The sequence below is a fragment of the Magnolia sinica genome, chromosome 17 (genome assembly GCF_029962835.1).
Source record: "Magnolia sinica isolate HGM2019 chromosome 17, MsV1, whole genome shotgun sequence".
Taxonomy (NCBI): Eukaryota; Viridiplantae; Streptophyta; class Magnoliopsida; order Magnoliales; family Magnoliaceae; genus Magnolia; species Magnolia sinica.
This window is the reverse complement of record NC_080589.1, coordinates 19,534,811-19,606,899: the sequence shown is the minus strand read 5'-3', so window position 1 is coordinate 19,606,899 and position 72,089 is coordinate 19,534,811. Positions and strand designations below refer to the sequence as shown.

General features: G+C 41.4%; 1 protein-coding gene across 4 annotated transcripts; it reads left to right on the top strand.

The window, feature by feature from the left end:
• The first annotated feature begins 36,263 nt into the window (after nt 1-36,263).
• On the top strand, nt 36,264-62,531 carry LOC131230390 (vesicle-associated protein 2-2-like). 4 transcript variants are annotated; one of them, XM_058226292.1, is made up of 9 exons: nt 36,275-36,512; nt 36,634-36,693; nt 40,087-40,157; nt 40,948-41,029; nt 49,762-49,877; nt 49,944-50,126; nt 57,677-57,847; nt 59,903-59,980; nt 61,778-62,531. In XM_058226292.1, the coding sequence occupies exons 2-9, from the start codon at nt 36,645-36,647 to the stop codon at nt 61,886-61,888; spliced, it is 861 nt and encodes a 286-aa protein (XP_058082275.1). In that variant the 5' UTR covers nt 36,275-36,512; nt 36,634-36,644; the 3' UTR covers nt 61,889-62,531. The 4 variants fall into 4 exon arrangements, with proteins under 4 accessions (XP_058082276.1, XP_058082275.1, XP_058082274.1 ...); XM_058226291.1 differs by having other exon boundaries at nt 36,276-36,499; nt 36,637-36,693; XM_058226290.1 differs by having other exon boundaries at nt 36,276-36,499.
• Nucleotides 62,532-72,089: the final 9,558 nt, after the last annotated feature.

The window sequence follows — 72,089 nt, the reverse complement described above, 5'->3', positions numbered from 1 at the left end:
GGATTTTATCACCCAAGTGCTATGGTTGTCCTACAGTTGCTGTTTGATCACAAAGATTATCCGCTGAATCTATTTTCCAGATTAGCATAGTTTAATTTCTGCATTAGTCTTACTTTTGTTGATTTATTTTTTTATTTTTTTGTGGTTTGAACCTTCGTGGTCGGCCCTGCCGCCTGGGTTGTTGATTTATTTTTGCTTTATAGATTGAACCCTCATGGTCGGCCCTGCTGCATGGGTTGTTGATTTATTTTTGCTTTGTGTATTGAACCCTCATGGTCAGCCATGCCGCCTGGGTTATTGATTTATTTTTGTTTTATGGATTAAACCCTTATGGTCGGCCCTGCCGATTGGGTTGTTGGTTAAGTTTTTGCTTTATGGATTAAACCCTCATGGTCGGTCCTGCCGCCTGGGTTGTTGGTTAAGTTTTTATTTTTATTTTAAGTATCATACTTGCTATTTGAATTAGTGGTATTTCTTGTGTGGTGTGGATGGTTTGTCCCGTTGGAGTAGGGATCAAAACAATCGACTCTCCTCCGAAGGCGGACTAGTCCCAGGCCTTGATTATTCACTTAGAAGAGACACTCAATATCACTTGGATTCCATGGCAGGCCCAGTTGATAATCAAAATCTAAATCTGCTAGATCCAACTATAAATCAAAACAGAGAAAATCAATCTAATCCTCCTCTTGAGGATGAAAATGAAATTCATAAGAATGTGTTAAACCAACCACAGACTTTACATGAACATTTACACCCTGAGAGATCAACTTCACCATCTTACATAGTGTTCTCTGCTCACATAGGGAATATTGATTTTAAACCAGGTGTGATTCAATTAATTCCTAAATTTCATGGCTTAGATTCTGAAAGCCCCTACTTGCACCTCAAGGACTTTGAGGAAGTAATTGCAACATTACATGTAAACAATGATAATAGGGATGTACTTAAGCTTAGGTTATTCTCATTTTCTCTAAAAGATTGATCCAAAGCATAGCTCAACTCTGTAAGACCTAACACCATCACTATATGGCAAGCCTTAAGTAGAGAGTTTTTGAAAAAGTTCTTTCTTGAGCACAAAACAAATGCACTAAAACAAGAAATCATGTCATTCTCCCAAAAGGGGAATGAACTATTTTTCAAACTTGGGAGGGCTTCAAAGATCTTCTAATTACTTGTCTACATCATGGTTATGAATCATGGCACATGATTGATGCGTTCCGAAAAGGGCTCACCATGGATACCCATCAGTTCATAGAGATGATGTATGGTGAAACTTTTCTTGACAATGATCATAATGAGGCTTGGGATTTCTAGATATGTTAGCAGAGAATACACAAACATGGGATGTCCCTGCTAGACCAAACTTGACCCATTCCTAGAGAGATAGCAAGGATGTATGTCACGCCCTTAACTCGGAAAATGGGCTCACAAAATTCTCGATTGCCAAATTCGGCGCCGACAGCCTCCGTAGTACCCCATTCTCGGATCCTGGGACTCACATGCCAGATTCCGATTCTGGAATCCTACAAGGAGGAGTTTCAGTATGATTTTTTTTTGTAATGGAGCATAACCAAGTCATAAAATAACATCACCACATATCCACTATATCAAAAACTTTAAGTACAGTGTGGAAAGGGAAATACAGGGTGATCAAAAACTCTAAAATAATCTGATGTGCATTCCTGCCTCAACGCTGCTGTGATCCAATGCCACCTGCACGCAACGGTCAAGCATAAGCTTACAAAAGCTTAGAGGGTGGTGAAAGTGTGTGCGCAAGGCAAGCGCCAAGTGTACAATATCAGAGTAATACAAAAATATGCAGTAAGTGCATGAATGCTATCAGATGTACCAAAGCTATGTGATGCAAAGCATGAATGCTATTGGCCATACCAAAGCCATACGATGAGAGGCCTATATAGCCAAATGTCATATGTGAGATGCAAAACAAGCATGCCAGTACTCATCAAGTACATATCAGTATAGTTCCTCTCTGGGATATCACCGGGGTCTAGGACACTTCACACTGACTGCCGCACAGCCCAACGAGTGGAATAAACCTCACTATCCGCCTGACTAGTAGTCTGCCAATACTTACCCGACTCGTTGATAGCGGACTCATTTGCGAGCTAGTCAAACTCAGCCTAGCTTATAGCCCCCTCACTGGGGCTGATAAGGCAACACCCCCTTCCAACCGACCACGACACAGTGGGAGACGCGGCCTACTGGTATTCAGCACTCGGGAGCTCGTGTATCCACTCAGTCTAGACATTGGAGCATCTCCTGGTACCAAAAAGGTTCTAGGACTTTCACCCAAGGACATCCTAAGTGCCCACAGTGCTAGAATTAAGTATTTCTGGTATCCGATACAGCCATCCACGATGTACCTGTGGAGTGATAACCCTGATGTCGCTAGGGCGTACAATGATCAAGTAACACATATGCAGGATGCATGAATCACACTGTCCAGTCATGCAACAATCCTACACATTCCACACGCTCATGTGGGTAACTCCTATCAGTGAGTCCCATAAATAGCCTGCCCAATGGCATATGCTATGATCAGTCACTCTTCATGTCAAGCATATATATGATGCGAATGCGTATGACTCATGGAATTATCCTGAGCATGTTATAACGTGATGAACTATCAACAAGTATGGGCCTAGATGGCCTACACACAACAAGTACGGCCTATCAATGGGCCCTAGGGAGAGTTATAATGCGGACATTTAACAAACATTATTCTTACATTGTGGACGTCAAACCATCATTGCTCCTAAGGCATAGCCCGCCATAAAGGTCAATACACAAACCATGGTGGAATCATATTCAATGGGCCTTATGTACATCCTATTGGGCCTCGACTCATGAGCCTCACAACATGGGCCTCATGTATATTAAGGTGGGACTCAATGGATGGGCCATAACTACATCAAGATGGGCCTCCTCAAATGGGCCTAATCACATGGGTCTCATGTATATATCAAGGTGGGCCTCAACAGATGGCCATAAGTACATCAATATAATATATATATATATATATATGAGTCATCTCAAAAGATCAACTAGACCGCACTCCAAATAACAGTGGTAACAATGATTTCCACCATTAAAATCCTCACGGCCCACTATCATTTATTTTCTATCCAATCTGGCCATAAGGTCACACAGACCTGGATTAAGAGGAAAGAAATTTTCTAATGATCCAAAACTTACGTGAAACACAAGATTTCAATGGCAGACACTCACTCCCCACTACTTTTTGCTATGTGGTCCACTTGATCCTAGATCTGTCTAATTTTTTTTAGTCTCAAGCTTAGAAAACGAGCTAGTCAAATGGTAGGACAGTTTGGATGCTACACATGCATCATGGTGGGTCTCATCGTCTAGGCATGGACGGTGTGGATAAAACACATAAATCATGGTGGGTTCCACCGTCCACTGCTGTGGACGGTGTGAATAAACGCATATATCATTGTGATTCCACGTGGGGCCCACCATAATGTTTATATGCTGTCCATCCTGTTGATAAGGTCACGCTGACCTGGATGAAAGGAAAAACAAATTTCATAACTGATCTAAAACTTCTGTGATACCCAAAAGGGTTTCAATGGCAGCCATTTAATCACCATTATTTCCTATAATATGGGCCACCTGAGCCACGTATACGGCTGAAATTTGGAGGGGGGCCCACTGCCCTAAGGGGCCAATAAATGCACGGTGTTGATGTGGGGACCACATCACGGTGGGGCCCACGGCTGGGATCGCGGTCCCTGCCCGCCCGCCAAATGCAGCAGCATTCTGCTGCAGCGTCAGCAGCAGCAGGCACTGCATGCTCTTTTATTTATTTATTTTTTTGAAGAACTATTTTCTTACAATTTTTCGTATTTGGGGCCTGCATCTGATGAATCCACTCCAGCCATTGCATTTCATGGCTCAAGACCGACCAAACAAGCCCAATATTCAGTATGTTTTGGCTCAAGGTGGGTCCTAGTTAATTTTTAATGGTAAAAATCAATATTTTCTATGCTATGGCCCGCCAAAAAATCGGATTGAGTCCATTTTTCGGCTCAACGTCTAAAATGAGCTAGGGAAAGGAATGGACGACTTAGATTAAAAATATACACCAAGGTGGGGCCTGCATGAGTGGCCTTCCCAAAAGCTTTGAATCAAAGCTAATATTTATGTTTTCAGTTCGGTTTAGGCACCCCACGTGTGTAGGGTGGGCCCTGCTCAGGTGGGCCACAAAATGGTGGATGGTGTGGGTACAACACATATATAAAGTGGGCCCCACCTACAGATGGCTTGGATGAAAAACATGCTTCATTGTGGGGTCCATCCGGGTGGGCCACACGGCCATATCATCACATACAATAGGGAAAAGAAAATGAAAGAGAGAGGGAGAGAGAGAGAGAGAGAGAGAGAGAGAGAGAGAGGGACACATGTGATGGAGGGCTCCACCACTATGAACCCTCCCTTGCATTCAATCATACGTCAAGTGGGTCCCAATACATGTAGGCCCACTAAATTAAAGATCAATGGTGGAGATTCCTTTTCCACCAAAATAGAAGGTATACATGACCTCTATTCATGCAAGGAAAATAAACATCATGATGGGGTCCATGGAGAATGGCCCCATTATGGAATGATAATGAGAATTAAAATGGGCCATCGGCCATATCTAGGGTCTAAAGTGAGATCCATACCATCAATCAATAGGCCTCACTTGGCCTATCATAAAAACATGAAAATCTAGCCTATAGAAGCACCCACCATTCGATCTTCTTAGTCCGTTGGAACACTGGTCTCCTTGTGCTTTACTTTGATGGAGGGTGACGAAAGATGAATGGTTAGGATGGAGGATTTTGGGGTGGAAAGTGGGCCACACAACTCACTTTTCTCTCTTGAAAATGGCTTGGACGTCCATTTTTTTTGTTGCTTGGAATTAAAGGAATGAGAAATAAAGGAGAAAGGGAGAGTAGCTTAGGTAGGTAATGATGACTTGTAAGAGAGGGTGGCTAGCAATAAGTGCTTGTAAGAAGGCTAGGGGGTAGGGTGGCTATAGCTAAGGTAGGGTGGCTATAGCTAGGGTAGGGTGGCTATAGCTAGGGCAATGTCATCCATCACCCTCATGCTTACCTAGGGATTGGTGCCACATGGGATGGGTGGGTCCCGCAATATGCGGTCTACGGTCATTATAATGCACGATCCACATCTTATGATCTAAGCATTAGATTGGCGCACGAGACGCGGCGTTGGAACCGCAACGACGGTGCGGTCGTAATGGTATAGGTCTCGGATTAAGTCAACTCAAGTCTATAGGATATGACTTAGGATCGCACTCAAACATCGATTATAGGTCGTAGGTAGCCGAAATTTGACGAGAATGGTTGCGGGAGTCGACAGAATAGTACGGACTAGGATAAGGGTCTTATAGCTCTCCCCACATAATAAAAATTTCATCCTCAAAATTTATACTACCATCGCAACTAAACACAACTCATCAGGGAATAGAAAACATAGCATCATATATAATCAAAACACAATACAACATATAATCAAATATAAAAAAGATGAGGATAGCGCTCTCGAATCTTTGCCTCGCGCTCCCAAGATGCTTCATCCACACTATGATGGCCCCACCACACCTTAACCAAGGGAATGACCTTGGTCCGAAGGACCTGGTCCTTCCAATCGAGGATACGAACTGACTGCTCAATGTAAGAAGTATCCTCACGAACCTCCAACAACTGTCAATCATAACTGAAATGATGTCTGACCCACACTTCATCAACATGAAAATGTAGAAAACATTGTGGACGCCAGACAACTAAGGTGGCAAGGCAAGCTGATAGGCTATGGCGCCAACGCGCATGGTGATCTTAAAAGGTCCTATAAATCTTGGGGCAAGCTTGCCCTTTACTCCAAAATGAACCACACCCTTCATGGGTGAGACCTTGAGATACACATGGTCCCCAACGGTAAATTCCAAGGGACAACGTCGACAATCAGCAAAACTCTTCTACCGGCTCTGAGCTATGCGCATCCTCCACCTGATGATGTCGATAGCCTCTGACGTTTGCTGCATAAGCTCGGGACCTAGGAGACGCCGCTCTCCAACCTCGGTCCAACAACTTGGAGATCTGCGCGGTCTGTCATATAATGCCTTAAAAGGAGCCATGCCAATGGTCGCCTGATACCTGTTATTGTACGCGAACTTAGCCAATCCCAGGTGCTCTTGCCAACTACCTGAGAAATTAATCGTGCAGGCCCAAAACATATCCTCAAGGATCTGGTTGACCCTTTCGGTCTATCCATCAGTCTGCGGATGATATGCGATGCTGAGCTGCAAATCAGTGCCCATCGCTCTCTGGAAGCTCCTCCAAAACTGAGACGTGAACCTCGGATCTCGGTCAGAAACGATCGAGACAGGAACACTGTACAGTCTCATGATCTCATTAACAAACAGCTTGGCGAGCCGGTTCGCATGCTAAGTCTCACGAATCGTAAAAAAATGTACTGACTTTATTAGACGGTCCACGACAACCCAGATGACATCATGACCGCTTTGTATCCTCGGCAAACCCATGACAAAATCGGTAGATATGTGCTCCCACTTCCACATTAGGATGCTCAATGGCTGCAATAGACCAGGGGGTCTCCAATGATCGGCCTTGACACTCTGGCACGTGTCATACTTGGCCACAAAACTGGCTATCTGGTGTTTCATCCTCGTTCAAAAATACTAACGCCTCATATCGCGATACATCTTTGTCGAGCTAGGGTGGATAGAGAATTGCGATCGATGTGCCTCGGTCATAAGATCTCTGCGCAACTCGGGTATATCCGGAACACATAATCGGCCTCTAAAGCGAAGCCCACCGTCAAAACCAATCTGCCAATCTGTCTGACTCTAGATACTACTTCTACTAGGTAATCCTGTAAGAACTCGTCTGTCTGTGGTGCCTCGATCACCCTTGCGATAAGAGAGGGTTGAATTGACAGGCTCGATAGCTGAACGATAGAAGATTGCAAACCAAACTCGAAGTCGTACTCTGCTATATCCTCGAGCGTCCTCCACTCTTGAATCATAATGTGTGCCACCAGGCCTCGTGGCTGTCGGCTGAGGGCATCTGCCACCACGTTCGCCTTGCCCGGGTGGTATTGGAGATCAAAATCATAGTCCTTTAGGAGCTCCATCCAACGCCTTTGCGTTATGTTCAGCTCGGACTGAGAGAATAGATACTTCAAGCTCTTGTGGTCGGAGAAGAGCTTGAACCTCACCCCATAAAGATAGTGCCTCCACACCTTCAATGCGAAGACCACTGCTGCCAGCTTCAAATCATGCGTGGGGTAGCTTAGCTCATGGACCTTGAGCTGGCGAGATGCATAAGCCACCGGCTTCCTATGCTGCATCAGGACAGCACCCAAGCCAACTCGCGAGGCATCGGTAAATACAATAAATCCATCACTCCCAGAGGGAAGTGTAAGCCCTGTATCCTAGACAGTACCGTTCCATAGGCTTCCGCGGTCTTTCCGGTCGAATTCCGGCAACCTTCGACCCTTAATCGGTATTTGCGCGCGACCTGGATTCTCGTGCTGTCAACCTGAGTCGACTCAACCCAGGATTATACCTTAGCGACCGCATCATCACCGCGGTTCCGATGCCGCGACTCGCTCGCTGATGCGATGCTCTGGTCGGGAGTTGTGGGCCAGCGTTCGGTGCGAGGAAACGCCGCACGTGCGAATCCTGAGAGAATCTCTACAAGGTGTCACATCAATCAATCAATCCCATCAATCCCATCATGTCAAGTACACATCAACTTTCACCCTTTCCTAAGCAACCCCCAAAGTCAAAAAGCTCTTACACAACCCATGCTTTTCTTACACCTTTAGCCACAAAAGTCAAAAATCTCTTACACTCCCATCCCTCTCTCTCATCCATCACTCCATCACCCATCACTCCCTCTCTCTCTCTCCCTTACAAGTCTCTCTTATTTTTAACTCTCCCATAAGCAAGAAATTCATACGTATGAGCCTCTCCCATTTCCTCCCAAGCTACATGTGTGGCCCACCTTTCCATCCTTAGATCTCTTATCTCAACCATCCATTTCTCATCTTCCTCCATCAAAGAGAAGCACAAGGAGCTAAGGAAGCCAAGGGAGCAAGAAGATCAAGCGGTGGGTGTTTTGATAGGGTAGATTTTGATGTTTTTAAGATGGGCCAAGTGAGGCCAACCGATCAATGGTTTGGATCTCACTTTGGACCCTAAGATGTGGCCAATGGCCCACTTGGATCATCATGATCATTCCATGATGGGGCCATTCTCCATGGACCCCATCATGATGTTTATTTTCTTGCATGCTTAGGGTCATCTAGACCGTCTATTTTAGTGGAGAAGGGATCTCCACCGTTGGATTTCAATTTCATGGGCCCACATGTAATGGGACCCACTTGATGTATGATTTAGTGCAAGGGAGGGCCCATAGTGCCGGGGTCCCTCCATCACGCGGGTCTCACTCTCTATCTCTCTCCCTTTTATTTTATTTATTTTATTATTTTTTTTTATATTTTTTTTTATGTTAATGAGGTTATGTGGGCCACTTGAATGGACCCCACCATGAGGTAGGTATTTTATCCAAACCATTTATAAGTGGGGCCCACCTTATATGTGTAGTACCCTCACCATTCATCAGTGGTGGCCCACCTGAGCAGGCCCACCTTGTATGGCAGACCGTCCAGCGTCCCTGGACGCTGGACGTTTATTTGGGAAAACACAAATACTAGCTTGGTTTAAGGCTTTGGGTGGCCCACTCATGTAGGCCCCACCTTGATGTATGTATTAAATCCATGCCGTCCATTCCTTTCCCAAGATTGTTTTAGGCGTTGAGCCAGAAGATGGGACCAATCAGACTTCCAGGCGGGCCATAACATGGCAAACAGTGGGCATACCATTGAAACATCCCCTATTACTTCTATACATTGAAACAGGCCCAATATTGGGCTTGTTTTGACTGTCGTGAGGCATGGATAGCCATTGGACGAAGTGGATTTACAAGATGTGAACCCCACTTGCAAAATCCATGAAAAAACAGAAAAAAATCAAAAAAAAATTAAAACAACACAGCAGCTGCTGCTGCTGTGTCAGAAGGCAGCAGCGCTGCCTGTGCGCCAGCGCCCAGCGGGCGGACGTACAGCCACCACGGCTGTAGCCATGGGCCCCACCTTGATGTTCATATGTCATCTAACCCGTTCATAATGTGGGCCAACCTCTGAAGTGGGCCCACCCCAAAAATCAGCCTGATCCAAGACTCAGGCGGCCCACACCGTAGGAAAGAGTGGAATTGAGCCTCTACCTTTGAAACCCTTTTTAGGTCCACAGGAGTTTTGGATCAGCGTGAAAATTGTTATCGCCCTTCATCTAGGCCCACGTGGCCTTATCAACGGTTTGGATGGACTATAAACATTATGGTGGGCCCCACATGGAGCCCACAAAGATGTATGTGTTTCATGTCCACCGTCCGCCTGGACGGTGGAGCCCACTGTGATGGTTGTGTGCGTGCGTGTGTGGGTCTGTTGTGTGCGTGCGTGTGTGCTGTGTGCGTGTGTGTATATGTATATTTATATACATATATATATATATAATATTATATTATATATAATATTATATGTATTATATATATATATTATATCATATCATAGTTAATATAATGATAGTGGGAGGCCCATCTCAATTATTTTTGGCCCGTGATTGAGGCTCACTTTGATTTACATGAAAGGCCAATGGGTCGAGGCCCATTTGATGTGTTATGGGCTCATGGGTCGAGGCCCATTTGATGTGTTAGGGGCCCATGGGTTAAGGCCCGTTAAGATGTATTAGGACCTATGGGTTGAGGCCCACTTGATGTACATATGGGGCCCAATTGGTGTGGCCCATTTGATACTCATAAGGCCCATGAGATTAGGCCCATTTAATGCATTCTAAGGCCCACGGGTTATAGCCCATTGCAATGTACATAAGGCCCATTGGTGCGGCCCATTGATGTGGCCCACTTAATGAATATAGGCCCATATGATACGGCCCATTTGATGTATTGAAGGCCCAATGGGATATACCAAAGGTCCATTACAATGTGCAATCCCAACATGATTTATGACAGTCGTGCCTTGGGAGCAATGTTGGTTTGATGTCCACATTGCAAGTATAATGTTGGTTAAATGTCCGCATTATGCCTTTCCCTAGGGCCCATTGTTGGGCCCATGCGTGTAATATGTAGGCCATCTAGGCCCATCTTTGTTATGAACATCATCTATCCCATATAACATGTTTAGTTCCATGATTCATGATCATATGCATCATACGTATGCTTGGTATGAGAAATGACTGATCATAGCATATGCCTTCGGGCAGATTGTCTAGGGGCCCCGTACAGGGGTGTTGCCCTACATGAGCGCACGATACGTGCAGGATTGCTGCATGACTGGATAGTGTGATTCATGCATTCGCATTATGTGATATGGTTACTGTACGCCCTAGCGACATCAGGGCCGTAGCCTCCACAGACGTATCGTGGTTGGCAGGATTGGATACCGAAAATACTGTTCTACATGGGGTGCGATAGATATCCCTGGGTGAAAGTCTCTAAACCCTTATGGTACCAGGAGATTGCTCCAACGTCTAGACCGAGTGGATGCATGAGCGCTGAGTGCTGATTACCAGACGGTTGCGCTTTCCACTATGTCGTGGTCAGTTGGAAGGGGGTGCGGCCTTACCCGCCCGAGAGTAGGGGGCAATGCTAGGCTGAGTCTGACCAACTCGAGGAATGGGTCCGCTATTGACGAGCCGAGCCCGATTTTGGCAGGCGGATAGTGAGGTCTTTTTCACTCACCTTATTACGCGCGATGGGGCGGCAATCTGGCTTGGAGTGTACTAGACCCCGGTGATATTCCAGATTTTGAGCTGTATTGATATGTAGACTTAGATGAGGATTTGCATGCTTGAGTTGTATTTCGCATTGTATGACCTTAGTATGGCCGACATCATTCTTTGCACCGCATGGCCTTGGTACGACTAATGGTATTCTTGGCATTCATTAGCATGTTCTGCATTACTCTGATACTTCTTGGCTGCATTACCACCTTGAGCATACACTTTCACCACCCTCTAAGCTTTCCATAAGCTTATGCACGACCGTTGCGTGCAGGTGACGTAGGATCGCAACAGCGCTGAGGCTTGGGCGCGTAGCCGATCTTTTTGGAGCTTTTGGTCTATCATCATTGTATTTCCCTTATGCTTATTGTACTTGTAAAGTTTTTGATTATAGTGGAAATGTGATGGAGTTTTTGGTTGTTGTTTGTGGGTTATGCCTTTGGTTATGCTTATTATGAATCAAACTGATGTTGAAAATCCTCCTTGTAGCATCCCAGGATCGGAACCTGGCGAATGGGGGCTGGGAGCCGAGAATGGGGTTCTACGGAGGCTGTCGGCGCCGGATTCGGCGATCGGGAATTTTGTGAGCCCGGTTTCCGAGTTTGGGGCGTGACAGGAAGAGTGAGGACAGGAGCGGACGTGAGGCGGTCCTTCAGCTCCATAAATGCCTGCTCACAAGTGTTGCTCCAAACGAACTCGGCACTCTTCCGGGTCAACCTGATCAGCGGGGCTGCAATACAAGAGAATCCCTTAATGAAACGTCGGTAGTAGCTCACTAAACCAAGAAAACTGCAGATCTCGGACACGTTCGTGGGTTGGCCCCACTGACGCACGACATCAATCTTCGAGGGGTCCACTGCGACACCCTGCCTCGTCACCACATGACTAAGAAACTTTACCTCTTCCTGCTAGAACTCGCACTTCTCTAGCTTCGCGTAAAGCTGGTGTGCATGGAGGGTCTGTAAGGTAACCTCCAGATGCCGCTCATGCTCCTCATGGGTCCTCAAATATATAAGAATGTCGTCGATGAACTCACAACAAACTGATCGAGATACGGATGGAAGACCTCGTTCATCAACTGCATGAATACTGTAAGCGCATTAGTCAGTCCGAAGGACATGACTTGGAACTCAAAATGACCATAACGCGTCCCGAAGGCTGTCTTTGGGATATCCTCATCTCGGACCCGAACCTGATAATAACCGGACCGCATGTCTATCTTCAAAAAGAACTGCGCCTCCTGCAACTGATCAAACTAATCATCGATCATCGGGAGCGGGTACTTGTTCTTAATCGTGACCTTGTTGAGCTCGCGGTAATCCACGAAGAGCCTCAACAAGCCATCCTTTTTCTTCACGAAGAGTACCGGCGCTCCCCACGGTGAACTGCTCGGACGAATAAAGCCTAACTCACGTAACTCGTCCAACTGCTTCTGCAGTTCCCGTAACTCTAACGGTACCATATGATACGGGGCCTTCGTAATAAGCGCGGTACCGGGCACGAGATCAATCTGGAACTCAGTGTGCCGATGAGGTGGTAACCCCGGAATCTCTTAGAACACATCGAAAAAACCACAAACGACAGACAGCTGGTCGATATTCAAAACAGCTGACTCTTTAACGGCACATGATAATAGGCAAGAAAGCTGCTCTCCTCTAAACTCGGCAACAAACTTGAACTTTGACATGCCAGGTATACAGAACGTGACTGTCCTCGCGGAGCAGTCTAATATGGCGTGGTACTCAGCGAGCCAATTCATACCCAAGATGACATCAAACTCAGATATCGGCAATACGAATAGATTAACAGGTAAAAAGATATCCCCAATCAGAACGGGGTAAGACGAGCAAAATCGGTCCAACACTGCAGTCTTCACTAAGGGCGTTGATAATGACAAACTCTCGCGGGTAGACTCCATCGGCGAACCGGTCGATCGACAGAAATCCTCGGCCATAAAAGAATGTGATGCACCAGAATCAAATAATACACGTGCAATGCATGCAGAAACAGGGAGGGTACCCTCGACGACTCCTCCTGATGATTGAGGGTCCTGCTGGGTAGCATAGAATCTGCCCTAGGCCTGCTGGGGAAGTCAGGTCCCGTCTGAGGTCTCTGCTAATGCTTCTGCCACTGTAGCGGCATGATCCGCTGCCTTTGCTGCTGCGGGGGAGGTACAGGAGGCTGGTGTTGTAGTCGTTGTTGCTGCTGTTGCAGATGGGGACACTCGTGCCTACGATGTCCTGTCCTACCACATCCAAAGCAAGTACCTGAGAACAGTCCCGGAGGTGGTGCTGGGGGTGCCACTGGTGCTCGGAATGTTGGGCAGGTCGTGCATCGCTGCTGTGAATGACACTGCTGGTGGGAACTACCAGAGGGCGCCTTCCTCTTCTCATCTCCCCTCTGGCCATGGGCTCTCTGCAAACCAGCCCATTTTGACTTGTAGATCTGGGCCCTCTCTACAATCTGTTCAAATGTTGGAAGCATGTGTCCGATCACACGGCTCTCGAGGGCAGGACTCAAACCATTCTCAAAACGGCGGGCCTTCCGCCCCTCATCATCAATAAGGTACATCGCGAATCTCAATAACGTGATAAAACGTGCCTCATACTGGGACACAGTCATGTCCCCTTGGACTAGAGTCTCAAACTCTAATGCGCGCTACTGTCGCACATGCTCAGAAAAGAACTTCCGGTCAAACCGGTCTACAAAGTCCCCCTAGGTCCACACGAAATTGGTCGCTACCGATCAGGTGACAGATGCCCACTAATGCTGAGCCTCAACCGAGAGAAGGAATACAGCTAATAGGACTCGCTGCTGGGCAGTACATCTCATGGTGTCGAATATCTTCTCCACCTCAGAGCACCGTATCTCTGCTATAGTAGGGTCTAGCTCACCCCAGAAACGCGGGGGATCATACTGTAGAAAGTCCTTGAGAAGGGCGCTCGCACGCTCCTGCTCTGTCTCGGCTGGCATAATAGTAGGATGCCTACTTTGTTCTTGAAGAATAGCGGTCATCGCCTGTAGCATCTGCTGTACCTGGGCGGCACTCACAGGTACGGTCAGATCCGCACCGGTCTCGGGTATAGGAGTGGCATCCTCAAGCTGGAAAATAGGAATGTCCGATGGTGGAGCGGGAGTAGCAGGTGGTAGAGCGGGAGTCGCAAGGGGTGGAGCGGGAGTCGTAGGTGGTGGAGCGGGATTCGGTTGGATCGCTCTTCTAGGCATCACGTCCTACAGGAAGAAACAAGGGTCTATCAGCCTTCAAAATTCTCGAAGGCATAAACGTTAAGGTCTATGTCAAAAAATCACTAGTTATTCGGACTCGGAACCTATTCATTCTAAATTCATAGTAGATATGTGATGTGAACCTTAGGTATTCCCAAGTTATGCTCTGATACCAACTTCTGTCACGCCCCAAACTCGAAAAATGGGCTCATAAAATTTCTGATCGCTGAATTCGGCGCCGATAGCCTCCGTAGTGCCCCATTCTCGAATCCCGGCACTCACATGCCAGATTCCGATCCTGGAATCCTACAATGAGGATTTTCAATATGAATTTTTTTGTAATGGAGCATAACCACAGGCATAACCAAGTCACAAAACAACATCACCACATATCCACTATATCAAAAACTTAAGTACAGTGCGGAAAGGGAAATACAGGGTGTTCAAAAACTCTAAAATAATCTAATGTGCACTCCTGCCTCAACGCTGCTTGATTCAATGCCACCTGCATGCAATGGTCGTGTATAAGCTTACAAAAGCTTAGAGGGTGGTGAAAGTGTGTGCGCAAGGCAAGCACCAAGTGTACAATATCAGAGTAATGTGGAAATATACGGTAAGTCCATGAATGCTTTCAGCTGTACCAAAGCTATGTGATGCAAAGCATGAATGCTATTGGCCACACCAAGGCCATGCGATGCGAGGCCTATGTAGCCAAATGTCATATGCAAGATGTAAAACAAGCATGCCGCATAGCCCAATGAGTGGAATAGACCTCACTATCCGCCTGACTAATAGTCTGCCAATGCCTACCCGGCTCCTCGATAGCACACTCATTTGCGAGCTAGTCAAACTCAGCCTACCTTATAGCCCCCTCACTCAGGCAGATAAGGCAACACCCCCTTCTAACCAACCACGACACAGTGGGAGACACGGCCTACTGGTATTCGACACTTGGGCGCTCGTGTATCCACTCGGTCTAGACGCTGGAGTATCTCCTGGTACCAAAAAGGTTCTGGGACTTTCACCCAAGGATATCCTAAGTGCCCATAATGCTAGAATCAAGTATTTTTAGTATCCGATACGGCCATCCACGATGTACCTATAGAGTCATGGCCCTGATGTTGCTAGGGTGTACAATGATCAAGTCACACATATGCGGGATGCATGAATCACACTGTTCAGTCATGCAACAATCCTGCACATACCACGTGCTCATATGGGTAACTCCTATCAGTGAGTCCCATAAATAGCCTGCCCAATGGCATATGCTATGATCAGTCACTCCTCATGCCAAGCATACATATGATGCGAATGCGTATGACTCATGGAATTATACTGAGCATGTTATAACGTGATGAACTATCAACAAGTATGGGCCTAGATGGCCTACACACAACAAGTACGACCTATCAATGGGCCCTAGGGAGAGTTATAATGCGGACATTTAACCAACATTATTCTTACAATGTAGACGTCAAACCATCATTACTCCCAAGGCATAGCCCACCATAAAGGTCAACACATAAACCATGGTGGAATCATATTCAATGGGCCTTACGTACATCCCATTGGGCCTCGACACATGGGCCTCATGTATATCAAGGTGGGCCTTAATGAATGGGCCATAACTACATTAATATGGGCCTCCTCAAATGGGCCTAATCACATGGGCCTCAACAACGGGCCACAAATACATCAAGGTGGGCCTAATCACTTGGGCCTCATGTATATATCAAGGTGGGCCTAATCACATGGGTCTCATTTATATATCAAGGTGGTCCTCAACGGATGGCCACAAGTACATCAATATAATATATATATGAGTCATCTCAAAAGATCAACTGGATCGCACTCCAAATAACAGTGGTAACAATGATTTCCACCATTAAAATCCTCAAGGCCCATTGTATCATTTATTTTCTATCCAATCTGGCCATAAGGTCACACAGACCTGGATTAAGAGGAAAGAAATTTTCTAATGATCCAAAACTTACGTGAAACACAAGATTTCAATGGCAGACACTCACTCCCCACTACTTTTTGCTATGTGGTCCACTTGATCCTAGATCTGTCTAATTTTTTTAGTCTCAAGCCTGTAAAACAAGTTGGTCAAGTGGTTGGACGGTTTGGATGCAACACATGCATCATGGTGTGTCCCACCGTCCAGGTGTGGATGGTGTGGATAAAACACATAAATCATGGTGGGTTCCACCGTCCACTGCTGTGGGCGGTGTGAATAAACACATACATCTTTGTGGTTCCACGTGGGGCCCACCATAATGTTTATATGTCATCCATCCTGTTGATAAGGTCACGCTGACCTGGATGAAAGGAAAAACAAATTTCATAACTGATCCAAAACTTCTGTGATACCCAAAAGGGTTTCAATGGCAGCCATTCAATCACCATTATTTCTTATGATGTGAGCCACCTGAGCCACGTATACGGCTGGAATTTGGAGGGGGCCCACTGCCCTAAGGGGCCAATAAATGCACGGTGTTGATGTGGGGACCACATCACAATGGGGCCCATGGCAAATGCAGCAACGTTCTGCTGCAGCGTCAACAGCAGCAGGCGCTGCATGCTCTTTTATTTATTTATTTTATTTTTAAAAAAAATTTATTTTCTTGCGATTTTTCGTATGTGGGGCCCGCATCTGATGAATCCACTCCAGCCATTGCATTTCATGGCTCAAGCCAACCAAACAAGCCCAATATTCAGTATGTTTTGGCTCAAGGTGGGAAAGGAATGGACGGCTTGGATTAAAAATATACACCAAGGTGGGGCCTGCATGAGTGGCCTTCCCAAAAGCTTTGAATCAAAGCTAATATTTGTGTTTTCAGTTCAGTTTGGGCACCCCACGTGTGTAAGGTGGGCCCTGCTCAGGTGGGCCACAAAATGGTGTATGGTGTGGGTACAACACATATAAAGTGGGCCCCACCTACAGATGGCTTGGATGAAAAACATGCTTCATGGTGGGGTCCATCCGGGTGGGCCACATGGCCACATCATCACATACAATAGGGAAAAGAAAATGAAAGAGAGAGGGAGAGAGAGAGAGAGAGAGAGAGAGAGAAAGAGGGACACGTGTGATGGAGGGCTCCGCCACTATGAGCCCTCCCTTGCATCAATCATACATTAAGTGGGTCCCAATATATGTGGGCCCACCAAATCAAAGATCAATGGTGGAGATTCCTTCTCCTCCAAAATAGAAGGTCTAGATGACCTCTGTTCATGTAAGGAAAATAAACATCATGATGGGGTCCATGGAAAATGGCCCCATCATGGAATTATAATGAGAATCAAGGTGGGCCATCGGACACATCTAGGGTCCAAAGTGAGATCCATACCATCAATCGGTAGGCCTCACTTGGTCCATCATAAAAACATGAAAATCTAGCCCATAGAAGCACCCACCGTTTCATCTTCTTGGTCCGTTGGAACGCCAGTCTCCGTGTGCTTCACTTTGATGGAGGGTGATGAAAGATGAATGGTTAGAATGAAGGATTTTGGGGTGGAAAGTGGGCCACACAACTCACTTTTCTCTCTTGAAAATGGCTTGGACGTCCATTTTTTTTGTTGCTTAGAATTGAAGGAATGAGAAATAAAGGAGAGAGGGAGAAATAAGAGAGAGGGAGTAGCTTAGGTAGGTAACGATGACTTGTAAGAGAGGGTGGCTAGCAATAAGTGCTTCTAAGAAGGCTAGGGGGTAGGGTGGGTATAGCTAGGGTAGGGTGGCTATAGCTAAGGTAAGGTGGCTATAGCTAGGGCGATGTCATCCATTATCCTCATGCTTACCTAGGGATTGGTGCCACATGGGATGAGTGGGTCCCGCAATATGCAGTCCACGGTCATTATAATGCACAGCCCACATTTTATGATCTAAGCGTAGGATTGGCGCATGAGACGCGGCGTTGGAACAGCGACGACGGTGCGGTCGTAATGGTACAGGTATCAGATTAAGTCGACTCAAGTCTATAGGATATGACTTAGGATCGCGCGTAAACATCGATTATAGGTCGTAGATAGTCGAAATTTGACGGCCGAAATTTGACGGGAATGATCGCGAGAGTCGACAAAATAGTACGGACTAGGATACGGGTCTTATAATGTATGTCCTAAGAGAGGAAGACGATCTTAATGCAAAATTCGATGCATTGGCTAGAAAGGTCCAAGCCTTGGAAATTAGGAAGGTTGATATGGTTAAAGCAAACACTTCCTTAGGTAATTTTTGTAGCATTTGTGGTGGTACAGACCATGACACAAAGGATTGTCCAATAATCTTAGTTGTACAAAATATTACGCATGAGCATGAGCAAGCAAATGCTATAAATAACTACCAGAGGTCAGTTGTGCAACCAATGAGAAATACGTATAATCCAAATTGGTGTAATCATCCTAATCTTAGCTGGAGGAATGAACCACAAATTAATGCGCCCAATGCACCTTAAATGCCTCCATAAAATAACTTCTTTAGAGCACCTAACAATGCACCATATGTGCCCCTGCCAAAGCGATTATCTGTGGAGGATGCATTGACTGCATTTATGAACTCTCAAGCTCAAATGAATCAGTCTCTAATCCATTCAAATCAGGAATTAAAGTCGACCGTGGCTAGGATTGAGACTCAACTAAATGCTAGGGAAAAAGGCACCCTTCTCAACCTGTGCCAAACCTTAGAAACACACATTTCATTGGAGACTCAAATCTAAGTGAGATACATCATGAACAAGCTAAGGCCATCATTACCTTGAGAAGTGTAAAAGAAGTCGATAACAAGATAATACAACCGGTAGAAATATCGAAGGATGAGCCACTGTCTCAAGAGAATGATGAACTAGTTATGGTTCAAGAGCCGCAACAACAAAAGGATAAAGAGATTAAGTCATATGAGCCTCCAATTCCGTTCCCATCTAGACTTCGGAATCCAACTGTCCCCATGAAATATAAAGAGGTGTTGGATGTGCTCCAAAAGGTTACTGTCAATATTTCTCTGCTTGATACCATTAGACAAATTCTATCATATGCTAAATATCTCAAGGACTTACGCACTGTAAATACGAAATTAAATGTGCACAAAAAGCCCTTCCTTACTGGGAAAGTGAGCGCTCTCATTCAACAAAGGGTTGTACCCAAACACAAAGACCCGAGAAGTCCCACTATTCCTTGTATTATTGAGAATTTTCAAATTGAGCATGCTTTGCTAGATTTTGGTGCAAGTGTTAACTTTGTACCTTATTCGGTTTACAAATGAATGGGGCTAGGTAAGTTTAAACCAATCACGATTACACTTAAACTTGTTGACCACTCCATTAAGGTACCAAGGGGAATTTAGAGGACGTGCTAGTCCAAGTGGAGAAATTCTAATTTCCCGTGGATTTTATTGTACTAGACACTGAACCATGTGTAAACGCTAGCGCTCATGTTCCCATCATTTTAGGCCACCCATTCCTAGCAACTTCAAATGCAATCATAAATTGCAGGAATGAAATGATGAACTTGTCTTTTGGTAACATGATTCTAGAGCTAAATATTTTCAATCTATATAAGCAGCTCATTGATAATAATGAGACCCATAAGCTGAATTTCATGGACTGCTTGATAGAAGAAGAGGAATTGGAACCTAGTCTGACTAAGGAATTGATTCAAGTCTTTGGAGACTTGAAAATTTCTGATTTGGAAAAAGTGTTTGCTGAAATTTGTGATGATAATGAAGCACTACCACCCAGGACATTGGTATGTATCAATGTAGACCGCGCACTCAAATCCAATCTATCGAGGACTCGCGACCTCTGCCATCACCAACCAATGTTCCAAAGCTTGATTTAAAACCACTACCAAATGAGCTTAAGTATGTATATTTAGGTGAAAACAAAACTTATTCTATGGTGATCTCTTCATTTTTAGACAATGATCAAAAGATTAAATTGTTGAATGTTCTAAGGGGCCACAAAGGAGCTTTGGGCTGGAACATTTCTGACATCAAGGGTATAAGTCCTTCCATATGCACCCATCAAATCCACCTCGATAAGGATGGCAAACCAATTAGACAACCTCAAAGGCATCTCAATCCAAACATGGTGAAAGTTGTAAAAAATGAGATAATCAAATTGTTGAATGTGAGAATCATCTACCCAATATCTGATAGTGTTTGGGTGAGTCCAACTCAAGTAGCCCTAAAGAAATCTAGAATAACTATTGTGCAAAATTCTAATAATGAACTCATACCAACACGTGTCACCACAGGTTGGCGTGTTTGCATCGACTATAGAAAATTGAATCAGGTCACAAGGGACCATTTACCTCTACCATTCATTGATCAAGTTTTAGAGAAGGTAGCAGGTCACTCCTATAATTTTCTTGATGGATATTCCGGATATAACCAAATAGAGATAGCCCTGGAAGACTAAGAGAAAACCTCATTCACTTGTCCATTTGACACGTTTGCTTTCAAATAGATGCCATTTGGATTGTGTAACGCCCCAATAACTTTCCAACGGTGTATGTTAAGTATTTTTTCAAATATGTTTGAGAAGTTTCTTGAGGTTTTCATGGACGACTTCTCTTTATTTGGGAATAGTTTTGAGGAATGCATCAATAATTTATCTCTTGTCTTGTCTAGGTGTGAAGAGAAACACCCTGTCTTAAATTGGGAGAAATGTTATTTCATGGTTCAAAAAGGAATTGTTTTAGGCCATGTTATTTTCAAAAATGGAATCGAGGTAGATCGCTCAAAACTGGACATTATAGTTAATCTACCTATCCCCCGAACTGTTAGAGATATTAGATCACTTCTAAGGCACATTGATTTCTATAGAAGATTCATTAAGAACTTTAGTGTCATTACTAAACCCTTGACTAATCTTATTCAAAAGGATATTCCATTTAAGTGGACAGATGAGTGTACAAGTGCCTTTAATAAAATTAAATCATCCCTTACCACTGCACCTATCATGTGTCCACCATATTAGACACTTTCTTTTGAACTAATGTGCGATGCAAGTGATTATGCCATAAGGGCTATTTTGGGCAAAAGGAAAGATAAACGACCCTATGTTATTCACTATGCGAGTAGAACTCTAAACTCGGCCCAAGTGAACTACTCAACAACTGAAAAAGAGTTACTTGCAGTAGTTTTTACTTTGGATAAGTTTAGGTCCTACTTGTTGGGATCCGAAGTGGTCATTTTTATGGACCACTCGGCTTTGAAATATTTGCTATCTAAGAATGATGCAAAGCCGAGACTTTTGAGATGGATCCTCCTACTCCAAGAATTTAACTTAGAGATAAAAGATAAGAAATGAGTAGAAAACGTAGTGGCCGATCACCTTTTCAGATTAATGTTAGATGATTCCTGTAACATCCTGAATTTTCACTATTTTAGATTTCTAAAAATCTTTGAATTTTTTTATTAATTAACTTATAATACCACTTAATGACTATTGGCACTTAATGTTAGTTTATATAGGAGTGGTACCAATAAAGATCCGCACAAGTCCGTTTAATCAACCGTAGGAAGCCAACGAATCCGCCCGATCATTTGGACAACAAGCTTAACCCATGATTTACTCACATAGGACCCAAATCTAACTGACCCATCGATAATAAATCAAGATAATCATAACTTAATTAAAGATCCAACCGAAGCCGAGTCAGACAAGGCCCGGATCTTGACTAATAGACCAAATGAACCCTGTTACTCTTTTAGCCTAAAACCAACGGCTTAGAGTAATTATGACCAAATCTCCACATTCACTAGTTATAAATAAGTCACACTATGAACATAGTTAACTCAAACCCTAATCACTACCCACAAAAAATCTCAATACCTAATTGATTCCAGAAATGCTCCGATTTTCTAAACAAGCTCTAGACCGCTCGTTGGTGGATCATTAGTTCCAAAATTATAGAGTAATGTTCATCTTACTGGGCTCGACATCCATCGTGGGAGTCAGACCTAGGTAGTGTCCAGAACCGCTCAACTTAAGCCGAAGGTCGAGTGTATGAGAAGCGCAAATACCCTAAAGAAAGGAGCTGGAACTTAAGTGAATTGAGTTGTCTACTCTTATGCAAAATTTAGGATTTTGGACCATCGGTTTATGACCAAACTTTACACGTGGAGTAAGGATATTTTCCTGCTCATATCCGTATAGTCGCGGCCCCAATCGACCATCAGTGACCGTTGAACAAACTTCTAATCATATTTGTCGATCGGCGCATCCAAATGGCGAGCCGATCATGTTCATACATAGTTCATCATTAGGGCTAACCATCCTACGGTGTATATCAATATGTACACCATCATAGTGGGCCCTAGAGCTTAGAAAGACCCTCCCATAGGTCTAGTATAGTAAAAACCCAACACTTGGGGCTATTTCCACCAAATCTTGTATTATAAAAGGGCCTCATTTGGGCACCCCCTCTCCCCATACGATTTTGCCCTAAAAGAGAGAGAAGAGAGAAAGGGGAGAAGAGAATGAGGAGAAAGAGAGAGGAAGAAGAGAGTGAAGGAGAGTGTTATTGATGGTGGGGCCCAAGGAAGCTCAACCTTGCAACTCTCTACCCCTTCTCCCTACACCACAACCACAAGAATCGTTCCGTTAATCATCTAGGTTAGATCCCTCATCCCTTTTCTTGTAACCCTTATATTGAGAAGGGATTGGCTTGGAGTTCTAACATGCAAGTGGTTGCTTTAGGGATTCCGGTCAATCGACCCCAAATTCCTCATTTCTAGGTCATTTTCCAAGTCTTCAACGATCCATTGGTGCGAACTATTATCCTCAGGTGGTCTAGCACCAACTATATCATGAGTCTAATGATTTTGATTGCTTGAATGATGTATTTAGAAATTTTAGAGAAACCTAGGAATTGTATGTCTTGCTTGGAATTGCACGGAATGGTATGTTTTGTTTAGTTCTTACATGATGTTGTTCTTGCCTTTCACATGATTTGCTACAATGGTTGATTACATGTTCATGTCTTTTGTGATTTTCTCATAAGGTGTTGCTTTATAACATGTATAATTCCTTAATTCCTGTGCTATTTGGTTATATGAAGTGTAGGAAGTGCTTAGCTTCCTTACTAACCCACACAATGCACTTGCACCCTTAGTTCACATCATGATTAGCTTTGCTTGGTAGAGACATTGAGATTCTATGTTGGAAGATGTGAACGTATGCTTCTACTTGTATTGGATGATAATCCTGATTGTGACATGTTATTAAATTACCCTCAACCCTTGGGTTGGTCAGGAAAATGAGGAGAGTAAAAGTGGTCCCATTGGTAGGACTATCTTGAGGCTAAACTCATAGATTTGGGCAAGTGCGCGTGGGCGACAGTAGTTAGACAATATGGGTCGCTCGTACCCGATATCGTCTGTCATGTGCTTGCCTAGACTCGTGCGGTCTAGCCCATTTACTATTCAACCTTGTTTGTTAATACTATTTGCTCACATATGTATGGAACCTGTAACACCCTACAACCATTGTAGCCCATCGATAATCAAATTGAAACGGGTCCACTGCCTCGTAGCCGGACATGGTGAAGTGGGACACTGTGTCTGAGCTGTCGACCTACGCTGGGGTGCCGCGCCTCTTCGTAGTGACTGCGAGCGATCTTTTTCTCTCGGCACTCCCCATGTGCTTGAAGTCGGGGATAAGGAACCCGATAGGATTAAGGACTGCGGGGTCTCGACCTCACACGTTGGGGGGCCTTGGCCTCGCAACTAGTTCAGGGCATTTGATACGTATGGTGTATCAAATTCCCTAACCTACTAGATGAATGAACTTAACTAAGAACCCGGTTAACATTACCATTGCATTGCACTAACTAGGTTAGTGACTCGGCAGTCGAGGTCGCTCTGAGGGAGTGTTAACATACGCGATCATTAGATGGAGTCGCTCGAGGGAGTGTTGTGGTGAGGGCATGCATCATATCATCTATCATGCATACGTATTAATAAGATTAGTTAGATGTCTGTGAATGATTATGTTTCATTAAGTTCATAATATAATTGATGCCTGTTACAACTTAAGACTAATAATACCCACTGAGTTGATCACTCACTCCCACTCTGGGATGGTGTTTTAAAACACCAACCAGACTCTTCAGTAGATGCAGGTGATGTAAGGTACGAGGAGCATGACGGCGCGAGACTGGATGTGGAGGACAAGTTGTCCTATTTCCAGTTGATGGGTGGCTCGCCCTAGTTTTGTGGGCGGACTTGGATTGCTAAGTAGGGGACTTGGTGAATCATTCTTTTAGACATATTTTGTTTGTACTGTTGTTGGGCAACGCCTTGTGCGACCCATTGTTATAAATTTTCTTTCGAACTTGTAAACATTTAACCTTTCCCATTACAGTTGACTAGTTGTGAATTGTGATTCATGTTTCAAGTAATTCCAGGCTGCGTATCTAAATCTTATTAAATGCACTTTAATAAGAAAATAGGTTATAAGTGATACCCAGGAACTCGGGAGTCGAGTGTATGTATGACTCCCGATTTCCAGGGTGTTACAATTCCACTAAGGAGATGATATCAAGAACACTTTCCTTGATGAACAATTATTTTCTATCTCCAAATTGCCTTGGTATGCAAATATAGTGAACTATCTTCTAACGAAAAAAATGTCATATCATTGAAAATCACAAGATAGGAAGCGTTTTGAAAGCAAGGTTAGGAACTTCTTTTGGGATGACCCGTATTTATATAAATATGAGACTGAACAAATTTTTAGACGTTGTGTTCCAAAGGATGAAGTTCAAAATGTTATTTTCTTTTGCTACATGGAAGCACGTGGTGGCCATTTTTCTTCTAAGAAAACTACTGCAAAAATCCTGCAATGTGGTTTTTACTGGCCCACCATGTTTAAAGACACCCATGCTTTCTAAACATGATGCCTCTATCCCCAATTTTATCATTAGATATATTTGATTGTTGAGGTATTGATTTTATGGGCCCATTTCCATCTTCTTTTGGATTTCTTTATATATTGGTTGGTGTGTACTATGTTTCAAAGTGGATTAAGGCAGTTCCAAGTAGGATCAATGATAATAAAGTGGTCATATGATTCCTCAAGGAAAATATTTTTTCTAGATTTGGAACTCCAAAGGCTATCATTAGTGATGGCGGGTCTCGCTTTTGCAATAGGACATTTGAAGCTTTGATGAAGAAATATGGCATCAAGTATAAAGTGAGCACCTCATACCACTCACAAACGAGTGGGCAAGCTGAGATTTCTAATCGAGAAATCAAATGTATTTTAGAGAAAACTATAAGGCCAGATAGGAAGGATTGGTCTCTCAGACTATCCGACCCTTTATGGGGCTTATATGACTGCTTATAAGACCCCAATTGGAATAGCTCCATATAGATTGGTGTATGGGAACGAATTGGAACATAGAGCCTACTGGGCAATAAAGAAATTAAACTTTGAAATGGACCAAGCAAGTGGACAAAAGAAATTAGAGTTGAATGAATTAAAGGAGCTGAGGATAGACTCCTATGAAAATTCTAAAATATTCAAAGAAATGACTAAAGCTTTTCATGACAAAAATAATTTAAGGAAAAATTTTGAACCTCAGCAAAAGGTCTTATTGTACAATTCCTATCTCCAGTTCTTTTCAGAAAAGTTAAGATCAAGATAGACAGACCCCTTCATTATGAAGAATGTTTATACTCATGGGGCTGTTAAAATTGAGAATCCACGTAATGGCAATGTATAGAAGGTTAATGGTTAGAGATTGAAGCCTTGTGTGGAAAACTTTCATTTGGGAGAGGAGTCCGTCCCTCTTCATGAGCCAGAATATTCAGATTGATGCTCCTAGTCTGAAGGAGCATTTTATGTAGGATTTGTATTATATTCAATTTTTTTTTAGTGTCACCTAGCAGGTGAGTTCTTCATGGTAGGTACTATCTACCATTTCTTTTATTTTTATTATTCTCTGCATTACATTATCATTACATTGGGGAGAATGTAGATTTTAGGTTGGGGGTGTGGATAGTCATCCATGTGAGGGTTTTTTTTTTTTTAGGTTTCAATTTATTTTTATTTTTTTTAAGGTTTCAGTTAGGTTTAAGTTTATTTTTTTAGTTTATGGAGAATTTTTTTCAACATTTTCAAAATAATATGTTTATATACAAGAATGTGAACATGATATTATGTGAATTCCAAAGACAAAGTTAATACTTAGTCTAGGTCGATAGTAGTCAGAATTCTAATAACTGAAAATTATAAACTTGAGTTCAATTATCTAATCACTAGTTTAAAGTGAGTTGTAATTTGATGTACTGAATTTACAATACACCCTAGCTAGCTAAATGAGCAATGTGATATGTGAACTAGAATAACAACTTTTGATTCAAACAAGGTTAGATGAACTAGTACCATTGATATATGCTTAAAAGAGAGAATATTGAAGAAAAAAAGTGATGGAAAAAGAAAAAATTATTATTGAGCATGAATGCTGTGACTATAATAATCGTGTCAGTAATCCAGAGTAAGGATACCTAAGTATCCATTACTGTTACCATTACAAGTACGATATCTTAGGTTATGAAGAAAACCTAGTGGGAATCTTTATTTAAGGGTGGTCTATAATAATGAGGATATGATGTTAAAAGAAGAAATGACATGAAGAAAATGAGATAACTAGAGATTTCATATTCTTGGAATGATTGAAAGGAGTTAGGATAGAGAACATGCATATTTCTCAAAGTTAGACTAGTGTCACGGAGCACCTAAGTATATTGGATCATAACTATTCTAAAATTTGATTAGGTCTCTGAACTCAAGGATGTAATGGATTAGGAAATTGAGATTCTAACTGACTTCAGACTTAGGGTAAGTATTGTTTTGTTTTGGAATTCCTATGATGAATGGAGGCATAATTATATAAATTTTTGGGTGTTGAATTATTTTTCATGTTTTCAATGTTTGTGGGTAACATTTTTAAAAACCCTCACAAGACTATAATTCGTTCACTAGGAGAAACTTAGGGGTTTAAAGGCTTGTTGCATATATTAAATGCAATCGAGATTACCAACGAAAGTGGTATATTTAGAATTTTTTCATTTTAATTTTATTTTTAGAATTAGTTTTATTCTTATTTTTATTTTTCTTTGCTTATTTTGCTCGGGACTAGTAAAATGCTGGTTGGGGTGCGTGTTGAGACTCAAATATTGCATAATTTTCTCAATTTATATCTTGGTTTCATGAACATGAATGAGCTTAATGTTCTATTTTACTCATGTATGTGTTGCAAGGTGAATTTAAGAGCTTGGATCGAAAAAGAGTGCTAAAAAGCATGGATTTGATGCTCAAGAATCACCAAGGCAAGGGATGAATCTTAAGAGACAGATTAAAGAATTCACATGCTAAAGATCCAAGACAACCAAGTGAGGAATGAAAAAAATCAAAGATTTGAAGTAAAGAATCTTGAAATCATCTTGAAAAGTGTATTCTGAAGCTCTGCAATTTATTTTGAAAAACTGGGCAACGTAAAGCCTATTTTAACAAAACTATGTAGCAAGAAGTCTATTTTAGAAAATTACGTAAATTTGAGGCGATTTCTAGAGTTTTCTAACTCTGCACGAAAATTGGAGTTCCCCACTTATAAATAGGGCTTCCTAGGGCATTCATGAGCATTATTAAAAGCATTCAAGAGCAATATTTAGGGTTTTTAAGGGGTTTTCAGTTTTACAAGTTTTTTTTTATTATTATTTTAGATCTTTTCTATTTACATTTATTTCTTTCTTGTTGTTTTCTTTTTCTATTTTAGTTATGTTTTTCCAAGTTCCTTCTACCCCAAGCCAGAAGGGAAGCACATGAGTTTAATAATTCTTTAAGTTTTGATGATTGATTGTTTTTAATGATGAGAAGAATGGTATATGCATGTTATCTATTGTCTAGGTTTTGTTTTTTATCATGGTGTGAGATCCATATGTTTCCATTATATGAGATCCACATTGATGGATAGGCTTACCCTAAATCAATCAGATTTCCTAGATAAGAGATGTTATCAACCTGTTATATTTCTTTGATTTTCATTATCTCATTGATATTGAATTCTTAAAATCACTGACGCTTGAGAATATATATCAATGGTGCAAATTCATGATTTTCTAATATTTTATATCATTTATTTAAAATGTTTAAATTGTTTTATTTTTTGATTAGGCTAACCATAATGCTCAAATCCTAGTTGTATTATCCAAGTCATCATGATTTTGGAACATTAACCTATGTGTGGAACTTTGAAGCTTGGGTGTTATTTTAATTCAGTTGAATTACATCCATTCAAAAATCCTAAAATCAAATCATCAGTTTAGTTCTTATTACTTAGTTTTGCATTTGATTTTCTCCTTCTCGCAATTCATCTCCCTGTGGGATCGTCCCTGTATTAACGGGATATTACTTGCGAACCTCTGTACTTGGAGGCAATCAATCATGCAACCATCCACACCCAATGTTCATTCTCCCTCTCTCTCTCTCACTCATTCTGTCACACCCTCAATTTCTTTATTTCTTCATTTTCAAAACTTACGAAATAAAAGAAAGGGGCAAAGGGGTTTTATAACCCGACTTGGAAAATTAAGTAGTTGCAAGAGTATTGAAATTTGGAGGCTGTCGGTCAGACTGATGACAGCCGTCGGCCGAATCAACAGGAACTGACAATCGGTCGATCAGACTGACAGATGCCAATGTTGTCATTTTTTGTGTTATTAAAGTTAGGGCAACTGACGGGACTTAGATTGCCTTGAATTGGCCTAGCTCGCGGCACCAGGGTCGTAAGGGTTTACCCCATATATTTTGTTGATCGTTCACTCATACCATGCATTTTATTCATAGCCAAGTATCACTGACTTCTTATAATTACACGTTAGGGCCTAGTGGACTAATCGAATATATCTCACTGGTTAACCTTCAGGTTGAATATTCAACTTGACGTGATTTAAGGTCGATCCTATCTATTGGGACATTCGGGCTGATGTGCTAGGGAATGTGAGTCCCACTAGTTACCTAATATGGTTCAATCGGATATGTTATGGAGCCTAATTAAGTTATGGGTTTATATGTTTAAGTTTCATCTCACAATTCTCGAGTCTTCAAACATACATGCATATAAGTACTTGTGATAGCCTAATTTAATTGAAAGTTTACTAGTAACACCCAAGGACAACTAATACTCAACCATTGGAGCCCGGAGTGTTACAATATTGTAATTGATGAATGTTATAATGGATAAATATTATAATTGATGAATGTTGTAATGGATGAAGATGAATTTAGATTTTGGATTTGAAGAGGTAGATGAATGTTATATTTAATTAGTGTTATAATTGATGAAGATGGATTTGGCCTTTGGATTTAAAGATTTGGATAAATGTTGTAATTGAGGGAGATATGACCATTTTTGTGGGATCAATCTCACTCTCATCTATAGGTATGATCCATGCCATGATGGACTTTGGGCTTACTTTTGGGATATCAAATGGTATCTAAAAGAGATGATTCAAAAACCATTTAAAAGTTTATCAAATTATCTTTCTAACGAGTGCAATATCACACAAATCATCCCTATAACGAAGGAGTTATGACAATTTTTGTGTGGATCACCGGTGGGACACTTTGGATCGCCGATAGGATAGTGTATTGCGATGGGACACTGTAGATTACCGATGGGATACTGAATCACACAATGGTACACTGTGAATCACTAATGGGACACTAGATCGTTGATAAGACACCATGGATTGACGATGGGACACTATGGATCACCGATGCGACATTGAATCATCGATGGGATATTATGGATCGCCTATCCCCACAAAAATGGTCACAACTCATTTGTTCTATGTTGAATTAGAAGAATTAGAATGATATTGTGCTTGTTAGAAAGATAATTTGATGAAATTTCAAATGCCTTCAAAATTATCTCATTTTAATATTACAACCTAAAATTGGGCCTAAAGTTCATATGACATAAATCGCACAAGAAAATGAGAGCGAGAGTGATCCCATGAAAACAGTCATAACACCCTCATTATAGGTTTGATTGGGCTGATATGATGCTTGCTGGAAAGATAATTCAATTACCTTCAAATAGTTTTAAAATCATGTAATTTTGAATAGCATTTAATTTCCTGATGTTCATTATAGCATGGGTCACACCTAAAACACAGGAGCGAGAGTGATCCTATGAAAACGATCATAACTCCATTATAGGTCCGATTGGGATGATTTTGTGCTTATTGGAAAGATAATTTAATAAAATTTCAAATGGATTTGGAATTATCTCATTTTGACACTATTTAATATCCTATAAGTAAGCCTAAAATTCATCATGGTATGGATCGCACTTGATAATAAGAGCAAGAACGATCCCACGAAAACGGTCATAAATCCCTCATCACAGGTCCAATATGGCGATTGATAAACTTTCAAATGAACTTGGAATCATCTCACCTGGGGCACTGGAATCGTACCTGGGATACTGGGATCGCAGGTGTAATCTACAGTTCCTAATTGCACTCTTGACGTGGGATGCTCATCCAAATTTATTCAACACTCATCAAAATGTAAGAACTATAATAAATGAATAATTATATTAAAATTATTAAAAAAATATAAATACTCAGATATAGAATTTGTTGCCTAAGTGATGCTTATAAGTAAATATAAGTATAAATCATTAAAAAAAAAGATTTAAAATTCCTATACTAATAAATTTTCTTCATATTTATAAAAAAACAATCTTATTGTGGTTCATTTTAAGGTCATCTTCTTTCTCTTCAGTGTGACTGAGACATCCGAACTGCTTCATAACACCTTTACTTCTTCTAGTTCGGTCTCTGCTTTATTTTCCTTCACTTCCTCCACTTCAGTCTTAATTTTATCTTTGTTTCCAATGGGCACGATTCTTGGTATTTCGAGCTTTCTAAGCCGCTGAAGACAATTAAATGAGATAGTTTTCCTAAATTTTAGGATATCATCCTACATATTAATATGCAAGTTGATATAATTAGAAAATAAATAATAATGCGAAAGAATACACAACATAATGAAATCTTAACGGGCTAAATACGAGGATCCCTACTGGGCTTAGTCCAGGGATTTTCATTTTGCATTTTCAATAAGATCACTGTTGAGCTTAGTCTAAGAATATCTGTTGTGCATTTCCAATAGGATCATCGTTGAGGTTAGTCTAATGAGTTGTGCATTTTCAACAAGATCACCATTGAGCTTAGTACAAGGATCTTTGTTGTGCATTTCTAATAAGACCACTATTGAGCTTAGTCCAATAATCTCTGTTGTGCATTTCCAAGAGAATCATTGTTGAACCTAGTCCAAGAATCTCCGTTGTGCATTTCCAAAGCAACCATCTACCATTTACAATGTCCTATCAGTGATCCCATTATTCAGGCGTGATCCAGAGTGAACCAGGTGCGATATAAAGGCTCCATCTGTGATTCTAATGCTCATCAACAATCAAGTGTGATCCTAAAACCCATAGGCAATCGACAGACCTCATCGGCAATCCAAGTGAGATCCCAACGGCCATTGATGACCACAGACCCCATCAATGATCCAAGTGAGATTCCAATGCCCATCGGCGATCTATACGTCCCATCGGTGATCCAAGTGTGATCCTAATGCACATCAACAATCCAAAAACCATATCGATGATCCAAATGTGATCACAATACACGTCGATGATCCACAAATCCCTAGTAGCAATCAGTGTGAAATCCCAATATCCATCGGCGATCCATAAACCCCCCATCGACAATCGTAGTGTCCCACCAATGATCCGCATCGATGGGCTGAAAAAACCCACATTGACATTGAAAATGACATCAACTTTCCATAGAGGGGGCCACCACATTCTCCTCAAATTCACAAACTCCCACCATTGATACCCAACCAAAAATAACTACAGAGTGGGGCCACCACACTCTCCTCCCTTTCATAAACTCCCCACCATTGATACAAAAAAAAAAAAAAACGAAACAAAAAAGAAGATCCAAAGTACCACTATTATCCTTACATATGCCCATTGATGATCTATACACCCAATCGGTGATCCAAGTGTGATCCCGATGCACATTAGCTATCCATAAAACCTATCAACGATCTAAATGTGATCCCAATGCCCATTGACGATTCACAAATCCCCCAACAACAATCGGTGTGAAATCCCAATATCCATCAACGATCCACACACTCCTATCGACAATTGTAGTGCCCCATCAACGATTCACACTGATGGGCTGAAAAAAACCCACCTTAACATTGAAAATGACATCAACTTTCCATAGAGGGGACCACTACACTCTTCTCCCTTTCATGAACTCCCACAATTGATAGCCAACACAAAAAAAAAAAACTATAGAGTGGGGCTACCACGCTCTCCTCCCTTTCATAAACTCCTACCATTGATACCCACAAACAAAAACAAAAAAGAAGACCCAAAGTGATGTAGAGCGGGTCGCGGACAATTTCATTGCGAATATGGATCAGAAAAGGCCCAGTCGACGATAGAAGTGATTTGGACCACTAGCCCTTAAATCGGGAGAATCTCGCAATCCGAAATGAGTTATCGAACGTAAAATCTATGATTTTAGGGTAGAACGAGCTACTTTAGCCACCCAACTCACTATGTCGGGTTGAGCAAGCCGGATTTACAAAATACCATTAAATTGCCGGTTGTTTCCCTATTTTAATTATGTTTTTACTATAAATAGTAAGTTTTAGTTTGATTATTACTCTTCATCTATTGGGCTTTAAGAGTTGCGCCCAACGTGAAAAGTGCTTAGAATAATTAGGAGAACTACATTGTGAAGCCAAATAGGATACTTACTATTTTTGGCCGAAAACCTTACGCACTAGTGGAAATCACGACCGTCTATAAATAATAAGTATACCATTTATAGTCAGTTGCGAATTCTGAGTTTTAGTCGTAGTTTGATTCTGAGATCTCTCCCATTGCTTAGTATACCTATTTAAAAACTCGTGAACTTGTTTATTTGATTCATCAATCAAATTACAATTTTTATAGAATTTATTTTTTATTTTCCTTGCCTTTTCCTCGTGGATTCGAGAAGTCCCTATGAGGAGTCCAGAGAAGCTCCATAGATTCAGAGTAGTTATCCTTTAGGAAGACGGTGATCAACCTCATCATCTTCATCCCTGCGTCACAAAGTGCCACTATTATCCTTACATTTACTTAGCTTTGGTCACTATAATGTTTATGTAAGAGAGAGCGTGACTGAAAATCTTCAAAAAACACTCATTTTTCGCCTAGAGGGTATAGTGAGTATGCCGGAGAGTTGTGGTGGTCCTTGTACAAATTTCCAACCATCGTAGAAGCTTCGGCTCTAGCGTGGTAAAAAAAGGGCAAACGGCCTTCTTGTAGTAGGGCTCCACACTAAGCCCCTTTTGGACATCTTGTATGGGGCCCACTAGCTTGTTATGAAGCAAATTTACCCCATGCAAATGATAGGGGTTTTAATTTCATATTATTAGCCTAAGTTTGAGGTAAAAAAATCATCACAAATGAAACGAAATAGAGAAAATAATTCAAAATTAATGAACAACATTAATACCATTGTGCATCATAGAAAACTTTAACGGAAAACCAAAAATACCCTTTTATGTGTCACGACCGTTTGATTAGCATGACTGAATTAAATCTCCCAGTGACCGGGCCCAATCCTATTTTAGTAGGACCATCACTCCCAATTTGAAAATCCATTTTCAACTTCCACTACATTAAGGCACCGTATGCTATGGTAGATGGGTAATTTTGTCTTTAAAAAATAAAATATATTTATGCTTTAGTAGGGCCAAAGCCTTGATCTCATCGTAGGCTACTGAGCGGAGATGTTCAAGATCCTAAACCTTCACTCAATGTCCTGCAGATATAAAGTTTATAATGGTTAATCAACGGCCACCGTTAGAAGATTGAAGGGCGATTACCTTCAAAACCTCCTCCAGAAGATTGAAAAGCAAGTGAACGTTGGATTAAAAAAAGAAAAAAAAGTGAACGTTGGATAACGGCAACCTCTACCTAATTTACTAAAACACCCCTCACCAACTCTCCAATTCCCACAAATAATGGCGGATACTTCATTCAAATGTAAGGCCTTTTAAGTCATTTTATACACTAGCTTTTGCTTAGCATAGAAGCGAGGCCAGCAATGCAACAGTCCACCGACGTAACCTCTCACTGGGCCTCTTCGTCAAGAAAAAACGGTTCGCGCGAGTATGATTGAATAAACGATTCTCATAAAATCTCCAAATTAAAAAGGTTATTTAGAAAATCCAGTCCACTAATCAGATGTAAAAAAATCATTAAAATTCACTTAAATAAAAATAGACCGTTAGATCTATCAGTTGCGAACACATACATGAAGACAGATAATTAATACCCTTTAATGACTATTCCTTTGGGACAGTTGATAAATAGAATTTAAATCTATTAAAATATATTTTGAAAATATTAACTCATTAAAAATGGATCTGATTTTAGATACATATCCTATTTTTGCATGTAATGCGAGAATAACATTTTTAATCTATCCTCTCGCATATCGCCTCAGTAAATTCATTCTGCATCTGTCGCGAGTTTATGTTCCACTGTGTATCGCTGCTCACTGGGTCCCACTTGATGAGTAATCCGATAATCGGAAACGTCCATATTGTTGAATATACAGTATAATTTATTTTCAAGGAAAATTATTTGTAAATAATGATTTTGACCATCATTATCTGTAGAGGGACGTAAAGCAATGAAATGAAAGTTTTCAATGGCTGATATTCAACGCTAAAAATCAATAGATAGGATCAGCGCTGAAGCTCTGTCACGGGAAAATAGATTAATTATGATATTAACAAGAAAATGTATGTAGGTCCCAAAGGGTGGCGACACACACAAAATCCTGAGTGGCGACGGAGGGAAAACGAACCAACCAAACAGAAGAAAAACGGCAGGTTTGCTAAAATAGATTAGCCTTTTTCAATGATCAAGACTGTTTATATAACTAGCCTTAGCGTGGATAGATTACAACCTAACAAATTTTCAGATTAAAATATTTCAACCCTATGCTTATTGTAAATAACGGAGGCCGTCCATTTTCAAAGGAATAGAATCAAATGGTTAAAGAGTTATTAATGATTTCCAACGTTCCAGGTGAGGGTCATGCTACCAACGGTTCGGATGATTGTAAAATCACCAGAGATGTAGAGATTAAGTCTCGACGTATCCTATCGCAATACATCGTGATATTCAAAAGCAAACCTGCAAGAGAAATACTTTCAACACTGGTCGAGTGCGATAGATGATACACAGGCCGTTGGAAATTATCCAGAATTGCGTACCCAGAATACAATTAATTCCAATTAATCGCCTAAATAGGGGTCACAGTTTGGATGTATCATGAAAAAAATATTACCATTACCTGGTAATCTAAGTATTTGATTGCTGGAAATGTAATGGACGGTTAAAAATGAAAACTATCAATGGTCCCATTTCAAACAACAAGTGTCTCGAATCAGAGGATAGGATGATCCAACCAATCTAATTTTCATAACTGCAATTTATTGGAAGTGCTTTGTACAATTTAGTCGGCTTAATTTAAGTTGATATATGCCACGTGTAGATTCACACGTTACTGCTTATCAAGAGCCATACGCAGCCAGAGTATCAAATAACTATAGAAGGACCAAATCCAATATCCGAAGACAGAGAAGGTCTCGAGTCGTCGGTTGGTTTACTTACAAGCTAGGTCCAATCAGAAGGTAAATCCAAACCTTTCGTCTTTATACAAAATCCAACTGTCGAATAGATTTTTCTCATCATGAAAATCACTTTTGAAAAATATTAAAAACATCCACTCATTGAGAAGACTGCACTTGTGTTTTCATATTTTTCAACGGTTGGAAATTGTTTTGTTTTGTGTGTCCTATTTGATGAGTAAATAGGGATGAATTTTTGATGCTATGATCTTTATATGTGGCCCACCTATTTGAAGGGTTGGATTTTACATGCATATAATTGATTGAATTTTAATCTGGGTGGATTGTAAGTTGTGGTCCAACCGGTTGGACTTGAGAGCTCCTACTGAAAGAAGACGAATGAGCCAACGGTCAGACGCGGCTCATTTTTGGAAATCTCAGACTCGTCTCATTTTTACTTCTCCCTCTTCTTCCTCACATCCATCGCCCTAGGGTTTATCGCTCGCCAGCAAACCCCTTTTTCGTCCTTTTTCTCTTCTTCTTCGATCTTAAAATCGCTTCTGTTGCTGAACGTTCTGAGTCGACTCGGAGTTCTGGACTGGACTCGGTTAGTCTAGAATCTACTGAGTTCTTTTTTTTCTCTGGTGGTGGATTTTGCAGGTTGACTGACTGGTTTGGAATTTTTGGTTTTTTAAAATAATAATCTTTTTCGTGGTTTTGATTTTCTCATTTCATGTGCAGAAGAAAGAATCATGAATCCCGAGCTTTTGGAAATTCAACCTAAGGAATTGAAATTCGTGTGTAAGTGCTCGGCCGAGTCCCCCTTTTTTTTTTTTTGTAATTATTCTTTATTTTGGTTCCTTTATTGTAATTATCATTTTTACCCTTTGCAGGAGTAGGGGTTTATTTTTATTTATTTATTTATTATTATTTTTTAAATGCTGGGAATGTTGAATTAGAGGGAAGTGGAGGATGATCGGATACATTGGAAACTACCATACGTTTGGACGCGGATTGGGTACTACCCTGCCCGTGCCTAGCTAGGAACGGACATGGGCTCTGAGGGGCCATTATTGTGTATTGGTTTTATCCACACTGTCCATCCATTTTTCCATATCATTTTAGGGTACAAGTCCAAAAATGAGGCAGATCCAAGGCTCGAGTGGACCACACCATAGGAAGCAGCGGTGATAATGAGACCGACCGTTGAAACCTTCCTAGGGTCCACTGTGATGGTTAATTGCCATCCAACCTGTTCATAAGGTCACATAGACCCGGATGACACAAATATCAGGTTGATACAAAACTTCAGTGGTCCCCAAAAAGTTTTCAATGGTAGACGTTTAATCTCCACTGTGTGGTCCACTTGAGCCTTGGAACTGCCTCGTTTTTGGTACCCGAAAATGATATGACAAAATGGATGGATGTTGTGGATAAAACCCATGGATCACGGTGGCCCCTCAGAGTCTGTCTGTTCCCAGCTAGGGCCCGGTGGGGTAGTACCCAATCTGTGTCCCATACGTTTGGGCTGTGTGCCCCAATTGTGATGCGTATGTGGAATTCAAACCATGGATATGGTGGGCCTCTTTTGCTCACCGTACATTCCAAGAATCACCCTGATCGAGAAATCTGGCGGGACATGGCATAGGGAGCAATGTACAATCATGCCTAAAACCTATATATTCACTTAGTTTGACTCGCCTGGGTTTTTGGAATGTCTTGAGTTTTGGTGTTTCACTTCATCTTGGTGGGGCTCACCTGATGATCAATTGGATAGCATATACGCAACATGGCGGACCCCGCATTCCATCTGGAAGTTTCTATGGTGGGTGTCACCCTCCCTGTTGGCCCATATTGTTCCCCTAGGCATGGCCCACGGCTCACCTAACCTGATTCATGGATCAGGCTGGATTTTGGGATCTAGGCTTAGCATTCCAGGTTGCATCTCTAATGGACAGGTTGGATGGCACTCAAATGTCATGATGGGCCCCACACAGCTTGAACATATGGTAATTATTGTAAGTTCCAATATATATGACCATTCTCCTGATTTAGTGTGAATTAAAATGAGTGATCATACACACCTTTTCACAATAGCAATGCATGAAATGGTATCCGAGCTGTTGGAAAGGTTAGGCATACCTTGAAGATCAGCGCACACAAAAGTCAGGCTGATCCGTCCATCAGGTGGGCAGCTGGTAAACAACGCATGGCCCAATGGATTTACTCAATATACACAAGTGGCTTACCTGATGTTTGTGGCTGATAATCTTCAACATGGGACTAGCCTTTTTGACGGCTCAGATGTCGTATGTGAAAGGCGGGCATTAGCTTTACCATCTCATTTCATCTTTTTTTAGTTTGGTCCAGCAATGCTACAGGTGTGACCCACTCTTAGAAATCTGAACCATTGATTTGGTGTGCTCCATCGTTGTATGGGCTGTGATTTGTTATCTCCCCTATGATATGATCCTTGCCATCCGTTGAAAATGGGCAATTACAACTGGTGATCTACATTTGATTGGGGCCTGTCTGTATGTAAAGGATCATAGGACGGGATGTTTTTGGGGTATCTCCCATCCACCTTAGGGCCCACCACCTAGCATGCATCACCAAAAGGTGGGCTGTGCATGTAGATTATTGAGCTCAACAAATGGTCAATTGGATGTTGTAGTATATCCTCCAATGGGTGGAGACTTTTGGGTTATCTCCCTTACACAGTAGGCATGTCACGTGATCAGATTGGATCACCAAATGGCGGGCCCCAAGCTCACAGCTCATTGGCTGAACAAAAGTGCTTGATTGAACATTGTTTATTTCCTCGATGGAAGTGATTTTTTGGGGTATCTCCCATCCGCCTTGGGGAAGGAGGCCCCGTACCATTCTCTGGCTAGGTAAATGCTCAATTGAAGTATATGGCATTGCTGGCGCAATCATGGTTTGAAGACTCGGTTTCCTCATCTTATTGTTTGAGCCGTAAATATGGTACTTAATGGGTAATATGTATTATCTGGACGAGATTTTGAACCATGGTCTTGCTGGATTGCTTTGTACTTGAGCAGGGCCAATGGGCACCATGTCAGATTTTTTGAAAGATTATAAAAAAATAAATAAATACAAATCGACATGGTGCCCATGGGCCCTGCTTAAGTCCATTTCATTTCGTTTTCTTCTTTCCTTCTTTTTTGGCTGAGAAGAGTGCATGTTTTGCAATGTTTTGTTTCTTTGCCTGGCAAAAACATAATCCATTGCAAAATTCATTTTGATTTGTGCAATGCAAACAAGTCCTTAATATGTTTTGCTAATCCATTGAAATTCAATATATTTATTAAGTTGTTCCTCGTTGTTATTGTTGTCAGATGAGATGGGCCCTTATTTGGAGTGGTAACCAACAACTTGACAACTAAACTATATGAGAAATGTATCCTAGTTGCCGCCACTAAAGTCTGCTGCCTAAAATCCCTACCCTTGCACAAATCATCATCATAATGTAAGCCTTATCCAACTGATTGGGTTCGGCTACACGAATCCTGTTATGCCATTCTGTTGTAACAAGGGCCATATCCTTAGCTAAACCATACGTCATCAAGTCTTTTCTTTCTACTACAACCAATGTCCTTTGGACCTTCCCCTTACCCTTCAGGGGCCTTGAACTAGAACCAACTCTTTGTAACCAGCGTAGTTCTCAGCCTCTGTTGCACATGGCCAAACCATCAAGTCTTCTTTCCTTCCCCTTATTACCTATTGCCTATTGGTGCAACCTAAGCTTCCTCGAATCCATTCATTCTAATTCTTCCTCGTCTTGCCACTAATCCATCAACGGCCTCATTTCAGCTGTGCTCATCTATGCACATGTTGTTCCTTGACTGGTCAACATTTGATCCCATAAAGCATGGCTGGTCTACGCTAATGTTACAATTAGCCTAGGGAATTACAATAATGCCACTACTCAACAGATCTCTTTCATCATTAATCAAGTGTTGGGATGTAACCTGTAAAATGTGTGAGTGCTCTTAATAGATGATCTATTTTAGTTTGCCAAAATATCAGTCTTCTAATTTTCAAAGGACAGTATGCATTTTTTCTTTATCTCAATCAGGTTTGTGTATGGTAATTGTCAAATTCTGCACCATCTTTCCCTCATGGTTTTTACTTCAATGTGAGTCTGACAGATTAAAAAATCATTTTTGCTAGTTGAATTGAAGAAACAATGTCATTGCTCTGTGCAACTTGTCAATAACTCCGACGAATATGTTGCTTTCAAGGTGAATACTCTTCCATTATATGCATGATTTTCTTTTAATATGTGATTACAAGAAAGTATTCATTTCCAAAAACTATGAAGTTGTGGTAACAATCTCTTACTATAGCCAACATTTTCTCGTCAAATTATGTGGTCTCATATGCCTAAATTTGGTTCACATAAATTAGGGTGAATTTGATGCACTATCAGATTGAGTTGCAGTTGTTAGTCTAATAAAGTGGAAATAACCAGATGGGTTCAAGCTCGTAGCTCGATGGTAGGTAGGGTGCATTTCAACATTAAGGTCTTGGTTTCGAACCCAGCTTACCCGAAAAGGAAAAAAAAAAAAATCATCTCCACTTCCTTCCTTAGCATTCAGACTGAGGGTGTTGACCCTGACTTGCAATTATATTACTTGAAATTGGACTTGGAAGAAAACTAACTACAATTTGAGGCCTTCTAAGTTTCTAACCCACTACAAGCAGTAGGAAACATCACTAACTTTTATGAGTCCTTCGATTTAAACTGAAACTGATTGTATGCTATTCAACTCGCTTCCACATCCAAACACAGCCTTATTGTAACTTAATTTTATCTCTCTTGTAACGTTGTTACCAACCTGATCTTCATGCTATACTGTAGATGGTAATGAGCTCTTGAATAATTGGGTGTTATAGATTTAAAAAAAAACTTTTCTCCATGTTTTAGGTGTCAAACATCTCTCTCTCTCTCTCTCTCTCTCTCTCTCTCTCTCTCGTATTTTCTAGACATGAGCTTGATGGTGAGCCATTTGAATTGTGTCCTATTGGCAGGTTAAAACTACTTCTCCAAAGAAATATAGTGTCCGCCCAAACACAGGCATTGTTTTACCAAAGTCAACTTGTGATTTTACAGGTAAATGTTTCTCTCTGTTGGGGTGTGGGCCGTGTGGCCCAATTTGTATGCCTCATGAGTTTGTTTCACAATATATATGTTCCAGGCTAAGCCACCTTCTTGTGCTTAACTCATCCTTATTTCGACCATGCATGCATGTAACATCTTATTCCTTATTCCCAACCTGTTATCAAATAGAAATGAGCATTGGGATCTGAAAATTGCCACAACCTGGTATGCTAAATTTAAATGGCACCTTCTCGACGATCCCATAGTTATTTTAGATTCTCTCTAGGCTTTATTTCCTTATATTTCAATAAATAATTTTTTTAGAGCCTTGATTTTTTTTGGCTTGTTGAGTTCATGGTATACAAAAACGGTCATGTAATGGCTGTAATGTAATGGTAACGGCCATAACTGTTACGTGTTACGTGGGTGAAATGGCCGTTACAGAAATAATGCCCTTATCGGCCCCGTAATGGTTCCATAACGGTCTCAAAACAGATTTTTTCAAAAAAATAAAAAAGGCTGTTATGGGGGCTGTAACGGTAATGGTGGTGGCCGTTACGGCCACTGTTACTGTTATGGAACACCTTGCTTGAGTTTGATTTCTGTTTCTCGGATACATCCGCATCCATGTCTATTTAAAATTGTCTTTGATGGATTTGACTAAAATCTTCACGTGTTAGTGGAGAATTCAAGATTTGAATGAGAAGAACAAAGTTGGGCAAGTAATTGATGGAATCAGATAGTGTCATGGCTTGAAGTAACGAAGGGCAATCACATTAGGGGTTTTGGAAGACAATGGAGCAATTGATGGCTGAGGGCCACGATAAACCATGTTTCCAAGCAGGAAAGAAGAGAAACCAGTGGATGCTTAAAGTTGAGTTTTTCATACTTTCTTATTGGAATGATGGATACCTTATGTTCTTTGTCAGAATGCTATGAATGGAGAAGGAATATGAGAATGTGATTGGGTTGCAGCTGAAGAAACAAAGTGTTTTAGGGAACACTGTCAATGCACTGAATGCATCAATGTTGACGGATTGGACAACCTTTTTCTAATGGACTGGAGTTTGAGTTTAGTTTTTAGCAGGTGCTGGTGGGGTCATTGCTTGAAAGAATCAATGACAATGATGCTTGTCTGATGTTTTGCAATTGTTGTTCAACCTGATGAATTACGATGGAATGCTTGATGGCTCAATGGGCCAGACCATAATTACCTGAATCCGTAGTTCAACCTTTTCATATGCAAATTGGTAGCTCGCACTTTTGTTACTTTTGAAAATTCTTCAGTTTGGTAGGCTCATTTAGTTTTTGTTGATTTGTAGTTCGGGTTCACCTAGTTTGATAGACTAGTAGTTCAACGTAATTCGATCCAATTCGGTCAAGTTTCTGGATCTAGGTGTAACATCAGATCGATGCTTCTCCCGCTGGTGGCACGGTACTGTGCATCCCTCCTTCTAGAAGAAATATGACGGATGAGGAGGCAGATGGATTTATGTGGTTGCTGGATCGCATTCATGTCGTTTCACCTTCCCTGGGAGTAAAATGATTTGATGGTTTGGCACTTGGAGAAGTCTGGATGCTTTATGGTTACAGCTTGCTCGGCAGGTCCCAGATGGTAGCTAGCATTGGTTGCATGCTGTTCATATGATCTTACGGGGTCCCCCTCCCAAGGTTGCAGCCTTTGCTTGGTCCGTGGGGACGAACTGGTGCTAATGGTTGACAACCTCCAAAAGATGGTGTTTCCTACCTGTTGTGTAATGTGTATGTGGGAACTGGGAAGTGGAGACGGTGGACCATTTTCATTTATTGCTTCTTCTCTTAGAAGGTTTGGGATAGAATCTTGGCAGTGGTGGGCATGTCTTGGGTTATGCCAGGGATTATTGTAAGCTCCTCTTTGCATGGCACGAGAGAAGGAATGGGAAGGAGAGAAAGATCTGGAGGTTAGCTCTTTTGGTGATTGTTTTGGGAACAACTGTGGGTCGGAACAGGATGTCTAGAGAGCAAGACTTGATGTCATTAGTTGGGCTTCTTGTCTTAGGTATTTTGGCCAAGAAGTTTGGCATTTGCTTTTGGTGTTTGTTTGTGCTATATGGGGAGAAAGAAACAACTGGAGTCTCGGGAACAACTGTGGGTCGGAACAGGATGTCTAGAGAGCAAGACTCGATGTTAATTAGTTGGGCTTCTTGACTTAGGTATCTTGGCCAAGAAGATTGGCATTTGCTTTTTGGTCTGTAGTTGTAAAGATTCTTTGAGCTTTTGCGCCATTTGAATAAATTTTTGTAACCTTTGTAAAATAAAATAAAATTCATACAATCAATTGTCCAAATTCCACACATCCATTAACTCGAGGTTAGGAACATTCAATCAATCTTAAATGTGGATGATGCAGCATCTACAATGGGTCCCATAATTTGGACAGTTTAACTTGAATTAATGTATGCCATGTGTAAAATTCCTATCATGATTGGTCAAAGCGTAGCCATGCACACTTCTCCATCACTCTGCTAGATTGTACACTTTCTTAGATCCAAATGCGTATGCTGCCCTTATACTTTGCCATAGGATAAAATACTCTACCAGGTTCTACCATTTTTAAGTGCATGTGTTGTCGTCGCTGCCCATGTTGAAAGTTTGAGTGCTTTTGCTGCCCCTATCATTTGCCATAGGATTAAACATTCTGCTTCTGTGTAGAAATTTTGAATGGACGTCCTGCTTATATCATCTATGAAAGGATCAAACTTCTACCAGTGCACAAGTTTTGAGTGCATGTGCTTCCGGGTAAACACGTTTTAGTGCTTATGTTGCACTGTACTCCACCGCAGGATTAAGATGTGCTTTCTCGCGATGAGTGATAAACTGAGGACAAACTGCAAATCAAACTGGTGTGACGTAATTCGCTGATGATCACCAACGTTAGGGAAATCAAATTGTGATTCAGGTCATTTGACATGAATCACAGTTTGAGGGGATATCCAGTAATTTATGTAGTTATGAGCCGGACTCGTTGTTGGTAATTGCCCAAAAATCACAGAGATTCAAAAGGACTACTGTTGTTTCATTAAGAGAGGGGAATGCCATTTATATGCGTTGATTACAATAAGAAAGCAAAAAAGAAATCGAGGGTCGTTTAAGGAAGAATTCATTGAAGGGTGCAAAGAAGGGAGGAATATGAGGAATCTGTCCAAGCAAAGAATTCTTCGAAACTTCGAGAAATTCCTCGCCAGATGGAAATGTCGATATTTATCCCTAGGTGGTTGTTTAACACTTATTAAGTCTGCCCTCTCAAATCTGCCTTTGTATTTTATGTCCTTATATTGGCGTCCATCTTCAGTTTTGGCTTCTATATACAAACTTAGACCTTTTCATGGCATGGAAAGGAGGATAAGAAGAGATTTCATCTTGTGGATTGGAATCGGGTGTGCAAGCAATTTAAAGAGGGTGGAGCAGGCATAAAAGACTTAAAGATGATGAACCGGGCCTTCCTAGGGAAGTGGACTTCGAGATTAGGGACGGAAAACGGAAGTCTTTGGAACAAGATTATTAAAGGCAAGTATGGTAGTTCGGTGGCTGGCTGGTGGACAAAAGACTCATCTACGTATAGGGCCTTGGCCCTTTCGAAGGGAATTCTCCATATGAAAAAAGAGATCATCAAAGGTGTTGGCTTCGAGTTAGGCAAGGGAGATAGAATTCGCTTTTGGAAAGACATATGGGTGGGAGATATGCCTCTTAAAGAAAGCTTCCCGAACATGTTTCGTCTGGCTCCAAATCAAGACATATTTGTGGCTGACTGTTTTTCTGTTTTGGCTGGTAAGACAGAGTGGAATCTGCTTTGTAGAAGGAATCTCGAAGATTGGGAGATCCCTGAATTCATGAATCTACTTGACTGCATTTACAAATCTAGCCCAAATCAGGTGAACGCAGACAGGATCAAATGGAGATTGGAAAAGTCTTCCAATTTTACAGTTAAATTGCTTTACAATCAGATTCAATCCCACCACAATCCTATTCACGAGCATATGTCTAAACATGTCTGGTATTATTCGGCCCCTTCCAAGATAGTGGCTTTTGGATGACTGGTTGGAAAAGAGAAGATTCTGACGGTTGACAACTTGAGGAAAAGAGGGATGGTTTTAGCTAACATCTGCCTTTGTTGTATGGGGGAAGCGGAATCGGTCGACCACCTGCTTGTTCATTGTTCTTTTATTGCAAGTATTTGGGCTGATTTTGTTTCTCGATTCAGAATCTACTAGTGTCTCTCAAGCTCGGCGGATCTTCTCCTTTAAGCTTGGCATGGGATCAGAATAGGAAAGAAAAAGACTCAGATTTGGAGAATGGCTATCCTTGCAATTTGGCGGTCCGTTTGGGAAGAAAGAAACGGTAGATGTTTTAGGAATGTCTCAAATACCGCATAGTTTGTAGCTTCCAAAACAAAGTGTTTGGTGATAGAATGGGCCGCTTATGTAGATGCCTTAAAGGATGTTGATTTTCTTTTTCGTGGAGTTTAGTAGTTTCTGCTCTCTCAGCAGATCTTCGCTCCTATTTTTGTACTTTTTTCTCTTTCTTAATATATAAATCGTTACCTTTTTTTTTTTTTTTTTAAAGTGATTGAAAAACCAAAACCCACTAGCCTTTTTTTTTTTCTTTTTTTGAGGATGAATTTTATTCAAAGCCCAAGGTGCAAAAGCTGAAAAACAAGGTGAAAATGCAGAAAAAAACAGAAAGGGCAAAAATACAGCACCCCCAGCCCTAGATCAGGGGTCCCATTGCCTATTAAAAAACACCTTATATACAATATAAGCTGAAGAGTGGCTATTAATCTAATATCCTTGAAATGCATCTCGTTCCTTTCCCACCATATGCTCCAAAGAACAGCCAGCAAAGCAAATCGTCACTTCCACTTTTTGGAGGAAGAGGGGCTGCCCCCATGCCAAGAGAGAAAAAGCTTGAAGGCTGAAAAGATACTACCCCTAATCTTTGACACAAAGGAGCAGTGAATGAAAAAGTGCTCCACTGATTCTTCGCATTCCTTACACAACAAGCAGATGATTGGCAAGGCCATTCCTCGCTTCCGAAGATTATTCACTGTAAGGATTCTGTTTCGGCCTGCTAACCATGCAACCATTCTAACTCTTGTCATGTGAGTTCTGAAGAAACATGGATTTCGTTATTGCATGCAAGTGTGGAGACAGGCTGTGGGAGAATTAATCGATGGTTAGAATTCCACAACAGATGGCCATATGGATATCGTGTCATGGTCCCCAAAAGCTCCTTGTATTCATGCACAGAGTTCCCCATCTAGCAGTGCAATGGTGTAAGGAGAGAAGGAACACTAGCTCTTCTACAAATGAAGTAAGCTTGAACTCGTCTTCTTCAGGAGATTAATCAGGTACATCTGTTCAGAGCCGAACACTGCATTTTGATGCACAAGATCAATGGGACAAAATCAAAATCAGTGTTAACATTGATCGCTTTGCCTTTTGGGAATTGGGATATGACTTAACCACATGGTAGTCCACTAAATCAATGGTGTTGGTAGTTGTATACAAGTGCTGCATGTACAGTAGAGATGTTCTCTAGCAACTCATGGAACTTCGTGAAGTCCGAGCATCATATTAGGATTCCCCTTCTAGAATGGTTCAATTAAAATCGCATAGTTAGAAATGCATGTTGAACAAAATAAAAGATGAGGGATTATAGTATATGCAATTTGAAGCTTTGAATAGTATTTCTTTTTCAGTTCTAACACGTGGGTCACCATGCTTTGGTAATCTAGACCACTGGTCTGTTGCGTCCCACAGTGGATGGACGGTGCCTAGAAAATCTCCCCAGTAGAAGATCACAACCTCTTGAATTCTTGGCCTATAAAGATGGTTACAGAGAGAAATACAACGTCGGTCCACATTCAATTGAAAGTCCAGATGGTTAAGGATCTAGATTATTGAATCGTCCAAATTGAATATCTGGACCACTTTTAGGGTTCCGATTGATCTAATGGAAGATCAACAGTCCTGATGTGCCTTTTGGACCAAATCAGAGTGCATCTAGTTGCTTATTAGAGTTAGAATAAGTTGAACTCTAGTGTCCTTTTAGTATTTTCATCAAATTTCTAGTGGGTCACTTTTTTTTTTTTTGGCATCAAATGATATTGGAATGACATGAAATGATGAAATTGGTCCTATTCGATAGCCATGTGGTTGTGTTCACTCCCCAAGTATAGGGTTGTGATGTAGTAATAAACTCGGTAAGACCGAGGTCGAATCCCAAGGGACTGAAACCTATACGTTATCTGAAATTAGGTAGAAATAGAACTAGCCTAAGATGAAATTTAAATCAAATATAAATTGATGAATGATTGTGAGAGATTAATGAAAAACTTAAGAGAAATTAGAGATAAGAAACTAGGGATTCAGAGGATCCACTTGTAGAGATCAGGGAGATCTTATGCCTACTTCAAAATTCGTGGAAATTAAACTGAACTTCCTCTGATATAATTTAAAGAGATGAAAAGTATATGAATTAGAATGGATTCCATCACCAAACCATGCCTAGGAGAAAGTAAACAACAGAATTAAACTAATTACCAACCAATCAACATGCTATGAAGGTTAGGAAAGGTACTGTCATCCGACCTTGCCCAGGAGACAATGGTGAACAACAGGGCTTCCTGACGTCATAAACATAAAAAGGAAAAGAACATGCTCCAAGCTATCGCAGACCCATTGTAATTTCAGTCACAACAGACCATTAAAACTAAAGACATTCCCTTAAAATCAAACTAATATCAAGTTCAATTCAATGTAAATAAAAAGCACACACAAAAAGTCCTCCTATCACATTGCAAGCTTCACCTCTTAGCCCTAGCTAAGAGGTTTAGCCTAGAATAGACATGATTAGACTAATCCTCAAAAATAAAGAAAAAATAAAATTAAAAGAACTTCACTCCCTGTCTCTTCCTCTCTCTTGGCCTCCACGGCTGCCCACGCCAAGCTTGGATCCCCCCTACGGCCCTCTCTCTCTTTCTTCTTATAGGATCTTGTGTGCGTAGCCTTTACGCACAGCAGAAGACGGTGCGTGCGTAATAGAGCTTACGCTGGACGTTGGTGGGCCCCACTTCTTGGTGTCAGGTGAAAGATCCACGCCGTCCATTAGATTCTGCTCGAAAAACTATGTAGAATTGACTGGTTTTGGGTTAGATTCGGTGTGGCCCACGGAACGTTTCATTGCACCGTCCGTCTTCCGTTTGGATAAGAAATTCACACGATCGCTTGTATGGGACCAGAAAGGAATCATATCCAGGGTCTTGGCCATCCTCCAGAGCAAATGGACGGGTCAGATCATCTAATGGAATGATGGGTGGGGCCCACTGTCAAAACCCAGTGGAACACGTCCGTCACTGGACGTGCGAAACTTCTCAATTTGGATGTTTTGCGCAAAAAATCGGTGGGGTCCACTGTGATGCCTGTCCTAGAAATCCACTCCCTCCATCAGCTCCTGTACATAGTGTTGGCCAATGACCTCTAGTTTAAAGTAGATCCGACTTCAGGGTGGGCCACACGCTTAACCGATGTATGGACAACATTCACCGTTAAACATACAATTGGCTTCACGTATGCTTGATGCCATGCATGGCACATCTATTTACAAAATTGCCCTTCTCTTTTGTTATATCTTCTGCCGTCAGTATCTCCTGATTGCACCATGCAAATGACACAAAATTTCACTAGGATTTGTTATTTTTCATGCTCTTTCTAACGCCTAAGTTTGAGCCTTAATCGCTTCTGGATTGCCAAGATGCTCTTTAATGGCTAGCACTCTCTGATCTCTCTGTTAGGCCACTTCCACGAGGATTTAATGGCTGAAATTTGACGTGTACGGTTAATTTATGGTCCTCAGGCCATGTATGAAGTTTCGAGCCGAGTGGATGGTGAAAACCCTGTGATCTTGCATTCTGACTAACTTTCAGGCCACTTAAGCTTCAGTTTCTCAATTTTCTCGGATTTCTGGCGTGTATATCCATCGATCTCGGTTCCCTGGAGTTCATTCCTTGCTCTGGTGACTTCAGAGCGTTAAATCCATACTTTTAATACTCTTTTTCAATCAAAGCTCCTTATTACATCCTGCAACAAAAACACGATTAAATTATAATATTAGGCATTATCGTGTATGTAAAATCAGGCAGTAATCGGGGTCTAATATGCAATATTCGACCCTCAACAGGTTGTGACAGGATTCAAGGGTTTTTGGACAGTTTTCATATTATATTAATATTGAGTTATTTAGCAAGACTATAAGACATGAAACTCATTATCTTGCTTGGGTATTGAATAAAGAAAAATCATTCTTTGGATTTTTTTCTCCTTGTGGTAATGGTCAAAGAGGGTAAAGATCACTAGTTCAAGGCCAGTGGAGTTGTAGGGTTCATCCCACGCCCACTAAATGCAATATGGTGAATCCTTCTGTCTTAGATGGTTTGGATCACCTAACCCGCCCGTGTCAGAATAGAAAATCCATGTATATTGTGGAAAGCCTCACGTTGCGTTTCCTATGATTCCGACACCAATGCAAAAAGAACAAAAGATGAATAAGAGAAATACATAGTACGGGAGAAAAAAGTGCATAAAACTAATGGCACAGAGGTGAGCAGATACAGTGGTGTTTATCATGCGTTTACGTTGAACTCCACTGTCTAACGACATATTCCCTTCTGACAACTGATTATTCTCATGTTTTTTACTTTTTTGTAGTTACTATGCAAGCTCAACAGGCCGCTCCACCTGATATCCAATGCAGAGATAAGTTCCTAATCCAAAGCATGGTCGTTCCCTTTGGGACTACTGTGGAGGACATTACATCAAGCCTTGTAAGTATGTGAAGGTAATGTTGGCTTAGATTGTCTGCCGTGGTTGCTTACTCTTTCATTTTACAGTTCACCAAAGAAAATGGAAGATATATTGAAGAGAACAAGTTGAAGGTTATCCTTGTTAGTCTGCCCCATTCTCAAGTATTGCTGCCCATTAATGGAGCTTTGAAGCAAGATCCAGCTCATGAAACATCTACGTTGAGAGATCATCTATTGAGTGGAGATGAAAACCTTCCTCCTCATGTTGTTGTAAGAACTGTTCTCTATCGTGATTCATTTTTTGTAGCAGAGAACGCACATGGCTCTGATTTTGTTGCTTATTTCATGTTTTAGTTTTACAGTTACTGCATGACTCTATCAAGTGGTTCTCTTATATTAAAAGAACTTCATCTGTTTTCTTTAAAATAGAACTAGTGTTTGTTGGAGCTGAATTACTGGCGAAGCATTTTTGTCCAGAGGACCTAAACTCAGATCGATGTTGTCAAAATCCAAGGGGGCTGTGTGCTTATGTGATGGCATAACCGCATATGTGAAGGCATGAAAAAAAATAAAAAATGAAAAATTTGAACAAAAATGGAAAAACACGTAAAAAATACTACGAGTGAAGGGAATATTTTATTATTATTATCATTATTTTTATAAAATTTGATTAGACTACTAGACTATATCAATTCAACTAACAACTACTTAGTGAATGCATATATTAAAAAGCCTGAAAAAAACAACATATACATTTTATTGATGTCATTTTAAGAGAGAATGAGAATCTTAGAGTGTGAGAGTAAGAGAGTTAAGAGACTAGAGAGATTGAATGTATTAGCGGGAAAGAGAGAAAGTAATAGAGTTGTGAAGGGGGTAGGAATGTCTATTTATAGGCAAAAAGTGAATGTCGCATAGAGAGAGAGAGAGAGAGAGAGAGAGAGAGAGAGAGAGAGAGAGAGAGAGAGAGAGAGAGATTGCTGATCTTCATGCACTAGGCACAAATGCTTCACGTATGCTAATGTGCGCTGGAGCTAGAGAGAGAGAGAGAGAGAGAGAGAGAGAGAGAGAGAGAGAGAGAGAGAGAGATTGCTGATCTTCATGCACTAGGCACAAATGCTTCACGTGTGCTAATGTGCGCTGGAGCTAGGCTGTTCATATTACAGTTGGCAGTATGGATGTGTGACATGTGTCATGTCCTAAAGATTAGGCTGGAACCAATGATCAGGTGAACAATACATGCACATTGAATGATCTTTTTAATCATCTCATTTATTCATATATGTGCAAGCCACATGATATGTGGACTGGTGGGATTTTTGGGCTTAGGGACACTACGGGAAACGTGTGAACGTCCTGTATCACGCATACATGTGCCACATTTGCAAATGTGGTCCATTTGTGTTGGGAGCTTAAAGATGGGGTGTTTGGAATCATCATTCCTCTTTTTATAGCCATTTAAGCCAACTTGTATGCAAACTAGTCGAGTTAGATATCCTATCTAGCCATTGTATGTATGAAAATTTTAAGTGTAGAAATGCAAGCCATTTTTTAGGACACTTTTTCCCACGACCCCACAGAAGGCGTCAGTAAAAAAAACACTAAGGGCTTGTTTAGTAGCAACATAAGTGTAGTTCAAGACAACTATCCAGGTTAGGTCAGTGTTTGAAATATCAGTATTGTGTTACTTATCGCACCCTTGGGATATGGATATGTATCGGTTATCGCATGTGATATATCGGTTGGGTCGTGTAATGTATGTTGTTGTTGGAAACATGGGGTAACATTTGAAAATTGGTCAAATTTTAAAATGATACTTCAATGATTGTTAAAAAAGACTTCAATACACACTTATAAATCAAAATATTACAAAAAATAAGTGTATATAATAAGTTTTCTTTATATGGGGTCGTAATCGTCATCTAATTGAATTGATGCAAGTATATTCGAAGTCTATTCATATAATTTATAAATGTAAGAAGACGTGTGGAAACACAAGCAATACATTCAAAAGCAAAAGAAAAATCACTAGATTAGGTTACATACATGTTTGATTTTATATTTGGGCACAAAGATTGCAATCGATTTGCGAGAAATTAGGAAAATTTGAGTTTTTTTTTTCTCAATTTTCCGCAACTTGGCCCATTTCCTCCAAATCTCGAAATTGAAGCTCCCAATCCATGATTTCTCATGCAAAACATGAAAAATCATGGATTTGTAACAATATGTCATTGATCTAACATGGTTTACAGGAAAAAAAAAAAAGATCGAAAATAAAAAATGCTCACCGGATCGAACATGTGGGATATATCATGCTACTCGTGCATTTTGTATCGCACAGGTGGGATACAAGATATATCGTGGGATATATCGGCCAATATCGTTGATGCTTAAAACACTAGGTTAGGTTGGCCTAGACAAGGCTAATATAGGCTTAACTGTCTTGGACTAACTATTTTGATGCTATTTGTCAAGCAACTAGAATACGGATTATTTGATACATGTGGTGCATGTATGGATTTAAAACTTTGTACATATGGTGCATTTTTTGTTTTTTGAAAGATACTGATTTTATTAAAGCCAAGAAGGCAAAAAGGAAAACAAAGCAACAAGAAATGCCAAAAGAGAGATATAGAGAGGCACAAATAGCCAATTAAGGCACTCAATCCTTATTATATTGCAAAACCCTTTCAATAACCCTTTGTGAAGAATATCTTCTATTTTGGAATCAACGGTTATTCCTCTCATCCTAGATGGACCAAATAACTGCAAGGAGTGCTACTTTCCATTTGGATGATCTCTTGCCTCTTGGACCCCCCACGCATCATGAATGAAAAAGTCTAGCAATTGAGTTAGGCATCACCCAATTGACACCAAATGAAAGGATAATGTTGTTCTAGACTTCGCTCGTGAAGATGCAATGAATGAGAAGATGGTTGATAGATTTCGCATCCAAATAGTAGAGAAGGTAGATGTTGGGAAGAACTATAGCCCTTTTATGAAGGCTATCCACGGTCATGATCTTGTTCCTTCCAGCAAGCCATGCAAAAATTGCCGGTTTTGGGGGAGCACCATAGAACTAGACTGCACCTGTATGACTGCAAAGAGGTTGGATCATAGGACGGGAAATTAGAGAAAAGAATGATTTCACTGAAAAGCACTAGACTTAGCATAACACTAGTCCAGTGTGTCCTTCACGGCTAAGTTTAGCTGAAACCCTTGCAATCGGGAAAGGAGACGCACCAAGTCTTCAATCTCAACATCCGAGAGGTTTCTTTGGCAAGGAGGGACCTAGACACCCTCATCTCTTGGGTGCGAAAAGCAATAGTCTACCGAGACATCTGCAGAAGGAGACAACTTAGCCAACCTGAGGAATTTGATCTACGGGTGGAATCCACGCACCAGACATTATCCCACATCACTTGACCTGCATCTCAACCGAGAAACAAGTTCCTTCCTAGACCTTGGTGGTAATTCTTGCAATGGCCTTCCAAATATGGGAAGCACGACATAAGGAGGAATTTTTGGGCCATCTCATTGAGGAAGAGCCATATTTACCAACCACAATGGACTTCCGAAAGCTGTCTTCTTCCACCATCTAGACACGCTTACCAAAAGTGCCGAGTTGATCTCATCGAGCCTCTTGATTCCAGCGCCCCGGAATAGGGACGATAAACCTCTTTCCAGCTTAATTGGTGGAATTTGCCCAAAGTTGCTTTGCCCTACTAGAGAAGTCTCTCCTTGTCGATGTGGGAGAGGGCTAAAGAAGGGTAGTGAAAGAGGGACATGAAATACAAGGAAAGATTGGATAAGGATGCCTTAATGATAGTGATTTTGCCCCCTAATGAAAGTAATTTACTTTTTCGAGGTGAGTTTTCTTTCCAGTCTCTCAATCACCTTATCCAATAAGTGTCTAGTAGGATTGCCAATACAGAGGGGGGAGTCCTAGGTATGAGGAGGGAAGGGAATTAGCTCAACACCCAAAATTTCTGGCTAATGGAGACATGAATCTTGAGCATTTTGCTTTTGACTAGATTGATCCTCAAACCCCACCACTACTTCGAAGCATCGGATAATTTCCCAGAGATCATCCACCATGCCATTGTCAGCTTCACATAGGATGATAGCGTCATCTACGAATTGCAGGCAACTGACTTGATCATAAATATTGGGAACTTTAAACCCTTTAAATAGGCCCACAGATTGACCCCAAACTAGCATTTGACTGAGAGCTTCAAAAGACAATGATAAATATAAATGGGGAAAGGGGGTCCCCTTGTCGGAGGCCTTTTGAGGCTTTGAAGAAGCCAAAAGGGGATCCATTAATGAGGACCAAGAATTTGGCCATGGAACACAAGCCTTGATCCAACTTTTTCATTTGGTACATATGGTGCATGTGTGGTGCTTGAAAATGTATGCTGACACATGTGGCACATGCAGGGTGCCTGAGATGTATGGTGGCACATCCGACACTTGTGTGCTTGACTGTGTATGGTGGCACATGCAGTGCATATAAAACTTGGCACATGTGGCACATTAAGGGCATTTGAAGGTTGAATGCGACACATTTGCAGTGCTTGAAGATGAATTGTGGCATGGTACATTGACATATGTGGCTTGAGCACGTTGCACGTGCACCATAAATGAATTGTCTAGCATGTACCATAATGGGATAAGTAGTGTTCTGAGTATCGACCATGTTATTAATAATGTAGCCGATATTATTAATATCTCTGAGTCAGGGATACTGATAACACCGTAAGTTACCATTTTTCCAAGCATCGCGAGATATCGCTGGTATATCACCATTGTATCATGTGTATAAATTCTAGGAGTCAACTTGATGCAGGACAATTAACCACCTGCTCCAAAAGCTCGAAGCCCCAAATCACATGGGTCACCCACCCCGAGTGTGCCCCTGTATCCCACAAGTGACCCCACTCGAGCCCGGTGTGAAAACGCCCCTACATTAATCACCCTCGGTGAGAAGTCTCGAACACGAGACCTCCCACTCTGATACCAATTTGATGCAGGACAATTAACCACTTGCTCTAAAAGCTCGAACTGTTAGAGTATGGTGAATTAATCCCTTTATCTCATAGCCCAGGCCCCACATCTCATGGGTTAGGACCTCGGCCGAACCCCCCTCGTGGGCTCCAAATCACATGAGCCGCCCACTTTGAGTGTGTCCCTGCATCTCACGGGCTACTTCACTCGAGCTTGGTGTGAAATACGCATTAATCACCCTCGGTGAGGAGTCTCGAATACGAGACTTCCCCCGTGGGCCCCAAATCACATGGGTCACCCATCCCGAGTGTGCCCTTGCATCCCATAAGCGACCCCACTTGAGTCCGGTGTGAAAATGCCCCTGCATTACAACTTGTATCGGCAATATTATCATTGATACAAGTCGACCCCCTTTATCTGGACAACGTGAGTGTGTTATTCGGTTCAAAATCGAAAAAGAAATCAAGTTTTTTTTTTTTTTTTTTTTTTCATTTTTTTTAAAATTTGAAATTTTAATTTTAATTTTTCTATATCTAAGTTGGGTAGTGGATTTCGGTCATATCCATTCCTTATGAATTGAATCTCCCTTTTGGAGGAGAAATTGAGAGGGGGGAAATGTGAGTAAATACTATGAAAATTAGAAAAAATTCAAAATAATAGATATTTGATTTTTTTTTTTTTTTTTTTTTTTTTGGGGATTTGGTTAGGGAGTGGATTTCGACCACCCCTCTCTAGTTTTTGTGAATTAAATCCCTAATTCTGGTGGAAAAGTCAAGAATGGGAAAAATGTGCATAAATACTAGGAAAATAAGAAAAAAAAGGGAAATTCAATTTTTTAAAGATTTTTTTTGGGATTTGGTTGGGGAGTGGATTTCGACCACCCCACTCCAGTTTTTTGGGAATCAAATCCCTAATTTTGAGGGAAAAATCGAGAATGGGGAAAACATGTGTAAATACTACGAAAATCAGAAAAAATCAAAAAAATAGTAATTCGATTATTTGAAGTTTTTTTTTTTTTTGGATCTGGTTGGTGAGTGGAATTCAACCACTCTTCTATTTTTCAAAATTTTAAATTATTTAAAATTTGAAAAATGTAAAAAAAAATGTTATTTTATTTTATTTTTAAACAATGATATTATTTCATGAAAAGCTTATTCAAAATTTCTATTCATGTATGAATGTTGTTGCAATTTTTAATAAAAAGTTATTTTTTGGAGTTTAAAAATAAAAAAATTGTTTGCTTTAAAAAGTAATTATTTATTTCCTAATTATGTATGCATGCATGTAAGGATGATATATGTATGTGTGGATGTGTCATGTGTGCATTGATGGATGGATGCATGCATGGATGGATGTGTTAGTGAGTATATATGCACGAAAGGATGGATGGATTAGTGTATGCATGCATGCATGGATGGATGGATGGATCATTTATGTGTATGTATGCATGGATGGATGGATGGATCATTTATGTGCATGTATGCATGCATGGATGAATGGATATTTGGATGAATGTTTGAATGGATGGATGGTTGGAATGGTTGGTTGGATGGAGGGATGGATGGTTGGATGTTGGATGGATGGTTGAATGAATGGATGAATGGTTGGAATGGTTGGTTGGATGGATGGATGGATGGTTGGATGTTGGATGGATGGATGGATCATGTATGTGTGTATGTATGCATGGATGGATGGATCATGTATGTGTGTGTATGCATGGATGGATCATGTATGTGTGTATGCATGCATGGATGGATGGATGGATCATGTATGTGTGTATGCATGCATGGATGGATGGATGGATCATGTATGTGTGTATGTGTGTATGTATGAATGTATGTATGCATGGATGGATGGATGGATCATGTATGTGTGTATGCATGCATGGATGGATGGATGGATCATGTATGTGTGTATGTATGAATGATTGTATGCATGGATGGAACACGTATGTGTGTATGCATGCATGGATGTATGGACTGATTGTGTATGTGTGTATGTATGCATGCATGGATGGATGGATGTTTGGATGAATGGTTGAATGGATGGATGGATGTTGGATGGATGGATGAATAATGTATGTGTGTATGGATGAATGTATGCATGGATGGATGGATGGATGTATGGATGTATTAACGCAAGTATATATGAATGTATAATACACTATGTATGCATGCATGCATGGATGGATGTATGACTTCTTTTATTATTTAGAACAAAAAACTTTATTGTGTTCCTATTGATATTATTGGTATGAAATGAACTCATTTTGGTTACCATCACACTGTTTTTTATGACAACACATGCTCTAGGCCCCTATTAAATAGAAACTTATTATGTATGGTTCTTCCTTTTTTTTAAAAAAAAAAAAATAAATAAATTAAATTTTAAATTCTCAATTACGTAAATGTGTATTTTAGCAACTCCTGAAATTTCACTAAAAAATTCCACCGTTTACCCCATGTTTCCCTAATGTTTCCCTCAGTCAACAATACATATCCGGTATTGACGATATCGATACATGTTTCTGTGTACCCCCTGGTCAGCAGTACATGTAATGATACCAATACTATGAATACTCTGGACAAGCAAGTCTCAAGTTTTTTAATTTTTAATTTTTAATTTTTTTAAAGGAGCAAAGAGGCTCTCCAACTGTCAAAAAGAGAGACCAAGTTGTCATCACTTTTCTTGGTTCTTGTGAGGGAAAAAAAGACAATATGGACAGGTTATTCCTAGACTAAGTAGTCAAGGACTGAAAATTTGCTGCTACCATACAGCTCCTACCATGAAACATATGCTTCTTTTCATGACAGGTACCTAAGCATGTCGAGCTAGCTAAGGATGTCGAGGCAGCTAAAGATGTTGAGTTAGCTAAGGATGTTGAGGCAGCTAAAGATGCCGAGCTAGCTAAGGATGTCGAGGCAGCTAAAGAAGTCGAGGAGTTGAAAACAAAGCTAAATGAATTGGCAGCAAAGATACACGAGGTGTGTTAGTCATTTACTCAACTCTCAGTGTTTCGATGGGAGGATATTTGGTTTTGTTTGCTTCATCTGCAAAATAGCTTGTGGGAAGGAATTCAGTTGTTTCAGTCTTTAGGAAGGGAGAGGAATGCTGGGAATTGTTCGATTTCTTTGATGCTATGAGCACACCTTTGCTGGAAGTAGCTGGAGACTTCCATCTCTGGCCTAACAAGATGCCATGCTCCTGTTATCATTGGCCCGCATGGATGAGAGCTTTGTAGAATACATGAGCACACCTTAGCTGGATGTAGCTGGATACTTCAATCTCTGGCCTAACAGGATGCCATGCTCCTGTTATCATTTGCCAGCATGATGAGAGCTTGTAGAATATATGAGTTCTGGTGACTGCCATGTTATTGGTTTTTACTCTCTCTTTGGTTCTTTTTAACGAAAATTTAAGTTTTAAGGAGCAAGAAGACTTGCCAATTGGGGCCCATTTGGATGCAACTTCCGCAAAAGGGGTTGTCCTGCAAAAGCAAGTATGCATCGACTTTGTCGGTCTATTTTCCGAAAAACAATCCGTTTGGTTTTCAGCAAGTGGGCTTTTTAGTGCTTGTTTTTATGAGTGGGGGATCAAAACTGAGTTTGCAAAAGTGCATCCAAATGCACAACACGAAAAAGCGGGTTAGCTCAAAACAGTGTTTAGGTGTCAAATGCTCCTTTTGAGGGTGCAGCCAAACAGGCCCCAAGAATAATACATTGCCTAACCCGTAATCCAGGGTGCATTTGGATGCACTATGGAAATGAGTTTCAATTACTAGTCTAATGAAGTGGAAAGATCCAAATTGCGATTCCTTTCCTTGCCATTCTAGTGAAGTGGAAGGATCCAAATCGTGATTCCCTTACCTGTCATTCATACCAAGAGACTTCGGCTCTGAATTGCAATTGTGTTTTTCTCAAGTAGATTTTGAAATGAATGTAGCTGTTATTTGAGGGCTACTTCTTCATTATGAATACTGGGAAACATCAGTACTTTTTGTGATTTTTTCTCAGTTAAGGTTATTCTCAATTCATTTCACTTTGTGCAACAAATGGATGGTATGATGGGTCCGGTAAAACCAGAAAATGGTAGGGACCTTTCTCCACAATCCACGTGTGATGCAGGACAATCAACTACTTGCTCTAAAAGCTCGAACTGTTAGAGTATGACGAATTAATCCCTTTATCTTATAGCCTAGGCCCCACATCTCATGGGTTAGGACCTCGGCCGAACCCCCTTCGTTGGCCCTAAATCACATGGGCCACTTAACCCGAGTGTGTCCCCGCATCCCACGGGCTACCCCACTCGAGCCCGGTGTGAAATGCGCATTAATCACCCCTGGTAAGGAGTCTCGAACACGAGACCTCCCCCGTGGGCCCCAAATCGCATGGGTCACCCACCCCGAGTGTGCCCCTGCATCCCACAGGCGACCCCACTCAAGCCCAGTGTGAAAATGCCACTGCATTAACGTGGCATGGTTGCATATCCTGCAGGACTGGCCATTTAGCTGTCCTAACTGTGGATGTCAAATGGTTTTAAAAAACACTTCGATAGGACGATCGTAGTCATTCAATCACAGCCTTCAAACTGGTGGTAGATAAAAGAAGTGGTTAACTGACCACATTCAGTGCAGAAGTGCAAAAAGAGTTACAGATTGGGTTGTCCAGTAGGTATGGTTTTTTGAACTGTGGATCATCCACGATAAGGCTGACTAGATGGAAAGTACTGATTGATATGCTAATAAGCTATATGCACTCATGGAGAGAGGGCTCTCCACATTCCATTTCTATCATCTGTGCCGCATTATTACCTTTGCACCCAAATGCAGCCTGGAGTTGGTAGATTTACACAAGGGGCTACTTGTATGTAGCATTCCACAATGCATCCACGCTCCACCTGTTTCCACATTGTGGGAGGAGTTTCCAGCTTCATCCCGTGTCAGTGCAGTAGGAATTAGATCCCAAGGTCCTTGCTCATCATATTCGTATCCATACTGCTGTTAATATAAACAGATTTGAGAAATGTCAAATTCTTTGCAGGCAGAGAAGACCGTCACCAGCCTGACAGAAGAGAGGACCACCGCCATTCAAGCAAGGGATATGTTACAACAAGAACTCGTAAGAATTTGCAGTTTCTTAATTAAAATCAACCTTTTCTTGTTTTCCACTCCCTTATGAAGTAGGGCTTTGTTACGAGGATGCTAACACCGAAATATGACATGCACTTGTACAACATCCAGAGTGCTATCCAATGTGCCCCATCATTTTTTTTTTGAAGGATCAATGTGCTCCATCATGGATTGGCTATCGCCCAAAAATCTCACCAGCTCAATGATCCTAACTGCTTGAATGGAGGGGTTATCTTCATTGAATGTGAACCGTTGGTATACTACGCTTTTTTTCCCCTCCCTTCAAAACTTCTGTCATCAAATTGTTAGGATCATCTGAATGGTCTAATTTTGGGCTATGTTCCACTTCGATGTTGTTTTTTTTAAATATATATATATATATTAAAAAAAAAAAAAACTACGCGCACACCCGCACACCCACGAACACCACAATGGGTACTCAAACCCATGACTTCTGTGTTGAAACTCTTGTGAGTCTACAACTGAGCCATGAGTAGGGACTCATGTTCAACTTTGTTGTTATTTGGTGGAAATGCACACATCTAAAAATTCTGAAAAACATTTTTTTTCGTGGATACTCAATAATGGGGAGTACTTTGATACTCTGGCTGCATATGATGCTTGATATGCAGGCACATAGAAATGGCACACGTGGCATATATAGAACTCAAATTAAACTGACTAAATCGGGGAACTCACTGTCGTTTAGTGACAGTCTGAAAAATTATATTAGTTGAACAATCCCAACCTCTATTCATAGACACCTGTTTTCTAAATGAAGACAATTGGAATTTTTTTTTTTTTTTTTCATTTTTAATTGTCCAACAAATGTCCAGCAATCTAATAGTTAGATAACCATGTAAGAGTAATATTTTGTTCATTATACATCTATACTGGTTCCCATTTTTTGGATGGTTTTTTTTGAATCACTTGTATTCCTCACTCAGTAATTCCTAACTATCTGCATATCATCCATCACACTGCCAGAGTATCAAAATTTCTCCTCGATAATTCAGTTTCTGTTTTATTCTTTAAATTCCTCATTATGTGATAGTGTGATATCCACAACGGTGTATGGTTATTCCCAATTTTTGCTTCCGATCATCACTGGCAATCGTACTCCCAAGTTGATTTTGGACACCGATGAATTGAAAACCATTTTTTGCTATTCTATAGGAACAGCATCTGTTATTTGAAAGTTACCTTTTGAAAAAAAAAAAGAGGTCCATCTTTTATTTGAAAAGAGGCTTGCCTTTCTGCAAGACTCGCCGCCTTCTGCAAGCATCATGCTCTCTTCCACTCTTCCATCTCTGCTGTATGCAATGCACTTGCGCTGTGCAGGGTGATTGGGGACCCCTAACCTACGGGACCAGCGATTGGATGAGATGTTGCCAAAAAATCACAGGGATTGGACTATCGTAGTCACTTCAAACGGATGGCCATAAAATGTTAATCAAGAATAGAAACATTCCAATTCCATGGAGGGAATATTGGTCCAATCAGACAGGTAGGACAGCTCAATAACAGTGATCTATGGCTATGGTCCATCTTCATATTGGACCCACAAAATCAACTGTCTTTGATCACCTCAGATTTGTGTCATGTGGACGATGGAGATTGTATGGAATAAGAGAGCCCAGCTTGTGCTCAAGGTGGCGACCCTTGCCATTGTTTTCCCATTAAAAAATGTGATGTAAATGTTGGCAAATAGGCGACCCTTTTGAGATTATAACTCGCTTCCGTTTTTTTATTTATGCTCTGCACATTCTGCTTTTCTCCCTCGCAGGCATTGGCAAGAAAGAAGAGCAATGTCCAAGTTCGGGTCGGTTTTCCCCTTCTGTTTGTGTGTCTCGTTGCTCTCATCAGTGTGATAACTGGGTACTTTTTGCACACATAAGACCCATCTGATGGCTGGGCCGCACCGTCCGTCTCGGAATCTAGGTGACAGGAGCATGTCCAGAGTCTTGTTAGTGATGGTAGAAATTTAGAAGAAAAGGATCCTCAGTCTTAGATTAGTTACAAGGGGAAAACTAACTGGCGCGAGTGCACTAATTTTCTTATCCGTTACACTGCACTCAAATGGGGAACATGGCACAGCGGACAAAGATCTGGAATGTTCGTTCATCAGTTCCACTGTGGATGGATGGACCACTCTTCTCAAATCACATGGATTATATTCTTGCTTATCCAGCAGGCTGACATTTTCACTTTCAGTGCTGTCTAATCTTACCTGCTGTCCGTGTTCAATCAACTGATCAAAGGGTTAATAGCCTTCGATGTACTATGACTAGACACCGGTGTGGCCCATCCAACAAATGGTGCAGATCATGTACCTCTATGCCACATGTCCAGTTTGAGTGCTGCGCATCGGACGGCAAAAATGGTGCACTGCTTTCCAGTTAGGTTTTCTTAGCTAAATGCATGTTGTTTGTTTGTCAGATTATTTTGGTGATTTAGCATGTTATATGTAAAGTGAACTAATTTCTTCAAATAAAGATGAAATTAAAAAGAAAAAATGTTTTACTTTTCATGCAAACAAACCTATGTTCTTCGAATTAACAGTTCTTTTTTCTTTTTTCCTTTTTTTTTTTGCCCCCCTTTCTTTGCGTGGCTCGAATCAGTATTATTACATGTGGTCCCCACTTTTTCATTATTATGTACTGGTTTGATGGGCCCACTGTGGATGGACATCACTGCAAAAACCATAGTTCAAAAACCCAAAAACTCGACTCGATGTTCTGCTGGGTCAGGTTGACTCGAAGACTCAACGTGACCCGACTCGACTGGACTCAATATTTATTAATTGCAAGTCCAAAACACTGAATGGTAGTTGATTTTTAAATTTAGTTAGAAATAGACTAATCTAACTGCAGTGTGCTCCATATTTCACTGGCTAAGTGCGCCTCATCTCTTGCAGGGGTTGTATGTTTGATTCCAACATTCTGCTTTTGCATTTACTAACAATGACACTATGACTCACCTAGTGTTCAAGTTATCGGTATCGCTACAAGTTTATTATTGCCGATAACTGGAAATGTATCACTGAGCTAGGGACATTGGGGAAATATGAGGAAATGGTTGAATTTCTCAATGAAACTTCAGGAGTTGCTAAGGGCCTGTTTGATTTCAAGGGAACTGGAAAATACCCTTGCAAAAGTTCATTATTACCTTTTCCCCTGTTTGGATTTTCAAATGCAATTCCACCTCGAAAATTGGTCTAAAAAAGTTGACTTGCATTTGTGGACCCCAGTGTGATGTGTATGACATATCTACACCGTCCATCTATTTTATTAGAAGATTTTAGGGCTAAGTCTAAAATTGGTAAGGGATAAACACAAAAATCAGCTTCAGCCAAAACATCTAAGCGCCACAAAATTTTTATACGGCAAACATTAAATTTCCATTGTTTCCTGTGGTGTGGTCCACTAGAGCTTTGGATCTACCTCATTTTTGAGTTCATGGCCTAAATGAGGCTGACATACAGGATGAACGGTGTTGATATATCATGGACATCACAGTAGGCCCTATATTCCTTTCACAGCCATAGTCGATTTTAACGCCAAAGGCTACGCCGTCGAATCAGCGCACAGGAAACGAGGGGCAATTCGCTGGTAAGTAATTATTACTTATTTCCCAGCTAATTCCCATTTACTTCACAAATCAAACCAGCCCTAAAATACACATATTTATATATTTAGGAATCAAATAATAAAAAAAAATGATGCATTTATAATAAGTTTTTCTTTAATGAGGGTAAAAAAGCATATAATGCTGACTTAGGAAAATATTAGAGAAATGTGGGGAAAATGGTATTTTTTAATGATACTTTGAGGTGCTAAAATAACATATTTGCATATTTAAGAATCAAATAAGAGTAAAAAGGATGCATATTTGCATATTTAGAAATCAAATAATGAGCTTTCCTTTAATGGGGTTAAAAGCATGCATTGTTGACTCATGTTTCCAAGGGGAAAATTTTAGATCCATCCATCCTACCATCCATGTATGCTGCACATATATACATACAAACATGCATGCATGCATGATCCATCCATCCAACCATCCATGTACGCTGCACATACTTACATACAAACATGCATGCACGGTCCATCCATCCATCCATACACTTGCACACACACACACATCCATCCAACCAACCATCCATCCGTCCACACCTGTATATATCCGTCCATCTATGATCCATCTATCATGCATTTGCGTTCGTGCATGCACACATACAAACATGCATTTCATCATACAACCACGTGCCTATAAAAAAATTGAAGTGGAAGTTCTTTTAATAAATAGATGCTTGGTGTATCCATACATTGGTGATATTATCGAAATATCATCAATACATTGGCAATACAAGTGACGTATGGAATTTACACAATCAAAGACATCGATAATAGAAGTGCGATGCCTGAAATTTACATGGTCAAAAATATTGGCAATACATCGTGATATCGATACATCAGCGATCTATCGCCGATACGCTTAATTTCTGATATTACCATTGGGGATATTATCCATGTATTGGGGATATTCAGAACAATGGACTCACCTAGTGATATGGTTTGAATCGCATTGAGTTGACTCGGTCTCGCTTGAAATCTCATCGAGTCAACTCGGGTTTCTATTCAAGTCCACAAGTTCTGGAACTCTGGTAAAAACCCTATCAAACAATCATGGGCAGTCTGTTGTGTTGCTGCGGCTAGATTGATGGAAGCTAACATAGCTGGTGGTCAGGGTGCAACAACAAAAGGCCCATTGATCAGATGGCTGGAAGGCCTGGTATTGTTTAACAAGGAGATTCTGCAGCCAGGCAGCTTCTGGATGCATTGGGGTCCATGAGATAATAGCTAGGATATCTGATATAGGAATAACTTTATATGTAGGCTGCCTAGGAGCTTGGAAACTGGTTGAGCTGAGTTGACTCGGCCCAATTGCAAGCCGACCTACTGAGTTTTAGAACTATATAGTGTAGATACATGATCACATGTGTCATCATGGCAGACCATCGGTGGATCCGAGCCGTCCATTTGGCTCTTCAGTCCCCCTTGTGTTGCTATGAAAGCTTGTGATACTGGTAGTAATGAGAATCCTTCACTGGAATGTGATTTATTACTGAAAGTGCACAAAGAAAAACATAACCTTCCACAACAGCGCCCTCAAGAATTCACACCCAGGGTCTGCGACAGTGGGACCCAATTCGGTTTGATCCACATTTTCAATATTAAGATGTGGCCCACCTGATGAGCAGATTGGCCTATTTTTCGACCCAGGCCATCTTCACCATGATGCGCCATGGTTGAACGGCTTGGATCTTGCAAATGTGCACACGTGCCACGACTAGCTGTGCAGGTACGCTGTATCAGGGTTTGCTGACTCCCCTGAACAGGAAGCCGAATGCGTACTGAGTAAATTTTATGGGGCCATCCATGATGTATGTGTCTTATCCAAGCCGTCCATCCGTTTTAACAGTTCATTTTAGGGAATGAGCCCAAAATTGAAGCATATCCAAAGTTAAAGTGGACCACACCACACGAAATGGTGTGAATCGAACCCCCACCGTTCACTTCTTGGGGGCCACAGAAGTTTTGAGTGAACCCAACACCAGCCAACTAGCTGATGTCAAAGCTTTGTGAGCCCCACCATGATGTATATGTTTTATCTATGCCGTCCATCCAAATTTTCAACTCATTTTGGAGCATCCACCTAAAAATGAAGCAGATCCAAATATTAATTGGACCACACCACAAGAAACAATAGGGATTGAGCACTTACCATTGAAAACCTTTTGGCGGCGGCTAAAGTTTTGGAGCAAGCTGAAATTTGTGTTTTCCCATCATCCAGACACGTGTGACCTTATCAACAGGTTGGATGGCAAATAAACATTACAGCTGGCCCCATGATTTTTTAATTGGTGGATGTTCAACCAACACAGTTTTCCTATGTTGTGGTCCACCTGCAATTTGGATTTGCCTCATTTTTCAGCTGATGACTTAAAATGAGCTGCAAAAATGGATGGACAGTCTGGATGAAATATATACATCATGGTGGGGCCCATAAAGCTTTGGAATCAGCTAGCTGGCTGGTGTTGTGTTGGGGTCACTAACCCAAACCGCGTCCTAACTAACAGGTTGGATGACAAATAAACATCTGTGGGCCCTGGGAAGGTTTCAACGGTGGAGGTCATTATCTCTATTGTTTCGTTTTGTGTGGTCCACTTGCGCTTTGAGTATGTTTCAATTTTGAGCTCATAGCGTAAAATGGGCTGTTAAAACGGATGGACGGGTGGATTAGACACATACATCACGATGGGCCCCAAAGAGTCTCCACAATATGTACTGAGTTTCTAATTATGCAATCCCTTCTCTGAACACGCGTGAGGCAGGGATGAACGTGACTAGGTCGATTACTTCAGTCTTCTCAGGGATATCTTAGAAGCTTCACTCCTCAAGAGACTCTGATTGATAGATGATAAAACCTAATCTACATCCCTTTAGATAAGGATGCCGAGCTTCAGAAGAATTTCAAAAATTAAACTACTACTAAAACTTCATAAAATTCACAGCTTAATATAAATAGTAAATTTGCTATATATAGTAAGTGTCCCACGTGGCTTAACCACATTATTTTTCTAAACACTTTTAATGTTGGACACAACTCTTAAAGCTTAAAAGGAATAAAATTAGTTTTCGACCACCCATCTAATGGGATCTCGCAAATTCAATTGGTTGGCTAAAGTAACTCACCTTAATGTTAGGTCTAATAACCCATTTTGGTTTGCAAGGTATATTTTAAGGTTTTAATGATTCCAATGACTTCCGACTTTGAATCAGCTGATCCATTTTGGACATGAAAGTCTCTCACCCGCTCTACATCAATGCGTGACACACGTATGAATTAGAGAATGACTGGGACATTTAGGCCCTGTTTGGCCTGGCGAATCCCATGGCATTAGGAGGGATGGGATGGATTTTAAGGTAATGATGAGTAATTCAAATCAAGCCGTCCAAATGATGGGCCCCAGTTTAGATGTATAATGAACCAAACATTATAGTTATTGAATTATCGAACCGTACGATTGGTGGACATTTATTGGACGATTAAAGATGAAAACATGCAACTTTCCCATTTCAAGAAACCAACCAGGCATCGATTTTTAGCGAGAGTGGGTTTTATAATCTAGTAGGTTTAACTTGGGTAGTTTATGTCACTTGTGTGAAATTTATAAGCGCCTGTGCATCAAGTGTCATACGGTGACGGAGTATCATGTTAATCGCCTATCTATTGTGTTGGTAATTTTATTTCAGCCGTGCACGCATTTCACATAGAGGTGGCCGGAGCATGAAACATAACCACACCAGTCTACTGAAATGAGCGAAAAATAAACATACATTCATATACATGTTCAAAAGTACAAAAGGGACGCATATGACGCTACCTAACAATATCTCAAAAGAATAGCAAGTCCAAAAGAATAGGACTGAGCCCCCTGCTCAGTGACCGAATCCCACCAATCAAGCTGGCGGAGAACCCTCCATCAACTGGAAGTATGATAGCTCGTCCTCCTCGTCCAAGCTCGTCTCGCCAGGCTCCTCCAGTCCTGAGTCACCTGCATCTATGAATGGGTCTGGTTGGTGTTTTAAAACACCGTCCCAGAGTGGGAGTGAGTGATCAACTCAGTGGGTGCTATTAATCATAAGTTATCGCAGGCATCAATTATAATAAGATCTTAATAAAAGGCAGTCAATCATGAACATCTAACTAGTCTTATTAATGCGCATGTATGCAGGATGATATGATGTATGCCCTCACCACAACGCTCCCTCGAGCGACTCCATCTAACGATCGCGTATGACAACACTCCCTCAGTGCGACCTCGACTGCCGAGTCGCCACCCTAGCTAATGCGATGTAATGCATTCGTGTTAACCGAGTTGTTAGTTAGGTCCTTTCATCCAGCAGGTTGGGGATTCTGGTACACCCCACGTATCAACGCCCTAAACTAGTTGCGAGGCTAAGACCCCCCAATGCGTGAGGCCGAGACCCCACGGTCCGTGATCCCGTCGGGTTCCTCATCCCCGACTTCAAGCACATGAGGAGTGCCGAGAGAAAGGGATCGCTCGCGGTCACAAGGGGAGGCGCGATACCCCAGCGTAGGCCGACAGCTCGAACACAGTGTCTCATTCCACTATACCCGGCTCACGAGGCTGTGGACCAATTTCAGGTGGGTTACTAATGAGCTACAATGGTTGTGGGGTGTTCCAGGTTCCATACATGTGTGAGCAAACAGGGTTAACAAACAAAGTCGGTTAGACAGTGGACTAGACCGCACGAGTCGGGCGAGCATGAGACGAGTGACATCGGGCACAAAGGACCCATGTAGTCGAACTACAGCCACCCGAACACACCCGCCCAAACCCACGGGTCTAGCCATAGCATAGTCCAACCGATGGGACTACCGTCTCTTCTCAAATTCCTGACCAACCCAAGGAGGGTGAGGGGATCCATGGCATGACAACTACCCAAATATCATCAAGCATAATAATATCATATTCTCATCCGTTTCAACCATACAAAAACGGATATTCTTACCAGCAAATAAATAATTGTCAATAACTAAGGTGCGAGTGAATGTGTGGGTTTGTGAGGAAGTTAAACACTTCCTCCATCTCAAGAAATCATGTGCACAAGGGTAATAAATCATACACACAATGAAACACCACATGTGAGGAAAAGAATCAAGCAAACATGGGCATACTATCATCCATACATCAAATCATGTGAGAGACAAGATCAACACCAATTTGAGAGCTAACATGCACATCCATACAATTCCAACGAACATATAACTCCTAGGGTTTTCTCTAGAGTTTCAAATACAACATCCAAGCAATCAAAATCATTAAGCTCGTACTAAAATTGGTGCTAGGCCACCTAAGAGTAATAGTCCGCACCTATGATTCGTTGGAGATTCAGAAAACGCCCTAGGAAAGAGGGCTTTCGGGTCGATCGACCGGAATCCCTAAAACAAGCTCTTGCATGTTAGAATTCCAAGCCAATCCCATCTTACTACGTGGACTTCAAGAAGAATGGGTGAAAACCTTACCTAGGCAACCCACGGACGGTTGTTGAAGTTAAGGAGAGGAGTTTCTCCTTGCAAGAGAGGTAGGGAGTTGGAAGGGTTGACTCGCTTGGGCCCCACTTCGATCTAAGGTCCACCATAAATCACCCCTCACACACCATCTTCTCCTCTTGACTCCTTCATTCTCTTTCTCTCTTGGTGGTTGTGGCAAATAAGGGAGAGTTATGAGAGTTAGGGTTTATTCCCTAGACTTGGACCCTTTGGCCTTAAGTTTCCTCAAATTCTCAAAATAGCCTACTAGGACTCACTTTTGGGGTTGGTGTGGCCCTAATACTCCTTTGGCCACCAAATTTGGTGGGTAGGTGCCCTATGGCCCGATTAGGGCCCGTGTAAAATTTGGAAACAAACGGATGGACGGTTGTGGGGTTTGAGTCAACGGTTCTGATCTTTAAACGGCCCTGAGCGGCCCTTTGGCTATGAAATTTCTAGGATAGATGCTTCATGGCCCGATGAAGGGCCATGCAAAATTTGGGGACGATCGGATCTGGGGTTTGGTCGTACGGGTCCGATTTGTGATCGACGGTCACCGTTCCACGATCGGGTCCCAGAGTTGGTGGACGGGTGTAGAAAAATTCATTAGACCTCCACCGTAAATGTGGAAGAGATCCGACGGTTGGATAGCCTGGTATCTCGGTTTCATTTGCAAGCGCCAGATTTCGGTCCTGGCATTGGTGGGGTGCATTTAGTCAGTGCCAGATCCCACTTCTGGGTGTCCACTGGGTCCGTGGTCCGCGATGGTCCACAAGCCCAGTGAGATTTATGGTTCCCTTTATTTTTAGAATTTTCTGACCTTCCTGTGTCACGGTGTAGCCCATACGGGCTGTCGCTAAGGGCAAATGAGCTATCCAGCTCGACGGCCCACACCGAGTCCTGTCATGACCCGACCGGCTTATTCTAATGGGTTAATCCTAGGTTGATTTGCTTGTGGTACCTCACCGCGCATGGTTTAAATGATCGGTCCTGCGAAAAATCCTACGTGGACGCCCCAGGACACTGTACTGGTTGGACGGGTTGTTACAATCTACCCCCCTTACAAATAAATTTCATCCTCGAAATTTGTACCTGTTCGTATTGCTGAAGCAGGGTTGGGTAATGCTTGCGGACTTCTGCTTCCGTCTCCCAAGTGGCCTCTTCTTCATCGTGATGGGTCCATAGTACCTTGACCAACGGGATGACCTTGTTGCGTAGGACCTGCTCCTTCCTATCAAGTATTTGAGTGGGTCAAAGAACGTATGTGGCATTTTCCTTAAGTTCCACATGTTCCCACCTGATGATATGCGAAGGATCGGGGATGTTTTTCTTCAACATTGATACATGAAAGACGTTATGCACTCCGGCTAGAGGCGTGGGTAGGGCCAAGCGATATGCAACCGCACCCACATGGTCCAAAATTCGGAATGGCCCGATGAACCATGACGTGAGCTTTCCCTTTTTGCCAAAGCGTAAAACACCCTTCATTGGGGAGATCTTGAGAAATACGTGGTCCCCAGTTTCAAATTCCAAGTCCCTTCGCCTTGTGTCGCCATAGCTTTTCTGCCTGCTTTGAGCCGTTAAGAGGCGGCGCCGGATAATTTCAATCCTTTCGGTCGTGATCCACACCAGATCTGGTCCTAGCAAACTCTTCTCGCCAATTTCCTCCCAACAATGCGGGGCTCGGCATGGACGCCCATACAAGGCCTCGTAAGGTGCCATATCGATGCTAGCTTGGAAGCTATTGTTGTAGGCGAACTCGGCATATAGGAGACAATCATCCCAACTCTCCTGGAAGTCCAAAACACAAGCACGCAACATGTCTTCCAAAATCTGGTTCACCCGTTCGGTTTGCCCATCTGTTTGCGGGTGGAAGGCGGTGCTAAACTTCAGTTTCACTCCCATAGCTTCTTGAATGCGGGTCCAGAAGATCGACGTGAATCGAGTATCCCGGTCCGACACAATCTCCAATGGGACGCCATGGAGCCGCACTATCTCCTTGATATACAGCTTAGCCAAGTCGTCGGCGGAGCTAGAAGTCTTGATCGGCAGGAAGTGGGCTGATTTGGTTAGCCTGTCCACAATCACCCATATCGAGTCGTGCCCCTTTCTAGTCTTGGGTAACCCGGCAATGAAGTCCATAGATATGAAGTCCCACTTCCATTCTGCTATAGGCATGGGCTGCAACAGGCCCGGTGGTCGGCGGTGTTCAGCCTTAACTTGTTGACAGGTGAGGCATCGGGACACATATCCCGCTATTTCCTTCTTCATGTTATCCCACCAATAGGTTCGCTTTAGATCTCGGTACATCTTTGTACTACCAGGATGCATCGCCAACTTGGAGTTGTGAGCGGCATTTAGAACTTCTTCTCGTAGTCCCTGAAGGTTTGGAACACAAAGGCGGCCTCGGTACCGCAATCCCCCATCGGTGCCGACTCTCCATTCGGACTTCCCATCGTTCTTTGCCCCTTCCCTCATTTTCTTCAATTGGTCATCGCCCTCTTGGGCTTCAATGATTTTACTGTCAAAATATTAGAGAAATGTGGGGAAAATGGTATTTTTGAATGATACTTTGAGGGGCTAAAATAACATATTTGCATATTTAAGAATCAAATAATAGTAAAAAGGATGCATATTTGCATATTTAGAAATCAAATAATGAGCTTTCCTTTAATGGGGTTAAAAGCATGCATTGTTGACTCATGTTTCCAAGGGGAAAATTTTAGATCCATCCATCCTACCATCCATGTATGCTGCACATATATACATACAAACATGCATGCATGCATGATCCATCCATCCAACCATCCATGTATGCTGCACATACTTACATACAAACATGCATGCATGGTCCATCCATCCATCCATACACTTGCACACACACATGCACACACACACACACACATCCATCCAACCAACCATCCATCCGGCCACACCTGTATATATCCGTCCATCTATGATCCATCTATCATGCA

Excerpts from the sequence above, each read along its gene's own strand:
- LOC131230390 (XM_058226292.1), top strand. The coding sequence starts at position 36,645 with ATGAATCCCGAGCTTTTGGAAATTCAACCTAAGGAATTGAAATTCGTG. Across the intron at positions 49,878-49,943 it reads AGGACATTACATCAAGCCTT|TTCACCAAAGAAAATGGAAG; the intron begins GTAAGTATGTGA and ends TTCATTTTACAG. Across the intron at positions 50,127-57,676 it reads ACCTTCCTCCTCATGTTGTT|GTACCTAAGCATGTCGAGCT; the intron begins GTAAGAACTGTT and ends TTTTCATGACAG.